Below are 72,089 nucleotides of genomic sequence, written 5' to 3'. Positions count from 1 at the left end.
TAATCAAAGAGCATGTTGGATATACAGGTATCCATGAGCTCTTTTGCTTCATGGTCTCCATAACAGTCCAAAGAAACATCCTCAAACCTTTTGATGAACTGGACAGAATACTTTCCAGGCCTTTGCCTCACCATTTGAAGGCTTTGGAAGGTGACCTTGTCCTCACCTGGGTAATACTTCACACAGAACCTCTCCATCATTTCGTCTCAGGTCTTAATAGACCTAGGCCTCAGTGTGGTGTACTAGGTATATGCTCTATCAACTAGGGACTTAGTAAACTCCCTTAGACACAGCTCTGTCTCCTGTGTAAGGGCCCATAATGTGAATAAACCTACTCACATGTTCCATAGCACTGCCATTCCTTCCATTATAATGATAGAACTTCGGGAGTTCATATCCTTTAGGATATGGCTTGCCAAGGAGTTCGGGTGGGAATGGGGGATCCCAAGAAAATTGCTTGGGAATCCTTGAGAGTTTTTCCCTTTCTTGCTCCAAAAGAGCATTAACATCAGCCAGCGTTATCCCTGCTCCAAAAGAGTTTTTCCCCCTCCTACTGCTGACACTCCCTCTGGTTGGGCTCTGTCTTGGTTGACCACAGGGGGGACATTATCCCTGATTTCCTGTGTCCTGCCCTCTTTGAGGAGGCGAATCTCTTGCTGCAAATCTTTTAGCATTTCTACCATTCAAGCCACGGGTCTGGCTCCTGTCCTGATACGCCTTTGTCCTGTACGCCTTTGTCCTGATGCGGGGTCTGGCTCCAGGCCCAAGTTGAAGCAAGGACCCTAGGCCTTTAAGTTGTTGTTTAAAGGAACTGGGCTTGGTTCACCGCAGCTAAATGGGTTGTTTGCAAAACCAAGTGATGCACAGAGCAAAAATCCTACAATACGTACATACTAGCAAGAATATATATGTATTAGACAACAAGAAACAATAAAGGAACAATGTAATAAAGAGAGAAACAAATATATTGTTAAGGATCCTTAAAACACTATGAAATATTTCATTACTTTCTTTAGTTGTAAATCACAATGTACTCACTAAGATGTGTTACAAGGTTTAAATAAGCTCAAAAATTACAGACTTAGATGGCTATCTAAGCCTCTAAGACTTGCAAATTTTGAATCCCCTTGAATCCAGGTATGTTCTATAGTGGCTGTTTTGGGATTCCAGGCAATATTTCTTTTTCTTTTACTACTTTCTTTGAGTTTTTGACAGAGTTTTCTTAATGATTATGTTCTGATTCACTATTGCTGAATGTCCCTTCAATGTTGGCTGCTTCTCCCTTTTATAGCGTCATTCTAGGGTTCCAGGGTACCACTAATTCTGCGCCTCTACTCCCCTAGGTACTAGAGCCCGCATTGTGCCAGCCATTCTAATGACTAGTCCTTTCCTTGTTTGTCATAGTTTTCTTCTTTTGGTGCTGTTTGCCTAAAAGCTTCTTGCTGACTTTCCATTTTGGGGTGTCCTTAGAGGGCAAACCTTCAATCTCTCTTCCCTTAAGGCTTCTAATCCTTACCTTTTTCAGACTCAGCTTTTTTTGGCTATCCTTCTTTTGTCATTTTTCGTCGGTGAGCCGAATCCATTCCTACCAGGTTGAAGGTTTTCCCGGCTACTTTTCGTTATAGTTCTTCTTTCTGGGTTGCCCGAGGTACCAGCCCCTTGTTCATGAATTGTTATTCTCCAAGCCTTTTGTTTCCTTTATGCATCACTGGGTGACTGAGAAGGATGTATCTGTCCTTCGTTCTTTGTGTTTTTTGGTGCTCTTTTTGAACTGTCTCAATCTCATCCTAGCTGTGTTGCATGTTCCGAGGATCCCAAGCCCTTGGTAGCTTCTAGGTATCCCAGCCCAATTTTTCCCACTGTTATTTCTTTGATTTTCTGATCTTGATGGGCTAGGCTTTTTCCTTTCTTCCCTCTGTTTCATGGGCCCTAAGGCCTGTCCTTTCATGTGTTCTGGGCTTCAAATATTTCTTTTGATGGACTTGGGCCATCCTTTTCTCTTGTGGTGAGCTCAACCCTTTTATATGAGTATGAGATTCACCCACTGTGCTTTTTCTTTTGGGCCTTGGTGTTATAACTTTTTAGACCTCAACAAGCCTGAAGTAGAAGCATCAACTCCTAGAACTCTAGAGCCTTGGCCTTCTCATACTCAACCTCTGTCTCAATCATCTATCCCTCAATTGGATTAGATGATGTCTGTGATGGAAGATCTACATTACTACATCTCTGGAATTGTGTCTATCATGTATTCTCACAACAATCAAGTTCAGCTTCGCTTGACCAGACTTAAGACGCAGTTGGATGAAATTCAGTGCAAGCTTGAAATTGACCTTTAGTTATTTGTCTCAAAAAGGGGGAGAAAGTTTTTGTTGTGAATATATCTAATGAAGCATATAGTAAGGGGGTGAGCATATGGAAAGGGAAAGCGCAATGGGTCTACAAAGGAACACATAACCACACAAGATAGAAGTTCTAATTGTGTCTAACCATGTTTTGTAGTTTTATTAGTTTTATTTACATTACTTTTTATAAGCTTTCAGTACTTATGTACCTTGGTTTTTATAACCTTTATGATGATTTTAGTTATCTATATGCTTGTTGGACATGCAATTAGTTTCTATGTTACACATAAATTGAATGTGTGTCCGAATGTTCATTTACTCGATAAATGTTCATTGTAGTCATTTCTTAATGACTATTTATGTTTAATCAAGGTAAGCTATATGTTTATATTTCAAATGATTTTACTTGATCGTATTTTACTTGTTCTATATACAAGCCTTGATTTCTACTTGTCTCAAGCTTAATGAAGTTATTTGTTATGTGCAAGTGTTTCAGGTTACAAGTATATATATTACAAGTTCTTCACAGGTTTTAGATTTAGGTGTGAGTGAGTCTTGCCTCTATTCCCAAACTCATGTTTTAAGTCTATAGTCTGTTTATAGGTTTTCTCATGGAATAGCCAAAGGGGGAAATTGTAAAGTTGTGATTTACAACTATGTTTATGTTGGCTTTAATTCCATGTCAAATTTGATTATATTTCTATTTAATCATTTCCTTGTATGTTTGTGGGATTTAATGTGAGGGTTGAGTGTGAGATTTTGGTGAAGAATTGTGAAGACAGTGACATTCGCGATTAGCTCGCAAACGGACAACCCGCGAAAGGCCACGTGAGAAGCGCATGCTGGAAGCTAAAAGGATTTATGCCAGGTTAGTTTTTGCAAGTCACTTCGTGACTCGGCCAAGTCACGAGTGACCCGTGAAACTCTCTGCCTAGAACTTCTTAAAGAGTGCTTTTCTCATTTCTTTACCAACAATATATAAGCCCACATTACCCACGAAATTGTAAGGAGACTTTTTGAGAGAAAACCCTAGAAAAACACTTAAGAGTTATAGATTGTAAATCCACAATTATCTACACAAATTCTCTTAGTTTTCCTTTACTCCTACCTCTCCAACTACAAATCCTAAAGAGTTTCTTCGCCCAAATACTTACCTCACCCAATCTGAGTGTTAAGAGATGTTAGGACATATGTGATTTGGAGTTAGGAACATATGTCAATAGTTTATGTAATTGGCTAATCCTTTGACAAAACGCACTTTACTTGTAATTGGGTAGATCTACGATGTATTTAATGCTTCAAGAAATAAGGTTTCAAGTTTAAGTGTTAAAGCCATGAAAGTCTGTCCAAGAATCAAGTGAGAAAGTGTAGGATTTTAAAGCTCGACAGCTAGCATCTATCGAGGTTTAAAAGGTTGTGAAGCCCGAAGCACGACAACTAGCTTGATAGATACCCTATCTGTCGAGGTTTATGAAATTTAGTTTTTCTGAGCTGATTTCACTCCAATCCATAAGTATGTGTTTAGGCTTTCTTTTCTCACAACCCTAAACAAATATAAGGATTGTTTTAAGGGCCATCACAGCTGATGCAACTCAATGCAAAAGTTTTTCACAAGCATATTGTGAACCGAAGACATATGCCCTAATTCATCTTTCTCTTGAAGAAGCTGCTGTGTTTGTGCACCATAGGATTTTGTGACCAAGCAACTTCAAGATCTTCATCATGTGATGAACTGAAGAACTTTACAGCCAACATCTTTCTTAAGTTGGTAATTAAGTTGCGTACTGGGATCCGCACAATTGGTTAGTCATGTACTGGGAGCCATGCATTGAAAGGAGAGATTGTCACTACAGAAAAAGTCCAATTGGGTATTAGGATAAGGGTTCAATTGTAGGTTAGTATAAGGTACTGGGATTTCTTTACTTGTAACCGCTTGTTGTGATAATAGTAAATTCTCAAGAGTGGTAACCTTAAAATCACTTGGTAGGGTTTTTGCCATGTAGGCTTTCCCCATTCGTAAACAAATCACCGTGTCAATTTAATTTCCATTGCATACTTAGTTTAATTGGTGATTTATTTGTGCTGCCATGCATATTGTATGTTAATCTAATTAATTAATCAACTTGGCTAATTAATTGGTTAATCTATCACAAGGGGTCAATACATTCTTGGCCTATCAAGAGAAGTGTTGGTGTGTGTGGGAAGTATTGGAGGAAGCCATTGATTGGTGGATGCAATTTGGAGCTAATTGCGGGATCCGGATAACTAGTGAAGACATAACTCAGAGAAGTTCATTGGTAGCCGGAACTTGGAGGGCTTGATTAATTAGGTAGATTAGGCTTGGAAGGCCTTTACGATATCCTTGTACTCCAACTTTAATCACTAGTGGATTGATTCGGCTTCAAGGGTCGCGGAGAGGGTTTTCATCGAGTACTTCGATTTCCTATTCGATAACATGTCTCGATGTTATCTTGTGTTTGCATCTCTCTTCCCTTACTCTTTAAACTTTACTTTTATTGTTTATAGTATATTCTTATGCCTTAAAAAGTTGTTTTGATTTCATTGTGTTACACTTACTCTTATTCTGCACTTAGTTAAGTAGGGTAAAAGCAATCTAGAAGTAAGTTTTAATTTGGGGGTCTAAACAAGCAATAGTGTTTTCACACTATTTGAGCTTTCAATTTTCAAAACTTTATCAAACATCATATGCATATGAAATCACATACTTTAAATAAGGCTCTAGCTTGGGACTACTGTACAACAAGTACTGAAAGTTCAAATATGTGTATAAACACCCTTGAACGTTTAGACCCCCAAATTACAACTTAACCAATTCAAGCATTATGTCAAACAACTAGTGTGTGGAAAATTAACATAAACTATAATATGGAATTGGAAAAACTATCTAAGCCAAATTAAAATCACAACCCACAGCAGATAAAAAAGGCAAAGATAAAAGGGAAGAAAGATGCAAACACAAAGACAACACGCGATGTGTTATCGAAGAGGAAACCGAAGCCCTCGGCGTAAAACCTCTCTGCCGCCCTCCAAGCAGTAAACAATCCACTAGAAAATATAGTTGGGATACATGGACAGCAATAGACCCTCCAAGCCTAATCTACCCAGTGCACCTAAGCCCTCCAAGCTTCTTACTCCGACGAGGTTGCGCCGAACCTTTTTCTTTTCTAGCTTCCCGGATTCCGCTACTAGACCGTAGCATCAACCAATGTAGATTGGTTCCTTCCTAACTGCTTCCCAGAAATCCAAACAGCCCTCTCACAGTGACGAATATGGTGAGAACAAGGTTTGGTAAAATGCCTCTCAAGGTTTTGACAATGGAGAGGAAGAGAGTTAAGGAATTTGAAGAGACTCTAATGTATAGATTGTGGGTGAATCAATCTTGTTTTTCTTTAGGGTTTCTCTCTTAAAATTCCCTCTAGAAGCTCTCTTTCATTTGTGCGTAAAAGGGGTATTTATACTGGAGTAAGAGAGGAATGTGAAACGTCAGGATTTACAAAACAGGGGTGGCTCGCGACTTGACTGAGTGTCGAGATCCAGTCGCGAGATAACTGTATGGCCAGTTGTCCTGTTTTGTCCTGTAGTGCTCCAGCTAGCATGACTGTTCACCTTCTGGCATGCTTGGCACGTGTGCTGCGTCTGGCGGCTTGAAGCCGCGAGCCACCCGCGAGAACAAGCCGCGAGTCTCTGTTTTCTTGCACATTTTTAAGCAATCAACACTCTATCTCACTCACTACCCTTACAACAAACCCACCTAAATACAGGGTTACTAAAAGCTGAAATACAAGCAAATTTGGCACGGAATAAAGCCAATAAATTGGTTGATTAAATTCAACCTTACAAGTACCAATGAGTAGTATCAAGCAATGCACGAGACAAGTTGCCATCATTCCGCCTACCCCCTATAGGTCAAATTGTCTGTGAAAAAATTGTCAATCATTTGCTAGATTCATCAAAATCTTCATTTCTTTCCCTTTGATTATGAAAGTTTCAATCCCATCAATACACAAAGACCAGTTGTTGATATATTCTTTAAAAATGTAAGCCTTTGCAATCAAACCTTTTGGTCGGGCTCAGTTGGAAACGTATCTTTTCAATTTTCCATAGTACCTACGAGGAAGAAGTATTAGAAGTGTGATCAATTATATATTTTATATTATATGGGAAAGATACAATTGATGGATGCATCAAAGGATCTAATTACCTTTTAATTAGGTACATCCACCAATATTGTAGTGGGCCTCCTAGAATCGCTTCTCGAGGCAAGTGAACAGCAAGATGGAGCATAACATCAAAAAATTCTAGAGAAAAGAACCTTTCGAGCTTGCATAGTATGAGAACTATATGTTCTTCTAGTTTCTTAAATTCACTTCTCTTTAGGGTCCTTAAGCATAAGTCTTGGAAGAAGCTGTCCAACTCAAACAAAGCAATACTAATGTCTTTATTTGCAAATCCTCGTAACCTAATTGGAAGAATTTGTTGTAATAGAACATGACAGTCATGGCTTTTCAAACCAAATAATCTGCCACTTTTCGCATTTACCGACCTTGATATGTTTGCTGCATAGCCATCTGGATACTTGATTGATTTCAAAAAGTCATAAAAACCATCCCTTTCATCGGGTTTTAATGGAAAAAAAAAGCCTGAGGCTTGTCATATGATCCATCAGGACTTTGTATCAAATGCAACGTGCAAGTCTATCCATACCTTGTTTGTGTCCTTGTTTTTCCCCTCAATGCTCAACAAAGTACCATAAGTACTCTCACTAATATTCTTCTCCACATGCATGACATTAATGTTGTGCTTAAGCTTCTTATTTTTTCAGTATGGTAGCTTGTACGAAATACATACCTTTGACCAATTTGGCTCCCCAATGAGTTGTATCTTCTTATTACTTGGATGCTTTCCTAAAATTATATTTGGCATTCTATCTAACTGCTCATGTATCTTTCCCACCAGTAACTCTAAAGATCTCTTCCGTTTCTCTGATAAACCATTATGCAACCGACTATGTTGCCAACAATGGTCCCTAGGTGAATAAGCTCGATGGTTAATAAGTCCAATTTTACTTTCCAAAACTTTTGAATATGGTTCATCATTGCAAGTGTAACAAGAATGATAACCTTTTGTCCTCCACACAGATATGTTACCAAATCCATAACACATCTGGAAATGCTCTTTACTATAGGCATCATAAGTTTCTGCACCTTCTTCCCACAACTCCTTCAACTCGTCAACCAATGGTTTCAGGTAAATATCAATCTCATTTCCCGTTTGATTAGGACCAGGAATAAGTAAGGACAATATAAAATATGGCTCCTTCATGACCAACCAAGGCAGTAGGTTATAGGAGATAAGTATGATAGGCCACATACTGTAGTTGTTGTTCATGTTCCTGAAAGGGTTGTATCCATTTGTAACCAACTCCAACCACACATTGCGAGGTTTGAGGGCAAAATCAGGATGTTGCAAATCAAACTCCTACCATTCCTCACACTATCAACTAAATGCCTTATTATCCCATCGTCCACACGTTTGTCTATATACTATCTCATGTCCTTAGCTCTTTGGACTAACATGTACAATCTCCTTAGTCTCAGTGTCAATGGGAAGTAACGTAATACCTTATGAAAATCTTCTTACCTTGGGCATGTGTATCCTTGTACCTAGGCTCCTCACACACCAAACATTTATCAAGATTTTCATTTTCCTTCCAAAATAGTGCATAATCATTTTTGCATGCATCTATATGCTCGTATGACATGCCCAAGTCACGTAATATCTTTTTTACTTCATAAGTTGACATTGGAACCAAGTTACCCTTTAGTAAAACCTTTATCAACAATTCTAGTATCATATCAAGTCCCTTATTACTCAAGTTGATCATTATACACTTCCGTATCTTGGTTTGCATTTCTTGGTTCCCCTCTAATTCGGTCACCCACCAAGGCATCGATACCATCAATATGATCACCATGTAATATTTCATTATCATGAATGTTCTTTTTCAATACACAAGGTTCTCCATGATTATACCATTTAACGTAAGATTGCATAATCCCACGATGAAGCAAATGGATACACACAATATGAAGAGATTTTAGATAGAAATTCACACAGTGAATACACGGGCACAGAATATTGCCACTCGAGTCCATAGCTGCCCTTGCAAAATTAATAAATGCATCGACCCCAGTAATATATCGACGACGTAATCTGGCATCAGCTGTCTTACACATTATCATCCAAATTTTATCCATATTTGACTACAAATGCAAGGTGAATGTTACTTCAGGAAAATAATGACAACTCATGCATAATGTATTCTAACATCTAAGTCTATAAGATACTTACATAAAGTCCTATCCCATTCATGAATGCACAACTCTATATAGACCTTAATACTTTAACAAATATACATAAAACAATTAAACACTCCCAATATCAATTTATACCACCTTATAATACCATGCAAGTCATCCACTTGCTCCAATTCAACAACCTATCACAATGCCAATCATCAACATCACAATATAAAACACATACAAGTATTGAAAAAACTCGTGAATATAATTAATCAAACAAAAGTAACTCAACAATATCCATCCACAATTCCAAAAAATAAGAAACACTCCCAATATAAATTTAAACCACCTTATAACATCATGTAAGCCACCTGCTTGCTCCAACACAACAACCCACCACAATACCAATCATCAACATCCCAATATCTAATGCTTACAAGTATTGAAAAACATGTTAATATTATCAAACAAAAGTAACTCAACAATATCCATCCATAATTTCAAAAAATAAGAAACACTCCCAATATGAATTTAAACCAACTTATAACACCATGCAAGCTACCCGCTTGCTCCAACATAACAACCCAATACAATACCAATTATCAATATCACAATATATAATATAATGCTTACAAGTATTGAAAACAATTAAAATAAATAAACAAATATAACTCAACAATATCCATCCATAATTCCAAAAAATAATTACAAACACTCCCAATATGAATTTAAACCACCTTATAATACCATGCAAGTCACCCGCTTGCTCTAACTCAACAACCCACCACAAACGAGTTATCAACAATACAATAAAGAATTTTACAAGAATTAAAAAAGAAATTACTTACTATGTTCAAGCCACCACACACCTCTACCAAAGAAATCCAAACTGACCATAAACAAATAATGTTTAACCTGCCAAAAATAGAAAAATAAAAATCTAATTTCTTGTATGTTAATTTATAGATCCATTTCAGGGCATATTTGAATCTGACATTAAGTTCTTATATGTTGGCTGCATCTATAGTCTTTAGTAATTACATTAGTGGAAATGTTTTTGAGGTAATTGTATCAGCTAATTAAACAATACTAATACATAGCTATTATCCTCAAATCAAAGTTTCATGCTATAAAACTCAGTTCTTTCTCTAAGAGATAAACAATTAGAGACAACCACACGTTCTTTGAGAAATCACTAAATTTAAAGTTGAGGTGTTCCATTGACCTTCATCTCAAACCTTACATCAAGAGAATCCTTACAATAACAATTCAATAACCCACCACAATAACAATTCTCAACAATCCAATATAGAATTAAATGCTAATACTTACGAGTATTGAAAAAACATTTAAAATAATTAAATAAATATTACTCAACATGTGCTATATACCTTTCTTGAAATACTACCAAGAAATTTGATTCAAGCTGTGCTAAGATGAGTATTCAAGAACTGCAAAACATAAGTATTCAAGAACTACAAAACATACAAGCCCCAAATCCATAATACAAATCAAATTGGGATCAACATTTGAACCTTAGCACCCATGCATTCGATAGTGATTTGCAAAGGTCTAGTATGAGTGGCTCCTTCGAGAGGAAGTTCCTCATCGGAAAAGGTGAGGAAAGGGTGAGATGAGGCCTCAACTCCCATGAGAGATAGAACCTCTTGAGGTGTAGTCTCTATAGGCACTTTTTTCCCATTCAAAGCATCTAGGAGGGCATTGTGGTGCTTGTAAGAGGCCATTAGCAAACCACAAACGGACACATGAGCTTGGGTTTGGGAGAGTTACATTGTCTATCAAGTCTTTTATCTCATGCTTAAGGCGAAAGCAATTGTCGGACTTGTGGCTAGATTTCTAATGGAAATGACAATATTCTTTGAGGTTCCAAGTAGGAGTGTAGGTGCAAGGGAGTACACCTCGGCCAAGTGGACGGTGGCAGAGAAAAATGAGTCACCACCTAGATTAGGTCTAGGAACCATGTTGGGCCTTTTGGGCCAATCACTTACATGCATGGGTCTCAATACTAGATTGTGGGTCCGGTGTTCGGGTATGGCTTGGAAAGGTGATAAGAACCCAAGACCGCCCGGCTTGTGGGCCGGCCTCCACTATGTGTTGCTAGGCCATATTTAATTAAAGAGTTTATTAAGAGATCCCTAATCCTTAACCTAAACATACATCATGAACTTAAGGAAATAACACACACAACATATTAAAGATTACATCACAACATAAAATGAAACAAATAAAACACAATCAAACATACACTAAAAATAAAAGGATAACAATTAAATCACACACATAAGGAAAGATTATAAAATAGACCAAACGTGGCAAAAAGATTCAAACAAACATGGAAAAATAATTAAACACAATAATTAACCTAAAACATAGTCAAACATAATCAAATTACATGCGAAAAATGATTAAAACAAATAAAAACAATATTTTGCCCTAATTTAGGTTCGGGATGTGTACACATACTCAACTATACGTACACATGGTTAAACCATGTGCACGCTGTTAGGATTAGTGCCCTTAAATCCTATTGTTTGATACTATATGTAATATTATGTATGACATTATATATGACTTAATATTGTAATTAATAAAGCTATTTTATTATTATCTGAAATAATGGTAACATGAATATTCGGACATTATCATATAGTCCATGAGATGCATAGTATGTGATTTATGTGAAAAGTCACAGAAGATATAAATCACAAGTTCTTTGTAAACTCATAATATAGTTCATAGTCGGAGATGAAATTGGGTGTTTCATCCGTGAAGACTATAACATATCAACTAAGATGATTTGTCTTGATCATGGAAGTGATGACTTCTAGTTGATATGTTGATATGTTTTAAGAGTTAAGACATATTGAACTGGACCGCTGTGAAATTTATTATTCTTGTAACGACTATCAATTGAATAATAAATCTCACAACTTATATTAACATGAACTCTTAATCCTAAGAGAATAATGGACCTGATCATGGAATGTAGGTTACTTTGATATATCAAGAGTGAGATCTAAAGTAACGGTCAAAACCTCAGTATGTTGGGCAGTCACATTTAGTGTTGATGGAACATATATTCTCAAGATGGAATTCATAGTCTCTTAACGGAAATATAAAATATTCCCTTGAGATAAGTTTAATGGGTTCAGTTATTCAGAGAGTTAGGCCTAACCACTTTAGTAAGAAATTACTAAAGTATATATTTATGAAATTGGATTTCATAAATATATGGTGAATAACTTAAAAGGATTAAACCGGGTACTCAAGGATTAAGATGTAGTAATCTACAAAGTGGCAATCTACATTTATGACTTTGTATTACTACAAATATTTTATGAAGGGGTTGCATGTACAATAAAGTCCTGGGATATAATTTATAGATTAGGCCTAGAGTGCAACTATATTTATATAGTGGTATTAAATATAGTTAGTGATAACTTTGGACTTGTCAAGAGTTGACAGAAAAGTCCAAGACCCATTGGAGCTAGTGTCTTATTAGTCCCTTTTGGTCCCACTCCAAGCCACATACTAGAGCCCAATTGGAAAGACCCAAAAGGCTAGCCTAATTAGATAATCAGTTATAATAAGAGAAACATACAAAATTTTGTAACTAACAACTTGCATGAAATGGTGTATGTGAGTGTTGGACACTCTCTAATTCTCTCCTGAATAAATTCACATTACAGATTGAGAGACCACACATCTTAGGTGTTAGTGGAATTGGAGTGAAGATTAAAAGTATTCCCAAGTGCTTACAATCTTTTTTTTGAAATTCATCACACCAAGGTACACTTTCTTGTTCTTGTATTCTAAAATTTACATAGTGCATGTTATCAATTATGAATGAAGTAGATCCGTTAATTTTCCGCTGCGTACATGCATATTTCCATCAAATGGTATCAGAGCGGCCTTCAATTTCATATTGTGTAACATGTTTTGTGAGTTTTGGAATTAGAGATTATAGTTTCATGTTGTTATAAGATTATGCATTTAATTTTCTACATGGTTGTTGAAACTATGTTTTGATAAAAAACTAATATTGATGTTATGATGTTGTTTAAATTTGAATTTATGTATGTTAAATTGAACTTTAAGGCTATAGCATCAATGAAATTCAGTTTCAATATCATTCTCTGACTATCATGTTCATATGTTAGTTGTTTGTTCAAGAAAAACCGTAGAAAACTGCCCTAGAAAATTTCTGGAAATTCGAGTTTTGATCGATCGAAAATCACTTTCGATCGATCGAGTGAAACAGTGATCAGACTTTTTAAATAAATTGATTTTCGATTGCTAGTCAATCGATTGAATTTGTTTTTTGATCGATCGAGAGGCAATCGAGTATCGATCGAACAAGTCAGGTGGTCAAGTTTGAATTTATTAATTTTTTCGATCGATCAAAGGGCACATGATTGATCGAAAGAAGGAAAATCAGAATTTTTTCTAAGTGTTTTCAAATGTATAAAAAGCAAGGCGTTGTGTAATTAGATTATGCATGTTTCAAAATGAAAAACCTTTCTTTTAAAAACATCTAGTGGGAGAGAGATACAAGGGTTGGATCTCACGGCCTCCATTGTCGGTTTATTGTAGTGTGATTAAGCACCTTACCTTGGCGTATATGCCTTGCTCCCTTCGGAGGGTGTTTAATTCATGGTACTACAGGTTAAACTTCTTAATGATGGATGATATGTGTTTTTACATTAAGAACGACTACGCTTCCGTGGAGTTACTTAATGACTTACGTAGAATTCAGTCAATGGTGTACACTAGACTAAGTTTAATGTTAACCTCCCTTCAGAGCTATGTCATTATTACTTAGAGGCTGAAAGAAAAGCGGCAAATTATTTTTGTTTGGTAAGAGTTACCATGATAGCATTAATAATGAGAATAATTCTTGCCTGATCATAGTGATTGGTATGACCTCACTTCCGAGGAATATTAATTGCGAGATTGAGTTGTCATTACATATATTATATTATGGTTTTATTAAGGTTCCATACTATATGTTTATATGTTAAATTGATAATGTCCAGTTTACTTACTATATTCATGTTTATTGTTTTCAGATTTGAACATGGCATCATTTAGCCCACTTGTAACTATTCTTAATCAAAACAAACTAACTGGATCCAACTATGTTAACTGGAAAAGAAATTTGGACATTGTTCTTACTGCTGAAGAGCACAAATATGTGCTTACTAAACCATGTCCTAGCTTTCCTTCATTAGATGCTCCTCTTGAATAAAATCAATGATATGATCGTTGGCAGAAATCTAATGAGATGGCCAAGTGCTACATCCTAGCATCTATTTCAAATGTTCTATAGCATCAAATGCAAGATGTAGTGAGAAAGGACATTGGAAGAGGAATTGTCCAATATATAAGGCCGCCAAGAATAAGGGTATGAATAATACATTCCTTCTTGAAATATGTTTGGTACAGAATCCCACGGATTCCTAGTGTGTGGATTCAGGTTGTACTAATCATATTAGCAATTCCTTGCAGGGGTTCCAAGAGACCAGAAAGCTTAAAGAAGGGGAGTTGTTTCTTACTTTGGCTGATGGGAGCAAGATTCCGATTATAGCTGTTGGTGTTTATAATTTATGTTTTGAATCTAGAGTTCTAATATTGGAAGACTATTTGTATGTACCTAATGTTCATAGGAATTTAATTTCTGCTACTTACTTAGGTAAACATGGATATTGTGTTATCCTAAAAGACAATATTGTAATAAAGAAGGATAAAGTGTTTATCTGTTCTGACAATATTGTGGATGGTCTTTATATTTTAACTCCTGATAAGCATGAATTATATAATTCTAAATTAGATAATAACTCTCATGTGAAATCATAAAAGAGAAAGTTTCCTTCTACTAGTGATGCATATCTTTGGCACTTGCTTTTGGGTCATATTAATTCAAATAGGATTCAAAGACTGATCAAAGATGGACTTTTAGAGCCCATGGACTTTGATGAATTTCCAGTTTGTGAATCTTGTTTGGAAGGCAAAATGACCAAACGACCTTTTAATGCAAAAGGTAGAAGAGCCCAAGATTTGCTAGAACTAGTGCATTCTGATGTATGTGGTCCAATGTTAACCCAAGCAAAAGGAGGTTATGAGTACTTCATCACTTTTACCGATGATTACTTAAGATATAGTTATGTGTACCTAATGAGATGGAAGTCCGAAGCCTTTGAAAAGTTCAAAGAGTTTAGGGCTAAAGTTGAGAATCAATTAGGTAAACGCATAAAAGCCATTCGATCTGATCATGGTGGTGAATACCTTCTTAGGGATTTCAAGGATTACTTAACTCAAAATGGGATTGTATCCCAATTAGCTGCACCTGGAACTCCCCAACATAATGGTGTAGCAAAAAGAAGGAATAGGACTCTTTTAGAAATAGTTAAGTCCATGATGAGTTACTCAACTTTACCGATTTCTTTTTGGGGTTATGCCTTAAATACAGCAATACATCTTTTGAATTTAGTTCTATTAAGTTCTAAAGACTTAGGAACTAATGTATTTAGAACTCTAATGTGTATTGTTGGCAAACCATGATCAAAATAAGTTGTTTAGTCTTGTTTAGACTTGCTCAAAGTTGTATCTTTTATGTAAAGTTGGATTCAAGCTGATGCAGAATGAATAGTGCAATTCGGCCTGGTTCGATCTATCGAAGCTTAGGCTCGATCAATGGAAATTTTGGCATAATGCGTTTTTCTGCAGAATTCCAACTCAGTCCTAGTTCATTAAAATGTTTAGGGTTTTATGTTTTTACCCTAGGTATATAAGGCAAACCCTAGCCACGTTTTAAGCATTGCTCATATTGCTGTTTGTGTAAATCTCTTATGAGATCTGTGAGGAGCTTTCCTTTACACAAGCTTAGGATTATCAAGAAGAAGATTCATTCAAGAACTTGATGATCATTCAATTACTGCCGTAGAAGCTTAAAGAAACATAAGCGGGTGTGCTTGTACTTATTGGAGAATCCAAGAAAGAAGGAGTCCGTGGTCTCGAAGCTTGCATGTGGTCATGTCAGTAAGTTTCTACTGGTGGGTAGCAATAGGATGTTAGTAGTCTAAGTCCTATTGTAAAAATTCGATTCTTTCATAGTGGATTCAGGTTTACCTTGAAGATAGCTAGGTTAAATCCTCCTCAGGTTTTTACCGGTTTGGTTTCCTGGGTGATCATATCATTAAGTTATTTATATTTCCGCTACTTTGCATGATATGAGTGTTTGATTGTGATAACCTAGATTTGGAATTTGGACTAAGTAAAAACTTGGCTAATTAACTAGGTTAATCCAATTGTGTTTTTAAGGGGTTTAAAAACTCACAAGTGGTATCAGAGCAAGTAGCTCTCTTGTTGTTAATTTTTTGATCACTAAGCTAATCCTTGACCCCTGTTGTCATGGATTTTTGAAAATCTTTTTACTTATTTATCAACTTGCTTACTTGTTGTCTTTGTCTCTTGTTACTTTTGTTAAATCTTTCCTTGAGTTTCTTGGTCTTATCACATGTGATAATAATTACTTGTGTTATACTACTTTAACTGCCTTAAAGGCACGTGATTCTTGTCTTTGGTATTTGGATAGTGGTTGTTCCAGGCATATGACAAGAAACAAAGGATTATTCAAGACTCTTTTTGAAGGAAAGATTGGGACAGTCACTTTTGGAGATGGAAGCAAATCAGTGATCAGAGGCATTGGAACTGTGGACATTCCAGGGTTGCCAGTCTTTGAAGATGTTTGGTATGTTGATGGATTGAAGGCAAATTTACTCAGCATCAGTCAGATTTGCAACAATGGACTGAATATTCTCTTCATTAAGTATGAATGTGAGATACTCGATGGAGGAGGTGACTATATGTGTGTTGGTGTAAGGATAGCTGACAACTGTTATGGTTTAACACCAAGTATAAGCAACAAGTGCTTTAGTGCAAAGATTTATCAAGTTGATTTGTGGCATCAACGGTTGGAGCATGCAAGTCATAAGCAATTAGAGAAGATTTCCAAATGTGATGCAGTTATTGGCTTACCTAAGTTTGAGAAGATAGATAAGTGCATATGTGGACCATGTCAGATAGGTAAACAGGTGAAATCCAAACATCTGTCTGTAGCTAGTGTTCAAACTTCAAGACCTCTAGAGTTATTGCACATTAATTTTATGGGTCCTGCCAGAGTTCAAAGTTTAGGTGGAAAGAAATATATTCTAGTGGTTGTGGATGGCTTTACTAGATATACTTGTGTTGTGCTTTTGAAAGATAAAGCAGAGGCTCCTGAAAAGATGATACATTTATGCAAGAAATTGCAGGTTGAGAAAGATACTGTGATAGCCAGAATCAGAAGTGACCATGGAAGAGAATTTGAGAATACCAAGCTGGCTACCTTCTACAATGATCAAGGCACACATCAAGAGTTCTCTTCACCCAAGACACCTCAACAGAATGGAATAGTGGAACAGAAGAATAAGGTTGTTCAGGAGATGGCTTGTGTCATGCTACATAATAAAAATTTGCCCAAATCCTTCTGGGGAGAAGCAGTTAACACTGCTTACCATACACTCAACCGAGTGTATTTCTCCTGTTGTTAAGTATTTCAGGATATTTGGTAATGATTGTTACATTCTACGTGATAGAGAGAACCTAGAAAAATTTGATACAAAGAGTGACAAGGGATATTTTCTAGGATACTCCTCCACTAGTAGAGCATATAGAGTGTATAATCTGAGAACCAAAACAGTTATGGAATCTTCAAATGTTGTGATCAATGATGAAGTATGTTTAGAAGCACATTCAGAAAATACTACTCCGGTTCAAGATAAGCCTATGGAGGTTGATGACTCACTTCTTGTTGATTATGTTGGGAAGCATAGTGATGAAGAGTTGATGGTGCTAAATGATGCAGTTTCTGTGCCATTAAGTCCGGAACCATTCACACCAATTCATGAGACTCAACAAGCACAACATGAGTTTAGTCCTTCATCAGAACAAAAAGGTACCTCCACATCTCTAGTCAAAGGTCATTCCTCTAGAGTAAGGCTAAATCATTCTTCCACAAACATATTGGGAAGTTTGAATGATAACATGAGATTAAGATCAAAAGCCTTAAATATAATTACACACTCAAGCTATCTATCCCAATTTGAATCGAAGAAGGTAGATGAAGCACTTCAAGATGCTAATTAGTTAAATTCTATGCATGAAGAATTTCATCAATTTGTTCGGAATGATGTGTGGAAATTAATTCCTAGACCAAAGGGTGTAAATGTGATTGGAACTAAATGGATCTTTAAGAACAAGTCAGATGAACATGGCATTGTTATCAGGAATAAATCAAGACTTGTTGCTCATGGTTACACACAAGTGGAAGGGATTGACTTCGATGAGACCTTTGCACCAATAGCAAGATTGGAATCCATTAGGATACTTTTGGCTATAGCTAGTCATCTGAATTTCAAGTGATATTAAATGGATGTCAAAAGTGCTTTCTTGAATAGAATGTTGCAAGAAGAGGTATATGTTGAACAACCGAAGGGTTTTGTTGATCCTCACAGACCGGATGATGTGTATAAGTTAAAGAGAGCCCTATATGGTTTGAAATAAGTTCCACGGGCTCGGTATGATAGATTGACTACATATCTTACTGAGCATGGATTCAAAAGGAGATCTACAGACACTACTCTCTTTAAAAGAAAGGATAAGAACAGTTTTGTTGTAGTTCAAATTTATGTTGATGATATTGTTTTTGGTGCTACTAATGACTCTCTTACTCATTCTTTTGTAGATGAAATGAAGGCTATGTTTGAAATGAGTATGGTTGGTGAACTAATTTATTTCTTGGGATTGCAGGTGAAGCAAACGGACTCAGGAATCTGCATCAACCAAGCAAAGTACGCAAGAAATCTAGTCAAGAGATTTGGACTGGACAATGTTGCACATGCTAGAACACCAATGGCTGCAAATGCAAAATTAACAAATGATCCATCAGGTGAGTCTGTTGATGTTACATTATACAGAAGTATGATTGGATGTCTTTTGTATTTGACTGCTAATCGGCCTGATATTGCCTTTAGTGTTGGTGTTTGTTCTAGATTTCAATCCAATCTTAAAGTTTCACATTTGAATGCTGTAAAAAGAATCATTAAATATGTTGGTGGAACTTGTGATTATGGATTATTTTATAGTAAAGAGTCTAATCTGCCTCTTGCTGGTTTTTCTGATTCTGATTAGGCTGGTAATGTTGAAGATAGAAAAAACACCACCAGTGGGTGTTTTTATGTAGAAGCCAATCTTGTTGCTTGGATGAGTAAAAAGAAAAATTTTGTGTCTTTGTCTACTGCAGAGGCAGAATATATTGCTGCTAGAAGTTGTTGCTCACAGCTTCTTTGGATGAAAATGGTTTTAACTGATTATGGGATATCCCAAGATACCATGGTTGTTTATTGTGAGAACTCTAGTGCTATTGATATATCTAAGAACCCTGTTCAACATTCTAAGACTAAGCACATAAAGATTAGATATCACTTCATTAGGGATCTTGTTGAAAGAAAGATTGGTGTGTCTTGAGTATATCCCTACTAAACGACAGAATGCTGACATCTTCACCAAACCTCTTGATAGAAGTTTGAGACACTTCGTCAAGTAATTGGTGTGATTCTATGTCCTTGATCTGTCTTGGCTTTCTTGGTCCTTCTACTTCATTGCTATTCTTTGTGACCATTGTTCTTTAGTTCTTTTTTGTTTTCTTTGTTTCTAGGATTTGCATTGCATAACATTCATGCATTTTATTCTAGGTTGTCTTTGTTTTTTTTTTTTTTTTTCAAAATAAAAAGATAAAAAAATAAAAAATAAAAAGGAGAAAAAGGAAGCAAATTGTGTTTTGCACTATTTTCTTGGTTTTGAAACCAAGGTTGGTCAATTTATTTTCACATAACATGTCTTTTGTACCTTGTTTAGCTTTGATGAGCTTACTTATTGCACTTTACTAGTTGAAGCTTTGTAGTGCATGTTGTGTGGGAAAAATGTTTATGGTTTTGATCACTTTGTCTTGATCTTGAAGTCACATGTCTTTAACTGTCAGACTTGAACCTTTAGAGAAAGGCATAAATAACCATCTCACCACTGTTCACTAGCCAATCATGAACACCTTAGTGCATATCGTAAGATTTTGTACTCGAGAAAGTATAGCACATGCACAAAAAGATCATAAGGTGTACCTCGGCTTAAATGCTAAAATTGGTGTGTACATTATCCTGACTATTTTAATAAGTTTCTGAACAATTAAAATTTGTGTGTACAATATGAGGCAAAATCAAGAAACTTACATAATTGCAAGCTTATGATCTAGGAGATGTGGGAGTTATATGATGTAACTCTTTTGGTGATCGTCTCTTTCAAATCCTATGTGATGAATTTTGTAGACTGTGTGTTTAATTGCTATTCATATATCACCTCACATGTATCTCAAGTTTTTGCTAGTTGCACACACTACACAAGTTACTCTTTGCTAAACATTGTACATGTTATTGTGTGTGTCTTTGGTCTGACCAACCAAGTTTGCAAATACTTTGAGTTTTTATGCAAAACAAATTTGATGCTTGAGAATTTATGGAGAACGTTTGATAATATTAATTTTGGGAAAATTGGGTTTAAAACTGTTGTTTTTGAAAAATATTTCATCTCATACTCATGCATTTTGCTCTTCAATTTCAATGCTTTAAGGTGTTTTTAAACTGTGTTTTTTCCTTTTCAAAAAACTGTGTTTTCCAAAAATTTTGTGAGCCACGGTCTGTTTCGATTGATCCAATCTATTTTTCGATCAATCGAAATTGTTTTAAAATTTTTAAGGAAACCTCTATCTGTTTCGATCAATCGAAAGTCATTTTTGATCAATAGAAAATCATGAATCAGGTTTTTTTAAAACTCTGAGTTTGACTTGTTCAAACTTACTTTTCAAAAAGTTTTTCAAACTTTTCTCTCACTCCAAATTGGACAAGGCTCACCATCAAATTTTTTGTCATTTTTCTCCGGTCTTTTTGCAAGGTTTTCCTCTCTATAAGCCGGTATGTCCATTATACCCTTCCTTTTGCATTTTATTTCATATTTTCATGCATTTCATTGGGTTTTTTTGGAACTATTCAAATTGGGATTTTTGATGATTCAAGCCACTTTTTCCAAAATTGATCATTGGGTTTTGTTCCTCCAATGTTATAAACATGATCTATGATGTTTAATTTGATCAATTTGGTGTTTTGTGAGAGATTGAAAATTCTAGGGCTTGTATTTATCCGAATTGGGGATTTTTTTCAATTAGGTCCAAATTGATAAAATTGGCTTGTTGGATTGATGTATTTGATCATTATAATCTGCATTCTATCTTGTGTGATGATCAATTGATCAATTTTTTACAAATTGAACAAGTGGTTTTTTCAAAATTTTGGGGTTTTTGTTAGAAACTCTATGCTTAAGCCAATTTTGTAAATCTGAACTTGTTTTGAACTTAATTTCACTGCATTAGAGCATGCATCATGACATTTAACTGTTCATGCATCATATAGATTTTTGTTCTATATTTGTTTTGTGCTAACTTGCAGTCTGCCCTTGGTTTTTTTTTTTTTTTTGTTCTACTTTGTGTCTTTGTCCTTATCCTAGCACCATGCCTAGGAAGACTAAAGCCCATAGGACACCCTCCACTTCCTCTGAGTCTCCCTCTAGGAGTGAGTTGTTTAGGAATGACAAAAGCAAAGAGGTTTATGAGAAACTGAACTGTAAGAGAAAGATTTGGGCTGAGCATTCTGTTGTGTTAGATGAGGTTGATCCTACCATTAGGGCAAATTTTGAGAGTAAAGGCTGGTTGTCTTTGTTAGAGGTAGATCATCCACCCCCAACCGCCCTGATTAAAGAGTTCTTCTTGAATCTCTCTTGCCATGTCTATGATTCCAACACCCTTGTTAGGAGTTGGATACGAGGTGTTGAGTTCACCATAACCCCTAGGATAGCGGCTGAAGCTCTTGGGGTTCCGGTCGTTATGGAGCTTGTCTATCCTTATGAGGAGTCTCCACCCCTTGATGACATTATGTCATACATCACTGGGTCTTCTATCCAGTGGAGTTCTGATCCCCGAATCACGTCTGCTGAGCTTACTGAGACTACCTATCTTTTCTTTAGGATAGCGTGTCATTCTTTGTGGCCTATTTCTCATCTCCACACCATCCCTCTTGAGCGATGTGTGTTTTTGTACGCCTTTGTTTCTGGTGAGTCTATCAATTTTCCTCATCTATTTCTTCGTTCTTTAAACAAAGTTCATAGGAGTTCTATCATCTTTGTTTCTGGTGAGTCTATCAATTTTCCTCATCTATTTCTTCGTTCTTTAAACAAAGTTCATAGGAGTTCTATCGTAGCTCATGCTCTTATCCATCCTATTTTCATTCATAGGATTTTGTTGTTTCTTGGTTTAGTTGATTTCCCTACTGGTGAGTCCGTTCATGTTATAGCCCCCATAGATGCCACCTTCCTTAGGTAGAGGGCTGCTCACTTGAGAGTTGGCTCTTCACGTCCTAGAGGAGAGTCTTCTGGTGTTGTACCCCCTCCTCCCTCTTCTACAGGTGCTGATATAGCTGAGGCGTTTGGTGCTGCTACTGCTGTTGCTGATGTTCCTCCATCGACTACTTCAGATGATTTAGACATTCGTCGTACGTTAGATCATGTCTTGACCGTTCAGGCTGCTCATGGACAGACTTTGGTGGACGTGCTCGATGAGATCCGTGCCTTGCGAGCAAAGTTGGCACAGCTTCAACGATCCTCACCACCACCTCCTTTTAATGATGGATTTTGATTACCCTTTGGCATTCCGTCACAAAAAAGGGGAGTACATTTAGGGTTTTGAGACACTTGTAGAGGTTTTTTTTTTCAAGGGGAGAGTTTTGTTTGTTGGAGATTAGATTGTATCTAGGTGCTTCACTTTGTATTTACCTTTTTAGCTCTTGTTATATTTTTGTTAGGCTATTCATGATAAGGGGAGATACATTTATTGTTTTATATGTTTTCTTGTTTCACTACTTATTGATTTATATTTATGAGTTATTCATTGTTATATGTCTTTATTTTGTGTTGAGTGAAATCAAGAATTTATTTTGTTTACTTGTATTTTCCACACATGCGGTTATGCGTTTTGTTTAGTGTTTCAGGAAATATACAGGTTGATTCAATTGAGCTACTGTCTACACTTGTAACTGATGGATAGTAGTTAGGATTGTATTTGTTTTTATGAGCATTTCTTTGTAAAGGGCTTTTCTTTGTAAACTTTGAGCTTTTAGTTGTGTTTTGTCACAGATTACCAAAGGGGGAGTTTGTTAGGTTCTAAAGACTTAGGAACTCATGTATTTAGAACTCTAATGTGTATTGTTGGCAAACCATGATCAAAACAAGTTGTTTAGTATTGTTTAGACTTGCTCAAAGTTGTGCCTTTTATGTAAAGTTGGATTCAAGCTGATGCAGAATGAATAGTGCAATTTGGCCTGGTTTGATCAATCGAAACTTAGGCTTGATCAATCAAAATTCGAGCAGAATGCATTTTTCTGCAGAATTCCAACTCAGCCGTAGTTCATTAAAATGTTTAGGGTTTTATGTTTTTGCCCTAGGTATATAAGGCAAACCCTAACCACGTTTTAAGCATTGCTCATATTGCTGTTTGTGTAAATCTCTTATGAGATCTGTGAGGAGCTTTCCTTTACACAAGCTAAGGATTATCAAGAAGAAGATTCGTTCAAGAACTTGATGATCATTCAGTTGCTGCCATAGAAGCTTAAAGAAACATAAGCAGGTGTGCTTGTACTTGCTGGAGAATCCAAGAAAGAAGGAGTCTGTGGTCTCAGAGCTTACACGTGGTCGTGTCAGTAAGTTTCTACTGGTGGGTAGTAATAGGATATTAGTGGTCTAAGTCCTATTGCAAAACTTCAATTCTTTCATAGTGGATTTAGGTTTATCCTGAGGATAGCTAGGTTAAATCCTCCCCAGGTTTTTACCGATTTGGTTTCCTGGGTGATCATATCATTGAGTTATTTATATTTCCGCTGCTTTACATGATATGATTGTTTGATTGTGATAACCTAGATTTGGAATTTGGACTAAGTAATAACTTGGCTAATTAACTAGGTTAATCCAATTGTATTTTTAAGGGGTCTAAAAATTCACAAGTTCCATCAAAATCTATTCCCAAAACACCCATGGAATTGTGGAATGGGCGTAAGCCTAGTATGAAATATCTCCACATTTGGGGTTGTCCTGCACATGTGTTAAAAAGGAAGCCTGATAAATTGGAACCAAAATCAGAAGTGTGTTTGCTTGTAGGTTATCCAAAAGAAACTAGGGGTTATTTATTCTATAGTCGTAAAGATAACAAAGTTTTTGTTAGTACAAATGCTAAATTCTTGGAAAATGACTATATGAATAATTTTACTCCTAGAAGTAAAGTTGTTTTGGCTGAAATGAATGAACCTGTAAGAGAACAATCAATGGATGAAACTAGGAATGATGTGGTTGTATTAGATACACCACAAGATACTACTTATGAGATGTCTAGTACACAAGTGCCTCGTCGTAGTGGGAGAATTGTTCGACCTCCTATAAGATTCATAGGTTTGCGAGAAATTTATGAAGCTATCTCAGAAGAGGCTGAATCGGATCCCTACACTTATGAAGAGGCAATGAATGATATAGATGCACATCATTGGGTCAAAGCTATGAAATCTGAATTAGATTCTATGTATTCCGATCAAGTTTGGGATCTTGTAAAGGCACCTAACGGCATTAAACCTGTTGGTTACAAATGGGTTTACGAGAGGAAGAGAGGGATAGACGAAAAGGTTGAAACCACCTTTAAACCTGTTGTTTACCATTGTGAGGATTTGATTCCCATTGGCTATATAGATTCAGATTTTCAATCATATCTAGATTTCAGAAAATCCACTTCAAGATGTGTTTTCACCTTGGGAGGTGGAGCCATTAGTTGGAGGGGTATTAAGCAATCTTGTATTGCAGACTCCACCATGGAGGCAAAATATGTTGCTGCTTGCGAAGCAGCAAAAGAAGCTGTCTGGCTTAAGAAATTCCTTTCTGAACTTGGTGTAATGAGAATGGAGCAAGTTCCAATCACATTGTTTTGTGACAATAGTGGAGCAGTTGCACAATCTAAAGATCCAAGGAATCACAAGAAAGGAAAGCACATTGAGAGGAAGTACCACATCATTAGAGATATTGTTGCTCGTGGAGATGTGGTGGTAGCAAAGATTGAAAGTGCAAATAATCTAGCAGATCCCTTTACCAAAGTCTTGCCTCAAAGGACCTTTGAGTCACATTTGGAGGGAAAGGGAGTTAGATTAGTGCACAATAGTCTTTAGGGCAAGTGGGAGATTGTTAGGATTAGTGCCCTTAAATCCTATTGTTTGATACTATATGTAATATTATGCATGACATTATGCATGACATGATGTATGACTTAATATTGTAATTAATAAAGTTGTTTTATTATTATCTGAAATAATGGTAACATGAATATTCGGACATTATCATATAGTCCATGAGATGCATAGTATGTGGTTTATGTGTGTTGAGGTCAAAAAGAATCACAGTGAAAGAAGCCCAAAAGAAAATAAGCCAAGTCCAAGGAAGTAGGTGCAAGGGGACCACGAAAGAAAAAAGAAATGGTAGGCCCAGGAGGCTTGAAGCCCAAAAGAAGAAACATCAAGAAAGAAAAGAAACCCACGGCAAGAGATTAAAGAAAATAGCCAAGATCTTCAGCAACCACCAAGAGGCGCGGATCCTTCCAGGTGCACAGCCAAAAGAAGATTAAGACAACTCAAAAGAAAAGGGCAAGAAAAGAAAATAAGAAACAAAGTAGAAGCCACAAACGCCAAAAGACCCAACAAAAAAAGAAGAAATAACCAGTGACCTCTCATGGCACAAGTGGGAAGCATCTCGGGGAACCAGAACGGAGAAATACGAAAAGGGGAATGGCAACAGGCGACTTTCAAGCTGGCAGAATGGGATTCCGCCCAGATGGGAAAAAGGGCAAAAGGGGAACTGCCAAATGGTGAGATCGAGAAGGGCATAACTTAGCACATCCCGAAGTAGGTAACCAGCCATGGACTTTCAAAGGAATCAAAGCTGAAAGAAGGAAAGAATGAGAAAAACAGGAGATAAAACCTGTCGAGTGATGGGGACGGAATAGGCTCTGTTAACCATAAGACGAAACAGGGGAACCAATAGTTCCCCTGGGATGCCAGAATTTCACTATAAAAGGAGGGGTAGGTTACAAAGAAAGGGCAGAGATTTTTGGAGAGAAAAAACTAGCAGTAGAGTTTTGTAAAAGAAGGGAAAACTGAGGGAAAGTTAATAATATTGCTTCCCGGTATCCTGTAAAAAGCCACTATTGCACATACTCAAATTCAAAGAGAATCAAACTTTGTAAGTTTTGAAGGCTGAAATAGCCACTCAAGACTGTAATTTTTGAACTTGATTGAACCTTGTATCACGTCTTAGTGAGCATTCTGTAACCATAACAAAGAACATATTAATGAAATATGTCTCAGTGATTCAAAGATCCTTATAACATTATTTTGTGCTCCTTTGTTGATCCTGTTCTCTGAATTTACCTTGTTGTTTTGATATTTCTTTCAATATGAATATCCTTGCTTGTCATTTTACGTGTTTTGTAGGAAGCATCCCCTGTGCATCACTTGATCCTTAAACAGCCTGTTAGCTGCGGCGTGTCAAGGCCTAGTCTACCAAACCACTTATTAGGCCCGAGATCCTTGGGCCTGAGTGTCACAAAAAAAGGCACTCTCACATTTTGGCGACTCTGCTGGGGACTAGGCAAAGAAGAGGGAAAAAGCAATCCCTTCATAGAGCATGCCTCCAAGACAAAGAAATAGTAAAGGAACTAATATGCCACCTACGGCCTCCGAGCCCGTGGGAGAAAACGAGGTAGCCTCCAGGCAAAGAGGCAAGGCACCCCAGGTAGAACAGGAGGTTGTGTCAGGACAAAGACACACAAGGCAGGAACCAAATCTCATGGCCAGGATGACAGCAATGTTGAAGGACCTGGAGCAAGAAGTTTGTCTTCTCAAAGAAGGCAGGACACAGGAAATCAGGGACAATATTTCCCCTGCTGGTAACCAAGATGGAACGCAGCCAGAAGAAGGGTCAGCAATGGGAGGAAGAGCCAACCCTCAATACTTAACACTGGCAGATGTCAATGCCCTCCTGGAGCAAGAAAGGGAAAAACTCTCGGGGATCCCCAAGCAATTCTCTCGAGATCCCCCGTTCCCTCCAGAACTGCTTGACAAACTATACCCTAAGGGGTACGAACCCCCAAAGTTCCATCCTTTCGATGGAAGAAGTGGAAGTGCTGTGAAACATGTGAGTAGGTTCATTCATACTATGGGCCCCTATGCAGGAGACAGAGAACTATGTCTAAGGGAATTTGCCAAATCCTTAGTGGATAGGGCATACACTTGGTACACCACGCTGAGACCCGGGTCCATCAAAACCTGAGATGAAATGATGGAAAGATTCTGTGCCAAATATTATCATGGTGAAGACAAGATCACTTTCCAGAACCTTCAGATGGTAAGGCAGAGAGCTGGAGAGGATCCCGTCCAATTTATTAAAAGATTTGAAGATGTGTCCCTAGACTGCTATGGGGACCACGAAGAAAAGGAGCTCATGGAAACCTATGTAGGCAACATGCTTTTTTATTACAGGCTCAACCTTGAAAATCTGTGTATCACGTAGTTTGCTGACCTGTTACAGAGAACCAGAAAGACAACGCAAACTATGAGGACAAAAAGGATGCCCGTGTCCCAAGCTATGACAGCATCAGTTGGAGAAAAAAGGAAGAGGCCAGATGGGAAGGTGTTCGAGGAACCACTGGCGATACCATGTACAGCCGAAGAGTTAAGCCATGTCTTAGACAAATGGATCGGAGATGGAGTTGTTAGGCCATTTACTATGTCCAGGTCACCAACTGAAGAAGAAAGGAAGAACCCTTTATTTTGCAGAATACATAATTATGTCAAGCATTCCACCAAGGATTGTTGGACCCTTTGCAGACTCTTCCATAAAAAACTGAGAGAAGGAACCCTGGAACTCACTCAGAATGAGCCAGAAGTACAGAGAAACCCCTTGCCTAATCACAAAGGGAAAGGGGTGGTAGCAGTAGTAATTCATGGGAACCTGGCAGAAGCAGGAGAAGCCGAAAGATCCTTCCACCCAAGCACAGTCAGGACCCTCCAGAAGAATCCCAAGTTCAGGTCACTATTCAACCAACTGGGATTCGGACCAGAAGTAAGAAGGGTGGCTACAGAGTCTCTCATGAGCATAGCAGCGGATTCAAGAATAGAATGCTTTACAACAGAGTCACATGCTAGTCGAGTTTTCCTGGAGACAACCAATGCAATAACCTTCACCGATGAAGACATGGAGATTGAACACCTAGACCACCATAGGCCCCTTTATCTAATGGCCACCATAAACGGTGTCCAAATCAGAAGAGCACTAGTGGACACGGGGGCATCACTCAATCTCATAGCCTTGAGTACCCTAGAAGTTGTGGGCTTAGTTGACAAAAGGATTCTGGGGGCTCCCATGGAAATAACAGGATTTGGAGGGTCGGTGGAATCAACAGAAGGATACATGCAGCTAGCCTTAAGGGTAGGGCTAATAGTAACCCTGACAAGGTTTCATGTGATTAATGCAGAAGTATCTTACCATGTGTTGTTGGGATGCCCGTGGCTTCATAAGTATCGCCTTATTCCATCTACGTTCCATCAATGCATTAAAGGGAGACTGAATGGGAGGCCCGTGAGAATCCCTGCCAACCATAATCCTTTCAATCAGGGAGAAGTAAACTTTGCAGAAACAATGTTCTATGATGAGTTGGAGCCAGATGATGAGAGCCCTGTCCCGAAGACTCCAGGGGCACCCATCTTAGAAGAAGAAGCAAGAGGGAGGGGCACCCGTGACCTGAGAAACGTTCTAGAAAGAAAAAGACAAAAGAAGGAGCCTAGCTCTTCAGGATCCCGAGAATGTGTGGTGGTGCGGGAACCCGAAGGAAGGCTAATCTACCATTTGTGAAGGTACGCGGGACCTAAATGCATTATGCGAAAAGGTCCCGGACCACCAAGCTGCATGATGACCCAAGAAGAAATTCCAGAAGAACCAGTTAAGGAAGCCCAAATTCAGCCTGAGGGAGAATTAAAGGAAATAGATTTGGGAACCAAGCCGGGATCCTGAAAGCCTGTCTTCATTAGCAGTCAACTGGTGGCACAAGAAAGGGAATAATTGGTAACCTTACTTCAAAAATACAGAGATGTGTTCGCATGGATCTATAATGAAATGCCTGGTTTAGAACCAGGATTGGTAGTTCATTCTCTTAATATGGACCCAGAATGAGGCCAGTAGTTCAACCGACTAGGGTCTTCCACACCGAGGTAGAAACTCAAATAGTTCAAGAGGTCAAAAAGTTACTGACAGCTGGTTTTATCAAACCCATCCAACACCCAAAATGGCTTTCCAACATTGTACCTGTGAAGAAGAAAAATGGTCAGATTCGTTGTTGCGTGGACTTTCGCAACTTGAATAAGAAGTGCCCTAAAGATGAATTCCTCTTGCCCAATATCGACCTCCTTGTAGATTCAGCTACAGGAAGCTCAATGTTCTCATTTATGGATGGGTACAGTGGGTACAACCAAATCCGCATGACTGCCAAAGATGCAGAGAAGACAACATTTAGAACTCCAATCGGGAACTTTTACTACACTGTAATGCCCTTTGGCCTCAAAAATGCGGGGGCTACGTATCAGCGAACCATGACAGCCATTTTCCATGACATGATACATGAGGAGATGGAAGATTATGTAGATGACATTGTGGTCAAATCAAAGACCAGGACAGGACATTTCCAAGTACTTGAGCAAGTTTTTGAAAGATGCAGGAAGTACAAACTACGCATGAGCCCCATGAAATGTGCCTTCGGGGCGTCTACTAGAAAGTGTCTTGGGTTTCTGGTACATCACAAAGGCATAAGTGTGGATCCAGCCAAAGCCACAGCCATTGCCAAGATGAGAAAACCGACCACCGTTAGGGAACTCAAAAGCTTCCTGGGAAGGGTCTCCTATATTAGGAGATTTGTGCCTGGTTATGCCTCAACTACGGCAGGTCTATCCAAACTGTTGAAAAAGGGAACTGAGTTTACTTGGGGAATGGAGCAACAAGAGGCTTTCCAAAGAATACAGTGCATCATGAATCATTTGCCCACCTTCTAGGCACCAGTACGTGGGCGACCTCTGCTGTTATACTTAGCATCAAATTCCTAGGCAATAGGAGCTTTGCTAGCACAAGAAGACAACCAGGGGAATGAGCAGCCTGTTTACTATGTAAGCAAAACACTCAAGGATGCTGAGACTAGGTACCCCAAAATAGAGAAAGCCTACCTAGTAATCATCTACGTGTCCCAAAGGCTAAAGAGGTACTTCTCAGCTCACCAAATCCTTTTGGTGACCAAGTCCTACCCCATAAAAGCACTCCTACACCAGCCCCTTCTCACGGGAAGAATAGCACAATGGCTAGTCTTGCTCTCTCAATATGACATAGGCATCAGAACTCCCAAGGTTGTCAAAAGCCAGGCCATAGCAGATCTGCTAGCTCAGTTCCCAGGAAAGGAGGAAGGCCCGCTGAGTGAAGAAATCCCTGGTGAGGTGGCAGTAACAAAGATCCCAGGAAAGAAATGGACCATGAGGTTTGACGGGTCGGCTACGGCAACTTCAAATAGGGTAGGAATTGCACTAAGTTGTGAAAATGGGGACATCATACCCTTGTCTTTCAAGCTTGGCTTCTCGTGCTCTAATAATGCAGCTGAATATGAGGCATACTTAACCGAGCTGACTATAACACTTAGTATAGGAGTAAAGCATATGAGAGTTTGGGAGATTCCAATCTTGTAGTTTCCCAAGTGAAAGGTGACTTCGCGTTATGGGAACAAAGCTTAGCGGCCTACAGAACTTGGGCACAAAGGCTGAAGCTAGAATTTCAGACCTTTAGCATAGAATACACTCAAAGAAGTGAAAACAGGTTTGCTGATGCGCTCGCCACTCTAGGATCCCAAATATCATTCAATGGGAGAGACACGCTGATAAAAAAAGGAAGACAGGAACATTCTATTGTAAGGATCCTCCAAGGGATGTACCCCGGAAAGTCCAAACAGTGGGATTGGATGAGCGAAGTCAAAGAAAAGATAAAAAAGGCAGGACCCGGAGGGAACATCAAAGAACTAATGGATTACACTCAGATAGAAGGGGAATTGTATAGAAGGCTGCCGGGTGGAATTTTGTCCAGATGTATCACCAAAAAGGAAGGGAAGCTGAAACTAGAAGAATTACATACCCAAGTTTGTGGAGTTGCAGAAAAGGTCAGCCTATATAGAAGGATGCAATGCATGAGGTATTACTGGCCAGATATGAACAAGGAGGCAGCAATTATACAGAAGAAATGTCAAGAGTGTCGTTTGGCAATAGATAAGGAAGAAAGCTATGCTGTGTTTGTTGCAGAAGATTGGCGAGTTCCTTTCATAGAATACCTGGCTCAGGGAATCCTGCCAACTGACAGGACACTAGCCCACAAGCTCAAGAAATTGGCAGACAGGTATTTCCTGCAGAACGGTATCTTATTCAAAAAGGGATACAGTGGGGATCCCCTAAGGTGCCTGGGGCCAAAAGAAGCTAGAGAAGTAGTCAGGGAAGTTCATTCCGGTGATTGTGGGAGTCACCCAGGGAAAAGAAGGCTGTACAAGCAATTATTGTCGTTAGGGTATTACTGGCCAACAATGAAAAGGGACTCTGAGGAGCTAGTCAAAACATGCCATGCCTGCCAAGTCCTAGGAGATGCAATTCACACTCACCTAAATGTTCTACAGGATATGACGACACCATGGCCTTTTCACATTTGGGGGCTTGATCTCATAAGACCTATAAACCCTCCATCCAACGGTTACATATGGATCTTGGCAGCCACCGAGTACTTTACAAAATGGGTAGAGGCCATCCTTTTGAAAAAAGCCACTGGAGCAGCCGTAGCAAATTTTATTCGAAACCACATCATTACAAGGTTTGGGATCCCCAGAAGATTGATCAGTGACAATGGGACCCCATTCATAAACAAAGACATGAAAGGGTTAACTGAAGCATATCACATCAAACATGGGAGGTCTACCCCATACTACCAACAAGGAAACGGCCAAGCTGAAGCTACCAATAGGATAATGTTGAAGATCCTTAAGAAGATGAAGCATGAGTATGGAGGGAAATGGAGTGATCATCTGGCAGATGTACTCTGGGCATGTAGGAGCTCTGTAAAGACAGCCACAGGATTCTCGCCATTCTCCCTAGTCTATGGAACAGAAGCTATCAGCCCCGTGGAATTAGTCATTCCTACACCAAGGGTAGTTCTTCAAGAAAGCCAAGAAGAAAGTGAGAACACAAACAATGAAAGGAGATTGGTAGATCTGGAAGGGGTAAAAGAAGAAAGAAAGCTAGCCAAGAAAAGAAGTCAGAGGTACTAGCAAAGAATGACTAGAGCATATGCACAAGCAGTACGCCCAAGGATGTTCACTAAAGGGCAATTGGTACTAAGGATGGCGGAGCACGTAAGGAGGAACCTACCAGGACCTTCCAAGTTCACCCCAAAGTGAGAAGGACCCTACATCATCAATGCAGCCCATGAAAGTGGGTATTATTACCTTACCAAGGAAGATGGGATAGTCCTGACAGAACCCATAAACGAGAAATGGCTAAAACAATACTATGCATAAGGACGAAGGGATCTTAACACGTCAGGATCCTTTTGCCAGCTTCACAACCCGCTAAGTGTTTTTGTTTTTCTCTTTTTATTTCTTTCAGCTTTTGTCATGAATTCTAGTCTAAATGATTTTGTTCAGGAACCTATGATAAATTGACACTCTGTGGTCAGTACTATACTAAATGATTTTCTCTTTGTTCCTTAAAAGATGACCATATTTTAATGAAGTTCCTTTTTCTTCAATATTTGAGTTTTTTTTTTTTTTACACTGCAAAGTCCAAGTTTGGACAGATTTAAGGAAGGATACCTGAGTCAAAAAAGGTATGTAATACCCTTTTACACATGGCCCAAGATTCACCTCGTAGATGATTTCAAATGCCCCACAGACAGTTCCAAGTGCATAGGTCTAGGATCACAGGCAAAAGTTAAATGCCCAAGATACCTAGCCTAGTACTTGGCAAAAAGGGGAACCTATCAAAGTTCATGAACTGGGACCGTATCTCAAAAATATATATATACATAAAAAAAAAAAAAAAAAAAAAAAAAAAAAAAAAAACAGAAACTTATACAACCCCAAATTGTTTATATGAATCTAAAGAAAGCTAAGGAATGAGGCCAGCTAACAAGGAGCCATCCGAAGGAATGACAGGCACAGTTGAAGAAGAAAGAATTCTCTACCGTTTAACCTTCAAATCTTGCAAAACCTTGTGAGCACGAGCCAAAGTTTCCTCAGCAGCAACTATCTCAACATCTATGCTCTTAGAGGTTTGCCTCTGAAACAACATGCGAGCCAACAAGCGCAAGTGATCCAACAAAAAAGACAGATTGAATTTGGCCTCTAGAAGATCTTGGACCACCCCTCTCCATTCCAAAAGCCTTTCTTTAGATAAAGAGTCCACAGAAGAATCCCTCAACGAAACTAGCACAGCGCATAGCAACTCCATCAAAATATTACCCAGAAAAACACCTCCCCTAAAACCACTGGTGAAATCCCCGTGACTCTTGAGTAAACTCTCTAACAGCAGCAAGCCTTCAACAGGCACAAAGAAACGCAGTAAGCTGCCATAAGAAGACCCAAAATAATAGAAGTGGCTGGCAGGAAGACTGTTAAACTCCATGAGGTCAAAACGAGCTAGGAAGGAGGAAAGCCTTGAATCAAGATTTGGGGCAACCACTCCCGAAGCGTCCCCCATCGCTGTGTCACCGCCAACAGAGACTGGAAAACTTACAGCCTTTTGCTTTGACTGAAGATCAGCAATTTGAACGGATCTCACAATTCCTTCAGGAATAACAGGCTCAAAATCTCTAAAGCCTGTATCAATATTCGTAAAAGAAAAGAAAAAGGAAGAACAGATTTAGTCTTAAAAAAAAATAAAAAATAAAAAATAAATAAAAAAATAAAAAATAAATAAATAAATAAATAAAAGAAGAAGAAGGAGAGGAGTGACAAAAAAAAAAAAACGAACTAATACCAGCTCCTTGAAGCAGAGTCTCTTCCTCCTGATCCCTTGATTTCCTCGAAGATTCTGGGAAATGACATAAAGCAAGTTGAAGAAAGGGTGAAGAACCGGTGGCAAAATGGCTAAAGGAAGGAAGAGATACAGGAGGCTTCACCATGGAAGAAGGAAAAGAAAAGAGGGTAGGGAAAGAAAAAAAGAAAAAGGAAACACAGTGGAAACAGTTCGCACTCACCTTCTGAGTTTTCTGATTCCAAGGAGGAGGCAACACTGGGAGCAAACCTCACACTGGCTTGACCTAAAAGGAGAAAGGAAAGAAGAAACTCAAAAAAAAAAAAAAATGGGGAAAAGAAAAATAGAGATGAAACGCTATTTTAAAGGGAAATATGGCTCACCTGTTTGTTTGGATAAAGGTGTGTCTCCCAAAGTCTCTTTAACTGACAATGTTTGAGGAAACACGGTTCTGATGGGACTAGGAGTACGCTCAAGCTGAGGACCTTGAGATGCAGGGATCTTAGAAGTTTCGGGATCCTGAGAACCCTGGGCACCCTGCGTTGGTTGCCCGGTCTCCTTAGCCAGACCACCACTAGGGGGCTTCTCCCCCATAATACGAAATGCAACAGAAAGGGCTGTAATAGCTTCTTCTTCCAAAACTTTGCCGGTCATAGGAAGAGACTCCTCCACCCAAAAAAAAAGGGAAAGGAGAAGTAGTACTAAGTGAAGACAACGGGGTGATGCAAACAACACAGTACCAGAACAAACGGGGAAACATGAACAAGGAAAATACATACCATGTCATCACCAGAAGATTGGCTTTTGCCCTTCTTGAAATTAGACTTGCGTTTGGACTGCAAAGGAAACAATCACTCGTCAGCAAAGAGGAAGTAACTACAACAATATGAACAAGTGAAAAAGAGAGAAGAAGGAAAGAGGTCTTACCCTTCTCTCTCTCTCTCTACAGATTCTCTAGAGGTCTTTTGCTTACTACGAGTACGCCCAGAGGGTCCTAAGGGGGGCTGGGATACAAAATCAGAAGATCCTAAAGAACCATGGACTGAAGCAGTCACAGGAACCTGGGAAAAAGAAGACTCTACCTTGGTCTTCTTCCGAGTCCTTAAAGCCAAAGGTTGCCCGACCTCCTTGCCTTCCTAGGATTCCAAGTGTGTTTGAGACTTCCCAGTTTTTCTTCTTTTCGTCTTAGGACCAATCTTCACGCCCTCTGTACTTTCCTTAACATCAACTGTTTTCGTTTTTTCCGGCCTAACATCCTTGCCTTTACTCGAAGCGGTAGCAGCACCTATTGTCTCCACTGCACCTTTCTTAATAGGTACTATAGAGGAAGTGCCAATAATGAGACTGCAACCCAACCAAGTCCCAAGAAAATCTTGTGCATAAGTCACCCAACCTCCCCTGGAGGCATGCCATTCTGCGAACCCAGTCTTGCTGCTTATGGCAGCAAAAACAATCCCAGCAGTAGGAAGGGATAAACGCCTATTGGATGTCGGAGCAGAGGCAATTCCAAGACTTGAGGTTTCCCGAACTAGACCAGAACCAACATAGTCAACGAAAGACTTCTGTATTCTTCTCCAATAACCAGCATAGCCGCTAGAAGCAAAAACTCCTCTCTGGGAGTTAGGTACGGCAAATTGGGGGCTCCTCCGTGACCAATAAGAAAAGGCCTGCAGCCTCAAGAAAGGATCCAAAGAAGGAAGGGACGGCACTATGTCCTTAAAAACTAGAGGAATGTCTTGGTCAAAATCAAACTGCCGAAGCACCCGGTGTGCTGAATAATGGGTATATCTTGGGCCACTCAAAGAGGGCACAGGAAGCCAAGAGGGGCTAATGCAAGCAAGATAAGCCAGACTGCCCTCATCACCACGACGCAAGTCAAAAGTATTACCTGTAGAAGATAAAAAGGAAGACAACACAGAATCACACGCAAAGCCAGGGCCAAACTCACAAGGAGATCTCCAATGTAAGTTCCTTGCTTGATCAAATAACTCAACAAGATTGAGGCCACCACCTTTCAAGCTAATCCAACCAAAAATAATGGGAAAAGCATCACTCAAATTGCCACAAAGACCCTTCACTATGTCAAGAGGTCTTTGGAATTTATTCTTCACAAACTTCAAGTTCCTGCACTTGGCCAAAGTAGCTGCAGAACGATCCCACATAAAAATCTGAAGGATAGCACAGTGAAGAGACGAGGTAATCACATAACAAGAATCACTCTCGGCCTTATCTCCATGAAGCTGGTCTAATTGAGAATAAATATGACCCAAAAACAAAGGGGCTAAAGGATATTGGGTACCTCGAGCCAACTTGATCGCTAACAGAAAAAAGGAAGACTTAACCCCGTACCCAAGGAACTCGCTGAACAAGAACTTGCTAAGCCAAAATGCCAGAAAACCAGCCCACCTCACTTCCTTATTCTTCTCACGAGAAAAGGTCATCACCCATCTCCCCATTCTAGCCGGCTTACCACCAGGAGAGGCAGCACAACCGCCAAAATGGCCAAACAGTTTATCTTCCACCACAAGATCCTCTTCAGAAAGGTTGATATCAAAGGGACTCTCTTCACCGAACACTGATAGAAGGAAGTTATTAACCACATCCTCCAGGGTAATCGTCAATTCACCAACAGAAAAGAAAAAAGTATAAAGGGAAGGGCACCAACGGCGTACCAGATGCCTGAGCTCCTTGGTGTCTCTGAAACCCTCAAGATTTTTGGAAATAGCCACTGCCTTTAGGATACCAGCGTGCTCCAGGCGACCCACAAACTCCACATCAGACAGCTCCTTGTCTACCCAGATGGGCTAGCCTTGGATTTTTCCTGGGACAAAATCAAAAAAGATAGGCACCGCCTCTCGAATTCTTTGTCTAATCTGAAGGTCAAAAATCTCTCTAGGGTCTAGAACCTGGGTGGAACCAGCAAAAGCCGCTTGGCCAGAAAACATCCAGGCATAAGGAGACGGAGGAGCCTCGCCATGAGATACCTGAGGAAAAAACGAACTGGGAGAGTACCAGGGGTCCCGTAAAGGGAAGGCCGGATGTTCAGTAACTTCGTGAGAATCACTCGGAGCGGAACCAGAAGAACCTTCGCCCTCAGAAGGACTTGGGGTGCGCTCTCTCCTTTTTCGGAAAGAAGAAGAAGCCATTGGAGCAATGCGAATAATGAGAAGAAAAAATTGAAAGAACGAAAAATGGGAAGACGAGAATAACAGAGAAGAAAAAAAAAAAGAGACCCAAGAATGAAAGACTCAGAGAAGCAAAGTGATAATGTGAAACGGCCACAATAAAGGCGCAAAGAGCAGTTGGAGAAGATAGTGTATGGAAAGACGCGCTAGTTGCCAAAAAATTTAATTTTGAAGAAGAGATTAATTAGCGGTTATTAATGAAAGTTATGGGAAACGAGAAAAGTGGGTAAAGGAATTTTACCCCAAATACTCAACTACCACGTCCCGTGCAAAGAGGAAACTGTAAAATGAGAGAACACGACACACAGTAAAGGACTAGGGTGACCAAAAGGCAGCAGGAAAGGCCGGGATCCTGAGTAAGAAAGAAGGGAACCCAGGGGAAATATATATTAAAAAAAAAGGGGGGGGGGATCCTACAAAAATCGTAAAAAACCTGAATTACTCACGCGTGGGCTTCAGGCAACCCACGAGCTCAGGGGGCTAAATGTTGAGGTCAAAAAGAATCACAATGAAAGAAGCCCAAAAAAATGAGCCAAGCCCAAAAGAAAATAAGCCAAGTCCAAGGAAGCAGGTGCAAGGGAACCACGAAAGAAAAAAGAAATGGCAGGCCTAGGAGGCTTGAAGCCCAAAAGAAGAAGCATCAAGAAGGAAAAGAAACCCACGACAAGAGATTAAAGAAAATAGCCAGGATCCTCAGCAACCACCAAGAGGCGCGGATCCTTCTAGGCGCATAGTCAAAAGAAGATTAAGACAGCTCTAAAGAAAAGGACAAGAAAAGAAAATAAGAAACAGAGTAGAAGCCACAAGCGCCAAAAGACCCAGCAAAAAAAAGAAGAAATAACCAGCGACCTCTCATGGCACAAGTTGGAAGCGTCTTGAGGAACCAGAACAGAGAAATACGAAAAGGGGAATGGCAACAGGCGACTTTCAAGTTGGTAAAATGGGATTCCGCCCAGATGGGAAAAAGGGCAAAAGGGGAATTGCCAAATGGTGAGATCAAGAAGGGCATACCTCAGCACATCCCGAAGTAAGTAACCAACCACAGACTTTCAAAGGAATCAAAGCTGAAAGAAGGAAAGAATGAGAAAAACAGGAAATAGAACCTGCCGATTGATGGGCACGGAACAGGCTCTGTAAACCATAAGACGAAACAGGGGAACCAATGGTTCCCCTGGGATGCCAGAATTTCACTATAAAAGGAGGGGTAGGTTACGAAGAAAGGGCAGAGATTTTTGGAGAGAAAAAACTATCAATAGAGTTTTGTAAAAGAAGGGGAAACTAAGGGAAAGTTAATAATATTGCTTCTCGATATCCTGTAAAAAGCCACTATTACACATACTCGGATTCAAAGAGAATCAAACTTTGCAAGTTTTGAAGGCTGAAATAGCCACTCAAGACTGTAATTTTTGAGCTTGATTGAACCTTGTATCACGTCTTAGTGAGCATTCTGTAACCATAACAAAGAACATATTAATGAAATATGTCTCAGTGATTCAAAGATCCTTATAACATTATTTTGTGCTCCTTTGTTGATCCTGTTCTCTGAATTTACCTTGTTGTTTTGATATGTCTTTCAATACGAATATCCTTACTTGTCATTTTACGTGTATTGTAGGAAGCATCCCCTGTGGATCACTTGATTCTTAAATAGCCTGTTAGCTGCGGTGAGTCAAGGCCCGGTCCACCAAACCACTTATTAGGCCCGGGATCCTTGGGCCTGAGTGTCACAAAAAAAGGCACTCTCACAATGTGAAAAGTCACAGAAGATATAAATCACAAGTTCTTTGTAAATTTAGAATATAGTTCGTAGTCGGTAATGAAATTGGGCGTTTCATCTGCGAAAACTATAACATATCAACTAAGATGATTTGTCTTGATCGTGGAAGTGGTGACTTCTAGTTGATATGTTGATATGTTTTAAGAGTTAAGACATATTGAACTGAACCGCTGTGAGATTTATTATTCACATAATGACTAACAATTGAATAATAAATCTCACAACTTATATTAACATGAACTCTTAATCCTGAGAGAATAATGGACCTGATCATGGAATGTAGGTTGCTTTAATATATCAGGAGTGAGATCTAAAGTAACAGTCAAAACCTCAGTATGTTGGGCAGTCACATTTAGTGTTGATGGAACATATATTCTCAAGATGGAATTCATAGTCTCTTAACGGAAATATAAAATATTCTCTTAAGATAAGTTTAATGGGTTCAGTTATTCAAAGAGTTAGGCGTAACCACTTTAGTAAGGAATTACTAAAGTATATATTTATGAAATTGGATTTCATAAATATATGGTGAATAACTTAAAAGGATTAAACCAGGTACTCAAGGATTAAGATGTAGTAATCTACAAAGTGACAGTCTACATTTATGACTTTGTATTACTACAAATATTTTATGAAGGGGTTGCATGTACAATAAAGTCTTGAGATATAATTTATAGATAAGGCCTAGAGTGCAACTATATTTATATAGTGGTATTAAATATAGTTCATGGTAGCTTTGGACTTGTCAAGAGTTGACAAAAAAGTCCAAGGCCCATTGGAGCTAGTGTCTTATTGGTCTCTTTTGGTCCCACTCCAAGCCACATACTAGAGCCCAATTGGAAAGGCCCAAAATGCTAGCCCAATTAGATAATCAGTTATAAGGAGAGAGACATACAAAATTTTGTAACTAACAACTTGCATGAAATGGTGTATGTGAGTGTTGGACACTCTAATTCTCTCTTGAACAAATTCACATTACTGATTGAGAGACCACACATCTTGGGCGTTAGTGGAATTGGAGTGAAGATTAAAAATATTCCCAAGTGCTTACAATCTTTGTTTTAAAATTCATCACACCAAGGTACACTCTCTTGTTCTTGTATTCTGAAATTTACATAGTGCATATTATCAATTGCGAATGAAGTAGACTCGTTAATTTTCCACTGTGTACATGCATATTTCCATCGCACGCATACTCAAAAGATGCGTATGCATCCTTTAGCACAGATTCGAAAAATTACATTTTTACTGATTTAATTATTCAAAGATATAAACATACAATCAAATAAGCACGTTAGAACCCTAAACACTAAACTAACATAAAGGAAACAAAACAAAGCATCAACATAAATAAATAACCAATAGCAAACCAAATAAACATCCTAAACATAAAATAAGTAAGAATGTTAAACTTTATATAGAACTAATATAATATAACATGATGAGTAAAAAACGTTCTAAGGTGCTGCCCTAGGGTTTTGAAACGAGAAAAAAGGCTTTTAGAGAATACATAGGCCAAAAAGTCATTCTCTCTAGCTAGGGTTTTGATTGGAGACATAAGATGAGTATTTATAAGTTGAAATTAGGGTTTTTTGGGTCTTTTTAATGATCTTTGGACGTTCTCATGGGTCTACGGGCCGACCCACATCAAAGTATGATGTTTTGGGCCCTTAAAAATGAAGTTTTGGAATCCAGAAAATCGACCTACATACGGAAGTCCCAACCACGCGTACGCATGCTCCCTAGAAACCTTAATCTAACAGCTCTAATAGCCTAACTTCAAACGGCCATAACTTGCTCAATATACATCCAATTAGGCAAAATTTATGTTTAAACTAAAGCCAAGGATGTCTACTTTCTAATGAAAGATCAAAAGTTATGATCAAAACAGTGAGAAAAGGTAATTTTTTATAATCGTTTTCAACGCAATTTGAGCACTTTGAGTTGTGATTACTTCCAAACTATTGTGAACTCTTTAAATATCCTTGGTTGACATATTTAAAGCTCATATTGGGGCTAGGGACTAAAATTTATTAACAGGTACAAAATGAGGTGTCGACAAGGAGGAACAATATTAGGCATTGGTGTGGGATCCAAAGGCTTGAGGAATCCTTTGGAAGTTAGGTTCTCATATGCTTGGGCAAGGTTCATTCCTAAGTCAGAAAAATCTTTGCAGGATTTCTTTATGAAGCTTTGATAGGCTAGAGGTTGTTGGGGTATGACGGCACTCACATTCACAGGGTTAGGTGCTTTAGAAATGGGTGCTCCTCCCCTATATAGTAGTATTAAATATAGTTAATGGTAACTTGGACTTGTCAAAAGTTGATAGAAAAACCCAAGGCCCATTAAAGCTAGAGTCTTATTTGTTCCCTTTGGTCCCATCTCAAGCCACAAACTAAGCCCAATTGCGTAGGCTCAAAAGGCTAACCCAATTAGATAATCAATTTTTATTTAATAAAAGCTATTAAATAAAGTAACTACTAAGGTAGTTAGTATGTACGTATGATAAGAAGAAAAGAAAACAGTTTTTCTCTACAAAGAGAAGAAGAAGAACTTTCTTCGAGATTCAACGTACATAAAGACTGATTGAGAGACCACACTTCTTGGGCATCATGTGGAATTGAGATGAAAATTAAAGGTATTCTCAAGTCCTTGTTTTGAATTTCACAGGATCAAGGTACACTTTCTATTCTTTGTTCTAGAATTCAAGGTTACATGTTATCTCTTATGAATGAAGTAGATCTGTGATTGTTGCTTCCGCTGTGTGTTTTGTATGAGATGCAAAACCAGATTTTCCAACACTCTAGTCCCATCAAACTTTTTCCACATCAGAAATTTTGAACTTGGAAGGTAATGCAATAGAATCCTTGGAGTTTAGACCAACCATGTTGTAGAGACAATCATCCATCCCTTAAGCCTTGCAAAAGGCTAGTTGCATCTTCTCCATCTTTTCCTTCATAGCCACGGTATCCTTGGCGAGCTTCTTAAATTTTTTGTTCCTTTCATAATCAGCCTTATCCTTCTCGTCCCATTCTTCCTTTTCTTCTTCCTTGTTTATCTCCACATGTATGGGATTCTTAATCTTGCTCTCATCTAGCTTGGAGAGACGACTTCCCATCTTTTTGAGAGCCTCACCTTGATATTCCAAGGCTTTGTGTATCTTTTGTGCAAGTGTGTCATCAATTGGAACAGCTATTTCTTGAGGTATCTCTTCTTGAGATATCTTTTCTTGGAGTATTTCTTCTTAAGGTGTGATATCAACCTTGACCAAGTGTCTTTTGTTGCTCTCTCAAACCCAAGTTGAGGTAGGGACATGCTTACTTGATTTTGATGGTGCAATCGATGCCTAAAAAGAAGTCCCACTTTTATTAAGCCCATGTCCCAATTAAAAGCTTCTTTTATTTAGATGTTCTTAGAAATTATTTAAGTCCATCTTAATGAAAGTCCAATTACAAAGTCACTCTCTTTCCTCTCATGAGTGTTGCCCCTTGTTTCAATAGGGCTTAATCCATTTACAATAAAGTTCTCATCTTACACTTACGGGCTTTTATTAGGATGTGCTTAGAGATTTTCAACCTTTTGTCTCAAATACGGGCCATAATGTATTCATCACTTTTGGACTCTTCTTTTCTTATATTCATTATCACTTTTTTTGAAGTAGCCTTCTAGCTAGAATATATTGTGGCCTTCTTGTCAAGGCCCATGAATCTCTCATCATTTTAGGCCTTTACATGCAATAAGGAGGCCTAAGATTAGGGAAATTCATATTGACTTTGTAGGATTGTGGATTCTAGGACCATAGCATATTTGTTACTTAAGGCCCAAGACTTTCTTTTTAAAGAAGCCTTTTGATTTTGAACTTACGGTAGCAACTAGACTATGATCTCATGAACTTTTCAAGTCAAGATATACCTTTGGATTTTGGTATAAGCCTCTTATATGTGAGAACTTCTTTTCTTTTCATCCCAATGTCTTAGGGTATGCCATAAATTTTGGGTCATCCTTTCCAGTTTTAGATCTTTTATTTGTCCTTTAGAATTAGGTGAACACAAGATATATGGTTGAACAAACAAGAGATATAAAGGGTACCCTCTTTTGATACGATCTAAGATCTCTCTATGTGTGGGTGAGCTCCTTAAAGCAAAAGGGATAGATCAATAGGTCACTCGCAACTAGGTGGGCCATGATTCCAACCTTAGGCCTAATGAATCGTAATGGATTGGTGGCAAACCATTAATGTACTCAAAGCCCATCATAGGCAATGGCATAGATTGTGAGTTGGTGGGATGAACTCCACTTTCCTACTCATCACCAACCATGGCAAAGGGACAAAAGGACCAAGTGAAAGTGTATGCAAACAATATTAAACAAGTCTTTATCAAGATTAAGAAATGGAACACATTGAAATCAAACTCTCTATCCCCAACAGAGTCGCCAGTGTAGGTGCAAGCACCTGCGACTGATCATCCTCTTCGTGAAATATGCCTTGGCCTAGGGTAGACCATGGCAGAAGCTGTAAATGGAGTCGCCACCAAGTTTAGGTCACAGAACTATAAATATAGCACCCTTCGTGGAAGGATTAATCTTTACCAGAGCACGTGTTCGAAGTTTAGGTATGGGGATGGGAAGGTGTTAAGCACCCAATCCCGCCCAACCCATGGGTTGGCTTCCACTCATTGTGTTCCAAGTCTTAATCTCATTAAAGGCAAAGTTAACATGTATCCTGACTCACACACACACACTAGCATGTATCTAAAACATAAAAAAATAGCATAATCATCCCAAAACCTAACATTCATCTATCATGGCATTTAAACATACATTAACAAGGGCGGAGAGATCACCAAACAAAGCTGGATAAATGCATGTAAACATCTAAGCCAACAAACTCATGATATTCAACCAAGCACATTATGTTCATCAATCACATCATACTCACCATTTAAAAACCAATGCATGTTCATGTGATTATGCATGACTTACCTCACTACATGACAGCACCTATGCATCAATACATGTTCATATTGATATGCATGTTCATAGTATTTAAACAATCTAAAACCCTAACAAGCATCAAAGAGATAATAAACAAAAAAAAACAAAAAAACAAAAGTAGAGAAATAGAGGCTTATAGGTATACAAAATAGGATAAACAAAGACTAAAACCATGAAGAAAACAAAGGAAAAACAAGCATGAGAGGATTTAGGGTTTCTAGGCAGGGATATGCGTGTGCATACATAAGGCATACGTGCACGGCCCAATTGTATAGGTACGCACATCACGAGTATATGTACACATGCATTCAGCATGCACACGCATACATACCTAGAAAACAAAAACCCAAAAATACAAAACAGAAAACCAGAAAACACAAAATGTAGCAACCTAGCATGCTTGTAACACGAACACAAAGTAAACCTAGACTACACAAGCATGTTATAAACACACACACACACACACACACACACATACAAAGAAAAACAAAGAAAAAGCGAAGAGCCAAAGTTAGAAACTTTACCTCAACACTAAAACTCTTTCTAGCTTGATTTTGATCATTCCCCTTAGTCAATTCACAACCAATTCAAAATGAGTTAGTAAATTTTAGAATTTGTAGATCAAAACCAGAAAAAGTTCCAATTAAATAAAAATTGACTTAAGGATGTTTTGTGAAAAATTCCCTCTTCGATTTACTATTTTCTAGCGGATCTTTTGTGTTTTTACCACCGTTTTTTGCCCTCCCTGAAAAAGTGTCATTTATGGCATTATATAATCAAAAAATAGAGGTTTAGGGTGGCTCCCGAATGATGTGGAATTCATTCCAAATCAGATTTATTGCAAAAAATCTTTCCTTACATAATTTCTAGAATCCTAGCTATGTACGCATGCGTGCGCATGCAATAAGGTGATTTATCTGCCCCCTCTCCTTCCTGTTCCTCTTCTTCTTCTTCCTCTTCCTCTTCCTCTTCTTCTTCTATTTCTTCTTCTTCTTCTTCTCTTCATTCTCCTTTTTCTCCTCCCTTTTCCTCTTCTTGTTCTTCCTCCCCTTTGGAACCAGTCATGGGAACTCGCCACGAAATACCATCTTGGTTGAACTGTCAGAAAAGGGTTATGAGAAGTACTTCTTCTTCTTCTTGGCCCCTTCTGCCAATCTTTATTTTCTGCTTGCTTCAGTAAAAACCACAGTAACCGAACGTTGATATATATTAGCAAGGGGTTCTTTAGCTCAGAGCTAGTCCCCTAGATCCTGGAAGTCGGAGTTCAAGGGAGAATAACCTAGAACCAGGTGGGCAATGTGGAGTTATTCGTCAGAATGAATGAAAACCTCCAACCTAAGAATTCGACTCAAATCAGCAACTTCCACAAAGCTGATGTTCGATTTTGTATACCGAAAAACAGAAATGCCCAACAAAAAAAAGGGGAGTTAGTGAAAAATACTGGGAAGTATAAAAATGGAATCAATAAACAATGGTAATGGAATAAAAAAGGGAAGGGAGAGATTCCTCATAAAATTACCAACTTGCCTTCTTTGGAGAGGTCGGACAGTTGAGTTCATTGCCGAGCCAATTCCTACCCACTTTTATGAATTCCCCTTGGGAATTCTTGTTGGAATCGAGGAGACATGAAATTAGCTTTACTCAGCTATTCCTAACTTTGAAGTAATGGCCTTTGCCAAGGCTACCACAACAGCTGTAGGTCGAACAATCTATTTAGCCTACTAACGCAGCTGACAACTAGGTAAAAAATTGGGTGACACTGGTTGGGGCTAGATCATAAAACCTAAGAGTGCTAAGTAGAAAAGGATCTAAAGGGAACCAAACCCCCCTTCTAACAAAGCCATTAGGGGAATAAATGTCACCCTAGGCTCTCTTTTAGATTTTGTCTCCCTGAGGATAGTACTTGATTAGTACATCCTTAGGGATATGGAACCTAGCCTTAAAAGCCTCTACGGCGGCCTGAGAACTAAGTAACCCGGCAAACCCCATTGCTAAGAAATGAAAAGATGGAAAGAAACAGCCTAAAGAGATAAGGATAGGATACTTACTAGGAAGATGAGCATTCTCAAGAAAAGGAAAGTCTGATAAATAGGCTTGGGAAAGGAGAGCTCTAAGACTAGAAGTTGAGAAATTGAAGAAATTCAGTTTAAGTGAGAAAGCAAATATTTATAGAGGAGGGGAATTAGATGCATTGGGTGGGGAAAATCATAACCCATGTCACCCTCGATCTTCGCATGCCTCGGGAGACCAATGGTCAAGCAATCGTAGCCATTGGATATTGACAGCTAGCCAAGTGCATGCCAAAGAAAGGAGTTGTCACATCTGGCGCATCTATAGCCTGACCTTTAACATTCTCGAGACACGATGGTAACTTAAGCACGTACTCCCACATGCCGAGGATATAGACTAACATGACCACATCCCACCTTCAAGACATGAAGATGAAATCATGGGGGGCTATTGTGGTTTACCAAGAACTGTGGGCCACTCCCTAAAGTAATTGGGCCCTATTCATTATGATTTCTGATAAACCAAGAATGTATTAACCCCTTATGATGAATTAATTGATTAATTAGCCAAGTTTATTAACTAATTAAATTAACATGCAAAATGCGTGGTAGCACAAACAAATCACCAATTAACTAAAGTGCAGCAGAAATTAAATTGACACCATGATTTGTTTACGAATGAGGAAAACCTACATGACAAAAACCCCACTAGGTGATTTTAAGGTCACCACTCCTAAGAATCCACTATTATGAAAACAAGCAGTTACAAGTAAAGGAATCCAATATGTTATACCAACCTACAGTTGAACCCTTACCCCAATACCTAATTGGACTTGTTCTGTAGTGACAATCTCTCATTTTCAATGCACGGTTCCTAGTATGTGACTAACCAATAGATGCGCAGATCCCAGTACGCGACTTGATCACCAACTTGAGAAAGATGTTAACTGCAAAGTTCTTCAGTTCATCACACGATGAAGATCACGAAGCTCCTTGGTCATAAAACCCTAAGGTGTACAAACACAACAGCTTCTTCAATAGAAAGATGAACTAAGACAAATTCTGTCTCCGGTCATAATTTGCATGAACAAAACTTTGCTTCACACTCGTGCAACTGTGCAACCTTTGATGGCCCTTAAAATAATCTTTATATATGTTTAGGGTTATGAGAAAAGAAGGCCTAAACACATACTCACAGATTGGAGTGAAATCAGCTCTGAAAAACTGAATTTCATAAACCTCGATAGATAGCCATCTATCGAGCTAGTTGTCGAGTCACAGGTTGAAACAGCTTTTAAATCTCGATAGATGCTAGCTGTTGAGTTTTAAAATCCAACACTTTCTCACTTGTTTCTTGGATAGACTTACATGGCTTTAACACTTGAACTTGAAACCTTGTTCCTTGAAGTATTAAACACATCCTAGATCTACCCAATTACAAGTAAAATGCATTTTGTCAAAAGATTAGCCAATTACATAAAATATTAACATATACTCCTAACATTAAATCACATATGTCCTAACAATCTCCCCATTTGGCAATCCATGACAAAACCACAACAAACAAATGAACATATGAGAGAAGTCATAAATCACTCAACTCATATTTACTTATTGAATACAATAAAATCTATCCTAACACAAACTCCTGAAAAACTTCGCAAGAAAAGAGTTTATGGCAAGTAGACTTTGACAACCTATATTTCTGAAACACTTTAAACAAAACTCATCAAGGCATCTTAGTGTGAAACAGAAATATAAGATTGTATACATCATATAAGAAACATGTGTGTAAAGAAAGAAAAGAAACAACACATGGAAAGAAAAGTGAATAACATACATCAATATATATATATATATATAAACCAAATATAAGTACAATATATGTCAAGTGGTCGCAAGACCAATATACAAAGAAATAATGTATTTAAAATAGAAAGAAAATAAAAGATACAAGAATCCTCACTACATCCCTCATATACACACTCCCTATCACAAAATCTCCTATACTAACCTTCCCGCTATGAGTATGACTACTCTCATCTCAAAACTATTCCCCTTTTTTGTCACGAGTGACAAAGGGCAAGTACATCAAGTAAACATCTCATTATCACTAGGTGAGCTAGCACCATCATCCTCATCAGCATCCTCATTGCTGGAGCCATCGTTACTCTCATCCTCGGACACCAGTGGAGATGGAGAAGAAGCGACAGTGAAACCACCCATGATAGCCTGTCGTCATGCGATACGACCAACACGGGTGTTCACCTAACACAACTCATCACTGAAAGTGTCAAGGTGAGCACCCATGTGCACAAGCTATGCCATGATGGCCTCAAGTGTCACTCCACCTGCAGAATATGAAGGAGCGGTAGAAGCTAGAGGAGCAGCTGTCTCTGTCTGTGGCCTCCTCGGTCGAAGCTAATCCTTACTCTGTCTGACGGTAGCCCTATCTATGGCACCCATGACCGAGAAATAAGGGGACACAAGAAAAGAGACAAAAAATTGGAGAAGGATCCTTGTGATAGCCGAAGGAAAAGAAGAAGAAGATGCCTTGGAACAAAAAGGGTTCCGAAACGGAGTGGATTTGCATTTAGGTGCCATAGAGCAAACAAACGCAAGAAAGAGAGAGAAGGAAGAGAGAGAGAGAGAGAGAATTAGAAAAATATCAATAAGACAATATATCAAAATATAAAGAATTAAAGGTACATATGCATGAAAATGCATGAACATGTGACATGCAAACTTAATTACATCATAGGCTCAGCCCAATCCAATCCTAACAGCACATAAATAGTTCAACATATAGCACACATCTAAAATGCATGAAAATATAGTTATAATGCAAGTGTGATGTAATGCATGAAGTTTTAAACTCATTGAAGCAACACCCATCCCAAAATTTTCACAAAAACTTCATCGATTTTGAAAAACCTCAAAAATTTCCAAAAACTCCAAAAGTTTGGTCAGAAATGCATGAAATGTATGATAAGATGATGAAAAGAGGATCATACCTGTGAAAAATGCAAGATCAAAACCAAAGGAGTGGGGAAAAAATTTGGAGTGATTTAGAGGTGATTTGGGAGGTGAAGAGGCTGAATGGATCGAGGGAAATTGAGAAAAGTGAGTGAGAAATCGCGAGGATCACTTATATAAAAACTTCATAAACCTCAATGGATCAAGAGCTATCGAGGTTTCAAACTCGCCTTTTAGCTATCGAGCTAGCTATCGAGGAGCTATCTAGAGGTTTCCTCAGCAATGAAGCTCGATAGATCGAGGAAGCAGTTGAGCAGCTATCGAGAGATCAGAAAGTTTCTCGATGGATCAAAGTAGCTATCGAGAATGTGATAAAAAGAAGTTGAAGGGTCTCAATAGATAGCCTAGTTGTCAAGAGGTATTGAGAAGCTATCGAGATTGCTTAAAAAAATTTCTTCAAAGAAGAGAAAAACACAAATATGAATGCAATCAAGCATGCTACTCAACCAAAGATCCAAACAACATTTTAAGCTCTCAAAATCATCTCTCAATCAAGAAAAATGCTAAGCACATAGATCCAAAACACACACACACTAAAAAATTCTAACCAATTTTATATTTCAAAAACAAGTCAAGATAGTTTAGTGAGCATACATTGACACATGTATTTCTTGTAATGGCCAAATCTCATTATACCTACACATGTATCAAAAGTAGCAAAGAATTTTACATGTTGTGTGTGAAAAACATCGTAAGATTGCATAAGTGTCTATATGCTATGACAATTTGAGATATGAGAAAATTACTTTAACTCACACACAATCATAACTATTTGATGGGGACTATCACCTTTGAGGTACATCATATAACTCCCACATCTCCTAAAAGACGTGCTTGCAATTATATATAAAGCATTTTGATCTTTTTGCTTTTATTTTTCTTTGCATATTTTTCTTTTAATAAGCATATCATGCATGGGCATATAGGAGAGAGAAAATAAATACCCAATGATGTTAAGCATTTGACATTCCACTTTTGTCATGCCGAAGCATACAAATGTCATTTCATGATTAGTGGGTAACAGTGGTGAGATAGTTATTTATGCCTTTCTCTTAGGATTTTCTAGTCCTTCCCGTCAAAAAAAGTGATACGAATGTTAAGTACAAGAGATTACTTAATCTTACTCATCACAAACATGAGCCACAAAGCTCACTTGCTTAGTTGTGCATAGAAATGCTCATCTAAGGTACAAAAGATACAACGTTTAGAAAAATTTGTTTCAATGGCCATCCAAGGTACACAAGTACCAGTGTACACATATACACACTATTTTTTGTGTTTTTTTTTTTTCGTTTTTTTTTTTTTTATGAAAACAAAATAAAGCAAAACTGAAAAAAAAAACAAAAACATGTTAAACAAAAAAAAATGCATAAAACTAAACTGACTCAAAACACGAAAGCAAAACACAGAAGAAATGCAAAAACAAAAAAAAACAAAAAAGGGAGAGAGAGAGAGAGAGAGAAAAAGTGACAGAATCACCTGGATTCTTTTTCCTTCCACACCTTGGAAGAACCTTTCCGTTTAGCAAACCCTTGATTCGACGGTGAGGGGGAAGAATGGAAACCATTCAAGTTTGAAAGGAACATGAGGGCTTTGAGAAGATCTCCAAGAGGAGCAAAAGAGGATGGAAGCTGATTCTAGTTTCTAACGAGATCATGTTGTTGCTTTATTGAGTGGCTAACCACTTATAGCAATTAGGTCAAGTATGTCTAGCTGCTCTATAGTGATGACAGAAATGCTACCTTTTCTGTCTGGGCTTTTAAGTATTTCCTTTCTTAGTCCTAGGGTTTTTAATCTCTTTTTTATCAAACTTAGGGGGTGCTCCTAAGATAGATTTGCCCTTGTCTATATTCTCACTAGCTAATTTATTTTTAACATCATTGTTCTCAGTTTCAATATTATTAGCAGGAGGAACAAAAACAGTAGTACTAGCAGAAGCAATACTAGGAGAAAAGAAATCATACCAATCGGAAGCAGATTTCTAAAGACTGAGCATCTCATTGAGCTTTGCAATTGAAGTCCTTTCCAACTGGGCTCTAACATGGAACAATTCCACCTCAAGCTTCTTGGTCTTCTCACCCAAGAAATTATTCTCAAATCTCAGTGCTCCAATGGTTTGATTTGCTTCATCAAACTTTGTGGAGATTTCTTCTCGTTCAAGCTCCACTTCACTAAGCTTCTTGGTGGCCAACCTATACAACTTCTCATGCTTTTCTAAGATCTTGTATAACATTGCATAGGCTGTGTGGATGTCATCTTGCTCATCCATCTTTTCAAATTTAGACTCCACCAATTCCTCTTTTTCATCAACATCTTCAACAATCCCTTCAGTAGGATTTACAGTAACAGTGAAGGCATTTAGGATTCCATCATCCTCATTATCAGAATCATCCTCAGGCTTAGTGTCATTCAACGTAGCAACAAGTGCCTTGCTCTTCCCAATAGTCTTGAGATACGTAGGACACTCTTGTTCCATGTGACCGAAACCCTGACACCCAAAGCATTTTGGTCTTGTGGGAACAGTGTTCTGACCGCCATCCCTAGCATCCTTCTTCCCTTTGTCTTGACTCTTGAATTGTGAGGAACTGGATTACCTATGGTCCTTGTCGAAGCCTTTCCCATTGGCATTCTTAATGAACTTCTTGAATTGCCTTGTAATGTAGGACTTCATTTTAGAATCTTCATCGTCTGAAGACTCATCAGTATCATTGCTCTTGCCCTTCAATGCCATGCTCTTGCTCTTGCTTGATTTTCCAATCCTTGTCAAACCTAACTCATAGGTCTGCAAATTGCCAACCAACTCTATCAAAGGAATTTTGTCAATATCCTTTGATTCCTCAATCGCGGTGATCTTGGCATGAAATCTCTCAAGTAGAAATCTAAGCACCTTTCTAACAATCTTGGGCTCAGGAATGGTTTCCCCAAGATTAAAGGCTGGGTTTACTATGTCCTTTAGCTTGGCATAGAACTCATCGAATGACTAATCCTCCTCCATCTTAATCTCTTCAAAGCTCGTGGTAAGCCTTTGAAGCTTTGAATCCTTGACAACCTTGGTTCCTTCATAAGTTGTCTGGAGAATGGTCCATGCTTCCTTAGTAGTTTCAGTAGAGGATATCTTTTTGAATTTCTCATTAATGACTGCACTGAATAAAGCATTCAATACCCTGCTGTTCAAGTTTATCGCCTTGATTTTAGTATCATCTCAGTCGGCCGGCGCTTCCGTAAGCTTGGTCCAACCTATCTCCACAACTTGCCACACCTTTTCATCTAATTACTGCAAGAAAACTCTTATGCGTACTCTATTCATGAAAAATAGGTGTCAATGGTTCACACAGTAAAGATTAACTCTAATCAGAGTGTGCCTACTCTGATACCATTTGATAGGCCAAAAACGAATTGACCCATTGTGATTAATTAACCAATTAATTTAGCCAAGTGAATTAATTAAGTTAATTAACATGCAAACACGTGGTAGCACAAACAAATCACCAATTGACCTAAGTATGCAGCGAAAATAAATTTGACACGGTGATTTGTTTACGAATGGGAAAAACCAACACAGCAAAAACCCCACCGGGTGATTTTAAGGTCACCACTCCCGAAATTCCACGATTATCACAACAAGCGGTTACAAGTAAAAGAATCCTAGTACCTTATACCAACCTATAGTTGAACCCTTACCCCAATACCCAATTGGACTTATTCTATAGTGACAATCTCTCATTTTCAATGCATGGCTCCCAGTAAGTGACTAACCAATAGATGCATGGATCCCAGTACACGACTTGATCACCAACTTGAGAAAGATGTTGGCTGCAAAGTTTTTCAGTTCATCACACGATGAAGATCATGAAGCTCCTTGGTCACAAAACCCTAAGGTGTACAAACACAACAACTTCTTTAATAGAAAGATGAATTAGGGCAAATTCTGTCTCCGGTCACAATTTGCATGAACAAAACTTTGCTTCACACTCATGTAACTATGCAACATTTTATGGCTCTTAAAATAATCCTTATATATGTTTAGAGTTGTGAGAAAAGAAGGCCTAAACACATACTCACGGATTGGAGTGAAATCAACTTTGAAAAATTGAATTTCATAAACCTCAATAGATAGCCATCTATCGAGCTAGCTGTCGAGTCACGGGCTGAAACAACTTTTAAACCTCAATAGATGCTAGCTGTCAAGCTTTAAAATCCAACACTTTTTCACTTGTTTCTTAGATAGACTTGCATGGCTTTAACACTTGAACTTGAAACCTTGTTCCTTGAAGTATTAAACACATCCTAGATCTACCCAATTACAAGTAAAGTACGTTTTGTCAAAAGATTAGCCAATTACATAAAATATTGACATATGTTCGTAACATTGAATCAAATATGTCCTAACAATTTCGACCCTGTCATGGCCTACACAGCCAAAATACGTATTAGGAGGGAGCCTAGGATAAGGACTTATCAACTTACGCCTCTACAAATCCCTATAACTGAGGACCTTGGATAGTGCTTTAAGGAATTGCACTCACTGAGCATGAACCCGGTGTTCGGCACAAGTTACTAGGAAGTCACCTCCACCTCAGAAAATGGGTCATTTCACTAACACAGGATTTGACCCCGGGCAACAGTGACCCTCACTGAAGAAGCCACTCATACCAACTAAACGGTGGGGATCACTAGCTCAAAATATTTGCTCATTATGGTGCCCCCACTCAAAGAAGGGTATAATTAAAGGGAAGGTAAGGGAAATAAGAGGTTGGAACAAAATTAGGGAGAGAGACACGAGAGAAGTAGGAATGGCAACGAGTTGGGTTCGGGGCGAGTTTCTTTATGCCTGAACCCGCCTTGTGAGCCCACCCCTGTTACTTGAACCCACCCCTTTAATAAACAGTTTTTTTTTAGGCCCCCAAACCCGCCCCGTCGGGATCCTGTGGGCCCCGTCCCATCATGCTCGACCCAAAATCACAACACACAAACATAAACACAAAAATCAAAAACACAAATTTTAGATTTATGATTATGATTTTCCCTTTCAAAATCACAAACACAAACACAAATCCTAACACAGAAATCACAAAAACAAAAATTTCAAATTTAAGATTTTCCTTTTCAAAATCACAAACACAAACACAGAAATTCTGACACAAACACAAACATAAAAATCACACCAAAAAAAAAGAGAGAGAGAGAGAAGAACATATCATTGAGAAACAAGAATGGCAACAAACCTAAAAAAACTGGTGGAGAACAAATCCAAATCATTGAGAGTGAGTTACGGTGAGTTGATGAGTCAATGATAAAGGGGGAGTCGGCGTCGACGGCGAGGTGAAAGTGAAAGAAGGAGGGAGAGTGGGAGCGATTAAGGGGGGCGGTGGTAAGGCCGTGAGTATGGCTGTATGGGTCGGTAAGAGTAACGACTTGAGGAGTTGAGGGAGGTGGTAGTGAGGCTGTGACCGTGTGGCTGTGTGGCTATGTAGGTGAAAGTGACTGGAGATTGAGAGAGGGTGGGTGGCAGCTCAGATAAGATTGAGAGAATGAGATAAGATTAGGGTTTTCTGAATAAGTTTATATATATATATATATATATATATATATATATATATATATATATATAGGTTTTTTGGTAATTTTAGTTTAACGGGTCAAGTCTGGGTCTGAGTTCGGGGCAGGTATCACTAAAACCAGAACCCAACCTGAACTCGCTTTGGGTTTTATTTAAAAAACTCATACTTGACCCTACTGTTTCGCGGGTCGGGTAGCAATTGCCATGCTTAGAGATAAGTGAGGAAAACACATTCTAGGGAGAAGGATGTCCTATTCGGATTTAAGGGAGGGAGCTCAGCTGCTCAGTAGCCTTCACAGCCGAGCTAAAACCAAGGTCATTTAGCACTAAGGAAAAACCATAATACCATCAATGACACCACCAATCACTTTTTTGGACCTTCCATTGTAGGATAACCCCATTCCAAAGTATAAATAAATTGGAGTTCTACGCCCAACAACCCAAAGTTATTGGGAACGAATCACCACACACACACACACATATACATATGCTCACTTCTTCTCCGAGAGAGAGAGAGAGAGAGAGAGAGAGAGAGAGAGAGAGAGAGAGAGAGAGAGAGAGAGAGAGAGAGAGAGAGAGATTTGTGCCCACATTATAACTTTCTATACTTCGTTTTTTTTTTTTTTTTTTTTTTAGAGTTCTATACTTCGTTGATAAAAACAATTGTACAATTTCTAAATATTTTCTTAACCGAATTTGCAATTAATTATAATGGTACAAAATTAGCTATTGCAATATTTTGAAGGCCATGTAAGCTAGAATTTCGTTCTTTTAAAGATTCGAAGAAGAAAGAAATGAGGTAATTTGTTCTTTTAGAGATTCGAAGAAGGAAGAAAGGAGGTATTTAATTCTCAGTAAATCATAAGTTAACTATCTTACTACACATCTCTGCCGTTTATCCTCAAAAACTATCTTACTACTCTACACATCAGCTTGCTTGCATCTTTAAACAGTTTATTTTATTTTATTTTATTTTTTTGTTCTTTTTTCCACCTAATGGTTTAGTTCTATACATACTTTCTCATAATTTGTTTTTTTTATACAACATTATCTTTACGGTATCTAATGATGTATTATTATCTCATGGGATGGTTTCATAATAATTTTATGGTCTTTGATCGAGTATAAAACCCTGATGACTGCACTTTTTTTTTTTTTTTGGTAATTCAATAGTTGGGAGAGTGGAATTTGAACACTTGACATCATTATTAGAAACACTAGGAGGTTTTTGTTAAGCTACAATATTCTACACGATGTCTACACACATCATAGTGTAACTCCACATTGTCCGGGGACCTCACTAGTTAAATTAAATTTGTTTCTCACACCCAAAAAAAAATAAAAAAATAAAAAATAAAATAAATATAAAACTAAGTAACGTAATTTTAATTTTGCGTTGATTATGTTGGGCACTTCAAGGTCCATATTTTTTGCTGCCGAGTTACTTTTTTTTTTCTTACTGAAATGCCTTACACATCTGATGCATGAGATCTGATATGTGCTGAGCAGACATGCCATTTTAAATTTCATCAGCTCAAGTAATTTCTAGTGTGGTGCCTTCTGTAAACTGTTTGTTACAAATGCAGAGAAGTCTGGTCTTAATTACCATAGATACAGCAAAGTAGAAGATTCATGAAACTGATTCCAATAGTTGAGTTTATAGGAAATTTTCTGTTAAACATTATCATCAGCACAAAGTTGTAACTTGTAACTTGAGATAACTAGAAATAGTTATGGTTTAAAATGGAAGTAAAAAATGTTAAAAGCTGGACCAAATTATGTCTCCAAGCATTTGCTACATTCAATGTTCTAACATAAAAGTGAAGACTTTTTAACTTCTTTTATTCTATGCAATAGTACTGTGTCTCTTGTCTACCTTTTATGAGTTCCAGTTGTCCGATTGGCAACATAGGTCCTCAATGAAGGAGATTGGGTGAGACCGTCCGGAGCAACTGTGGTATTTTGATTGCCATTCTTCTGTTGCATCCTTCTCCTAGCTATGTAACCTCTGAGCCAGGGGGTGACATCCTCATTAATTTTGATCATGATGAAAAAGATGATGCGGTAGATGATTATCATGCTGAAGATGACACTGAGATCCACCCATTTTGATCGGTGCACATTAATCTGGAATACATTCTCCAAGATGTACTCTCCAGGTATCTTGGGAAGTTCCGGTGATTGGTTGTCAAACAACAAGCCCTCGAGATCATTCTGGTATTGTCCCTGAAAAGTTTTCATTGTTTGTCATTGAACCATCTTGGCAGCAAATCATCAACCAGTAAATTGTAGTAGCATTTTACCTGCAGAGCCCAGAAATGAAAGCTGATGTATGACATGGGATAGCGCCACACAGGCTTTGGTATGTCATTTGGGAGCCTAAAGTACCCAGAGACTAGCATGAATATGCCCTGACATGTGAGGAATACAACAAATAACTCATCATTTATAACTAAAAAGTTGAAACAAACATTTATAATGAACACTTGAAACTCTCACAAGAGATCTTGTTGGAATAGCATGAATATGAACTTAGACACCAAGTAATATACAAAAGGGTGGATTATGTTTCAACATTTTTAAGTAGTTCACATTTTTGCATTTCCCATAATGCAGATTTACTATGTATGCAATCTATCAATGTAGCAGGAATAGACAAACCTGAATTCCTGCCCCTATGATGATGCCCATAAGGAAGTTAGGGACAATACTGGCTATGGCCATCATCAAGCTTTCAACTACAGTGACACTTGCATAAAGGCATAGTACAAAGAACACATAATGTTCAAATCCTGGGTGGAGTTGGACCATGAAGTAACAAACAGTTCCAGCGAGAAAGGTGATCAATATCAGGAATGGCATTGCAGAGAGTGTGTTGCTGACAACAAATGCAGTTACACCATAGTGGCCATTCAGCCTCTCTCTTTGGAGAACCTATGAATATCAGCAGAGAAATCAGAACATTACCATCTTCATCTAAGTGAATGGATTATGTGAATAGGTCCACAAGATTATGAAACTAACCTTCATATCTTCTACAAATGAAGGAAAGCCCCCAATCGACATGAATGTTACAAAACCAAACACAAAAGATGCACATGAACCCCTTGCCTGCACCATATCAAGTAAAAAAAGAAAGAAATCTTAGTAAAGGATTGAATTTGAGCTTCCTCATGCTTATGATTATTTATTAGTTGGTTTCAACACATCATTTCATGGACTTCTTGTCAAATAGAAGTGGCATGTGAGAGGGATTATCGCCCTCAAATTTTCTATAAAAAGCTCAAGCTTTTTCTTCATGTATCCTTGTCTCAACTTCTCCATTCACTGCTTTTAGATACAAGGAATTGCAGCTGTCACTCAGATTAAATAGTGAAAGGGAAAGAAAAGAACAAACAAAAGTACCAGAATTGAAGTGTAGCTTGTCCCAACATTCAAATAGATGGTCCCAATGCAGATAGTGACTACAATGTAAATTGCAAGCCTAAGCCAGTAATATCCAAAGTCCCTTGACATGTTGACGAATGAACGCTTGGTTAAGGTAAAGGCTTGCATCAAGAAACTTGCCTGACTACCTCCTGAATCCAGAACAGTTCCTCTCTGTATCATGTGCAAAAAATTGCAGCTCTCAATATAGCATTCCAATATCATTACAATGTTTACCACAAATGCCCATAAAAAATCATGTTGCCAATGATCAACTTACAACTTTGGATATCTCCTGAACTTTTTCTCTCACTGCATAGTAGTACTGAGAGGTATGGTAATATTCAATAAGTGTTCGGATAGCTTCAGCTGTGGTAATCTTCTCTAGAGGATCATCAGTTGCCTCAAACTGAGCAGAAACCAAATTTAAAGCCACAGTTAGTAAAGGAACAAAAGTAGAAAGCAAAGTGCAGCCTTACCAACCCCCTCCCCCTTACCAAGAGGGGGGGGCTCAGATATTATGATGCATTTCCAATTCTCACCATAACCACTGATGACAACCAACCTATGCCCATCTCCACACTATACTAAACTCTACCACCCAGCCCCCTTAATGCCCAATTCCACACCGGCAACCATCACCAGTACCACCTAATCATTTTTCCTCCATGATTATACTGTTTGCTGTCACTATCTTTACTCTTTTACACTACCACCACCAGTATTGCATGGTTGAACACATTAACGCATTGTGTGCACTGCAAGCTAAGAGTAGTAATAACTTCTAATGACTGAATTACAATAACATTTATAGCTACTAATATGTATATAATTCAAAGCAAAAGAAGAAAAATGTCATACCCGCAGTTTCATGGATCCTTTTAGAGTGGCCTTAACTTTATCAAAGTCAGAATTGATGCATCTAAGGAAGTGATCAGATGGGTTCCTCAAAGTGGGGCAGGGGAACCCAGCTTGTGCAAAGAACTGCAAACACCTGCCTATATAAGAGCTCCATTCCTACAAAAAATCAAATGTGTGTAATGCAAAGGGAGAGAGTTCCCACCTCGTATGCTTCTGAAGCCTGGCCAAAATAAACAGTTTTGCCCCCAGAAAGCAAGTACAATTGATCAAATAGTTCAAAGACTTCACTGCTTGGCTGGTGAATTGAGGCTATGACGGTTCTCCCATCTCTTGACAGACTACGTAATGTTTGTGTAACAAAGAAAGCTGAAGCACTGCGGTAAAACCAAAGTAATTTAGAAACATACAGCAAGAGTTTTGTAGACAATGGTAATAAATTCTTAAAAAGAAAAAGAAAATTGACAGGACAGATAGTATATAAGATATTATAATATTTTCTATAAAAATGAAGTCAAACTACATACATTAATATAATTTTAGACCATCATATGTAAAGAACATAAAAAAGATACCAGCCAACGGCCAAGAAGATGACAATATTGACTGTCATGGATATCTATCAAGGTTCATTTTACTACTAGCACTACAATAATTGTACTGTAAGCCTAATTTGTACTACTATAATATAGGTTTAGTCTACTGTTAGTTTTGAAATAGCTGAAGATTTCATATGATGTTGTTGTGAGTGTAGCCAATAATAGTAGATTTATGCAAATAAAAGAAAAAAGAAAAATATAAGAAACGATCACATTAGGAACACAAAGATCTACATGGTTCGGCCTTAGGCCACGACATTGAGGAGAAAGTTTCACTATGAAAATAGATTGATTACAAAAATGTCACAAAGGCTCTCATACCACCCATACACCAAATGCACCCAAGGAGCTCTTTCTCATCACAAGAATTTCTAATTCTCTAAATCTGGTATGCAAAAGACCAAAGTTGTCTGTGTTTCGTAAAACTAAGTATGGCCTAATATATATATATATATATATATATAGTACTTTGATCGATTTTGGAAAGCTTGTCTTACACCAAAAAGTAATAAAGAATACAATTTGAAATCCAAAGCTTAGCCATATAAGGAAAGGCTATAACCCCAAGTGACGCGCTCACGTGCATTTATTCAAGCCACCAATCAACAGTTAGCCTAGGGTTAATCTTTCTATATAGACCCCCAGTGAGCATGTTATAATAGAGCAATTCAACATAGTAAAGATTTAGCCACTTAATGCTTTCTATTGCGGACGTAGGTCATCAAATCTAACCATGTCAATTCTAGTTTCACTCTCTATCCCACAAAATAAATTCTAACATGATAACTGAGCTCAACCCCTTTTTAGTTCCCCAATGGCTGCCAACATGCTCACTCACCACATCACAAATCTGTCCTTGGCCTATTTTATTTTAACACCCACGAAACTATCCTCAAATGATGTCTTTCCGGAAAATGGCGTCACTCTCCTTTGATTGTCAGATTCTGAATCCTCCAACAACCATTTGTCACTAACCACCACTACACCTAGTATTTGTCTCGTGTTTGCCATCCTTAAGCCATTGTCACTCAAGTCAAGCCAAGTAATTCTTCTCCAACCATAGTAGCCATCCATAGGTCACTAGTGCAACCATCCCATCCTAGCTCTAGCCAATAGTAGTCATCTTCTAGCTTCCATCTATTGTAACCGTCGATGTTCACTGCTATTAATAGCTATCCCATGCATTCCACCTCACATCATTCTTAATCCATTCTACATTTGATCTGATTCTGCATGATCACACTCTTCTACACGATCACACTTTCTTTCCAAACTCATGGTATCCTTTGAGGAGGATTTTACAGATATTTAGCTAGGTAGTATTACTAGTGCAACAATACTTGTATTGGAAGCCTAACTTTTACTACATCCTAAGGTTAGTCTATCGTTAGCCTAGGTTTATTTTCTCCATATATACTCTCAATGGGCTCATTATAACAGAACAAGTAAACATAGTTTAGTTGTAACCATTTATGATCTTCTGCTGCAGACCGAACTACTCTAATTTTGCTTCCACTCTATTTTTCTCTCTTTTCCCTCTCATTGTCAATCCCAACATAAAATCTAACACTAGCTATATATAAAAAATTTATGGGTGAACAATACTTTTGGTCCCTTAAATTTGTGATTAGTTCAATTTTTGGTCTTTCAAATTTACAAAGTTAAGATTTGGTCCCTAGAATTAAAAAATAATAAAAGAACAACTCATCCCACTGTCTATGGGTTTGGTTAGATTTTATCCTTTAAATATGAGCTTTGGTTTAAATTTGGTCTCTCAAAATTGGGATGTCTCAATATCTGTTTGTCACACAAGCAGAAAATAGATGGAGGGATAAAATCTGAACTTCTTAAATTTCAGGGACTAAACTCAAACCTATGCCAAATTTCAAGGGACAAAAAGTGTAATATTAACAAAGAATTAATTTGGGAAAATACCAAACACATGGGTTCTATCTACTTCTAAAAGGTAGAAGGTAAAACAATTGATAAAACAGAATTGTAATTCTACAATGTGGTATTTGCAATAGTAATGAATTCGTAGTACACATGAATTAAAAATATATAAATATATAAGAGAAGCAGAAGACGACAAGACAACACTGACATTGTCTAATTCTCTTCTAAAAATATATAAATATATAAAACTAAAAACAGAGGCACTCTGCATTTCCCAAAAAAAAATTGGCAATAACATGGAGAGTAAAGTTTTTAGAGTTTAACCTATCAAGTCCACTAGTTGGCTCGTCCAGGAAGAGCAATCTGGGTCTCATCAGGATCTCAAGAGCAATACTGACTCTTCGTTTCTCTCCTCCACTGATTCCACGCAAATGCCAGTTTCCTACAACTGTGTCAGCACAATCTTGGAGACCCATCTCTATGATGGTACTCTCAACCAGTGCACGCTTCTCTGACCAAGGCATCTTATCAGGGAGACGCAGACGAGCTGAATATGAAATCGTCTCCCGTACTGTTAGAGTGCCAATCAAGTTGTCATCTTGAGTCACATAGGCCTGAGTTTACATCACATAATAACATCACCATTAATAGCCTGCTTGGTAGGCGTTAGATTAAATTCGCCCTTCTCTAATGGCTTAATCTTTTAGAACAATCAATAATGTATAACTTTAAACTTTTGGAACAATCAATCCACAATTTATCAATAACCATAACAAGCATGATATACCAAAACATAGATAAACACACACACACACCCACACAAAGCAGCCAAACCAAGACAAATCTATAGGTTTTATGTTTTAACCACAATAAGGTAACAATGAAAACACACTTTTTCCTCTTGGAAACTAAAGGAAAACTCACTGCAGTCCCGAAAGAGAGCTTTGTTTTGCGACCATTGAGGAGTATGGTACCAGAAAGGAAGGCGTTGGCAGCAAGACGACTAGAAAGAGCATCAAGCAACGTAGATTTGCCAGAACCAGAAGGACCCATGAGGGCAGTGAGGGTTCCAGGTTCAGCATAACCAGTGAGTCCTTCCAAAACCTTTTGAGTGTCTCCATTACTGAGACTGACCATCACAGTCAGATCCTTCCAAGTGAGCCTCGCTGACACGTCTCCTACAAACTCTGTGTTAGCTTTGTCCCTCCAAAGAGTCTCACTCAGAGGGCTTAACCCTGCTACCATCCCATTATTCACTGATGGTTTGTTTGCCTCTATCTCCCTCATCTCATAATTTGCTCCATAGTTGCTCATCTTCTCTCTATATCACTCGATCAGTTGTGTATATATATATCTCTTCAAAACCAAAAGTTGCCCGCCAGAAAGGTTTTTACAACACAATATAGAAAGCTCTAAATGGATGTCAAGTATTTATGGCAAAGCACAGCTGGTTATCTATAAAGAAAGACTATATAAGAAAGAAAGAAATATGGAGAGAGAAGTGCTATTGAGCAAAAAGTTGTGAAGTTGTAAAGGAGGAAGAAATGGGAATTGAATGAGGGAGGGTTGTAATTTGTGAATTTGACTGAAGGAAGAAAAAAAAACCAATCAGGAAGAGACAAGAGAGGTAACCCATGCAAAAACGGCCATAAGAAAAGCTTGCTTTTTTGTGTGACAAACTGACGAGAGGAAGCTCTAGCTAATATTTTCTTTTTTTTCCTCAGAATGAGTAGAAAATTATAAATTTATAATCCCCATTCCTCATTGCCTTAGCCCTTTAGATCCTCAAAGCAGTGACAGAAGCAAATTAATTTGAAAGAAAGGAAGATAGAGATAGATTTAGTTGGAAGATGAATATTTTTTTTTTTTTTTTTTTGATGGAATAGTGGGAAAATGATTTGTCATATTTTTATTGTCACAATTAATGAACATTGGTGGACGTTGGTAGAGGCATTTAATACCAGAACCGACCCGTATTAAGTATTAACATTCGCCAATTTGGTTCCCTCCCTTACGTTGGCATTGATTTGACATACTTTTATATAATAATAATAATAATAATATAAAAAGCAAATCAGACATCTTTCTTTTTTTCATTTTTTAAAATTACCGTTTCATTATCAATGATATACACCACTTCATACCATTCAATATTCATAACTTTTAAATTGAGGGCTCTACATTTTTCAAAAATATTGACACTTTACGTATGATATAAAATAGTGTGAGATTGTTAGAGAAATAACATTTTAAAAAGAACAATAATAATGCATTAAAAAATTTAGAACTATAAATTATTTCATAGCTTTTTATTATAATTGTTCAAGAATTGTGATGTAACAAAATATAAATAATTGAGAAAAAAATAGTTAATACATATATAAATGATAGACTCTGTTATATCAAATTGTGAAAAATAATTTGTAAAATAGTTTGAGATGGTAATACCAATTAACTAAAAATAGAGTCGTTTGGTTTTTTTGTATATTGCACAGAGCATATCGCCACATCTACATGGAAAAGATAAAATGGAACAGAATGTAGGAACTACCTTTTATGAAGAGAGAGAGAGAGAGAGAGAGAGAGATAAAACTAGCGTGTCCTAGATAGAGTCCAACTGTAAGCTATCTGCTCAATCAATACAAGTAGTTAATAGTTAGTAGATGAATAAAATGGACGGGTCATGGACGGAGGTATTATTGGACTTTGGAGGGCAATGTCCCCTTATTTTTTTAATAAAAAATATTAGTATATATATAGATACTAATTTAACCTCTCAAAAAAAAATATACATACTAATTTTAGTAATTTTGTTCAATAAAATTATATTTTGCCCTCTTAAAAATATCATTGATTCTTTTAAGAGTAATGCTACATTGACAAACTTTTTTACAACAGTTTTACAAACTATTGAGTTAGTAAATTCTTACTGGTTTGCATCTAAGCCTATCAGTTACATCAATTTTTTTTACTTACCAATAACTACTCATTACATTAGTAATTTATAAAACAAACAACCCAACAAAAATTACAAGTAGCAAATTTAAAAAACATTAAACCCAATCAACCAATTTTACATAAAACAAACAACCTGACCCTTTATAAAATTTTAAACAAAATAATTTTGTCCTTACTCTAAATGTATTAAAGACACCAAAAATTATTATTAAAAAAAAAAACAAAAAACAAAAAACTTCAATGACTAAGCAATCGCAGAGCCAAAGGCCGAAGCCGCCATGGTTAGAAGCAAAGCCGCCGCCCCCCTTAACTCTAAATCCTGGCTCCGTCCCTGGACGAGGTGGCCACGCCATGCCAATCACACAGCTACTCGCTAGACCTTTGGATCATATCAGACGAGTATAGTCTACAGATGAAATAGGATTAGATCAAATTAATCATACTTGAAAACCATGATTTTTTTTTTTTTTTATCTACAAGATATAGCCTTTTCTTTTCTTTTCTTTTTTCTTTTTAATATTTAAGCAGCAACATCAATTATTCTAAAATAAAAAAAATATTAAAAAAAAAACTTATTTTAATACAATGAAAAAATTATTTTATCTATTTTAACATAATATATTCTACATCATATATTTTATTTTTCATGTAACATATTAAAATAATTTAACTACAATATCAAATAAAAAAAATACAGAACTCACAATACCACCCACCACCACCACCACCACCCATCCCACCACCACCCAAAATCAACCAACCAACCACCACCGACTATCGTATCCAAAACCCAAAATCAACCCACCTACCACTAGTAGCCATAATCATATCCACCAAAATTAGCCCACAATTCTGCAACCCACCACAGCTCATTAAATTCAACCCACAACCACCAAAAAAAAAAAAACAAAAACAAAAACAAAAAACAAAAACAAAAAACAAAACAAAACAACTCACATCAATAATCCAAAAAAAAAAAAAACCCACCACCACAACTATTGTAATAACCATTGTTGCTTAGAACTAACCCAAACCACCACATTCACATCGAAACCCACCAATTCACACACTACCCCCACAACCCACCACATTCATAACTCTCAAAACCCATCCCAAAATCAAACAAGCTTAGAAACCCATATACACCCACAACTGCCTGATTGAGAGAGAGATCTAAAGGTCTAAATTATAGAGATCTGGATTACGTAGGAGGTCAACAGTATGGCATGGTAGACGACACGACAAGGTTGGCAACATGGCTCAGAGAGAGAGAGAGAGAGAGAGAGAGAGATGTATTAGAGGAGAGTAAAAAGTAAAATAAAATAAGAGGAAATATTTTTAGCATTTATACCATACCTTTCCTAAGAGCATTGGCATCAGCCATCAAGTGTGCCAAATGCTAAATTTTTAGCATTTGGCACACCAAACACCAAAATCCTTGCTTTATGAGATGTGCCAAATGCCAAAAGAAATGGCATGGAGCTACAGTGATATTTTATAAATGGCATGGTTTGGTCAAAATGCTATAAATTTTTTAATGGTTTTTTCTCTCTCTTTGTGTCACATCTCCTTTATGAGACATCTTTCTTCTCTTCCTCACGCCACTATTCTCTTTCAAAAAAAGCTTATTTGTACTTTTTTTCGTATTTATTTAGAGGAGTGTTTTTAAGATGATTTTAATGTGTTTAAAATTTTAAAATAGAATATGTGATGTAAAACGTATTGTATGGCAAAATAAATAAATAAAAAAAAGTAGGTTTTAGCATGTCAAAATAGCATTTAGTATAGCACAGCTAATGCTAGTGCTCTTAGTGGAATGGTACTATAGATCCATGCTAAATTTTTTGACATTTGGCAAATCTAATGTAGAAGGATTTTTTTTTTTTTTTTTTTTTTGGTGTACTAAATGCTAAAAATTTAGCATTTAGTACATATGATGCTAATGCTCTTAAAAAAACAAACTCACACAAAAGAGTGAGAATGAGGTTCTAACATAAAGTTATACCACAAATTCTACTAAGAAGTCATCGTAACTTTTAAGGAAGGGACTTGACCCATGTTTTTGTCATATATAAAAAAATTAATAAAAAAAAAAAAAACTAGAACATTAACTCTTTGTCCTTTCAAAATAGAATAACGTCAGGGATACAATAATATGTCACAATAATTTCATAACATTTCTAAATTAGCATGCCAACTCATCCATTAGTCTATTACAATCTCCATTTTAAATTTTTTGGTATGCTAATTTGAAAATATTATGAATTTTTGCCGCGTTCATACTTCATAGCATTACTCTTCAAAATAATAGAACAAACAAATAAAAATACTCAAAAATAAAATAAAATAATGTATAAATTCTTGAATTTTACAATCAATTTTTCGCTAGTCTAATTCTTTGATCAAAGAATAAAAGACAAACTGATTGTTGTGAGATATATATTAACCTTCTTCTTTTCTTTTCTTTTTTTTTAGTAAACAGTAATACTTATTAGAACACACACGAAAATAGTAATATTAATGTTTTAAACCAAATTTATAATACATTACATAATCAGAGTACAACTACAAAGGGCCTAACCTTTGTAGTCATAAACTGGAGTTATAAACAGCAGACACTAAACACACATAATCAATGTGGGATAAACATCTTTATTTTATTTTTTTTTTATATTAACCTTGTGTGCACATATTGTAGTATATAAAATGTGAAATAATATAAACATAACGATAACCAAATTTATAAAATTTTATCTAGAAAGACGAAATATTAGTAGGATTATGCATGGACTGCCTAAGACATTGTTTGTTTAACCCGAGTAATTTAAAAATATTTTTTATTTAAAAAAAAACACACAATAATATCTTATAACTATAAATATATATATATTTTTTAAATGTTACTAAAAAAATTGGTATAAAAAACTTTAAAAAAAATGAATAATTAAAGCTCAGAGAAATTTTTAATCAAATTTCAATTTATATATATATATATATATATATATATATATTAATAGCAAAAGCTCAGAGAAATTTTAATTAGATTTTAATCAGATTCTCAACTTTGCGTCATGTGTCTCATTTAATTTTTAATTTTTAATTTTAAGCCAAGTGAATTATTGAGTGTAAAAATCAAAGAGTCCTAATCCAATTAGATTCTGAAAGTTCACTTGGTGTATAAAACACTAGTGAATGTTTAGACCTCAAATTTCAAAATAACCAACACAAGCTTATATTCAAACAATATATGTGCGGAATGATAAGTACAAGCAATACCCAAATAAACAAACTACTCTAAACCATAATTAATCACAACACAGCAGCAATTAAAGGTAAAAAGTAAGGGTTAGAGAGATGTAAACACAAAGATAACAACAGCACGTGTTATCGAAGAGGAAACCAAAGAACTTGGTGAAAAACCTCTTCGCCGCTCTCCAAGCAGTAAAATGATCTACTAAAGAATAAAGTTGGAATACATGAATAGCAATAAACCCTCCAAGCCTAATCTACCCAATGTACCTAATCCCTCCAAGTTTTTTACTCCAACAAGGTTAAGCCTAACCCTGTCTTCTTTAGCTTTCCAGATCTCGCAATAAGCTCATTACATCAACCAAATGAATTGGTCATCTCTAAACTGCTTCCCAAGCACTAAATAACCTCTCAAGGATATGGGTATGGTAAGATAAGGATTTGGCTAATGAACCTCTCAAGGATATGTCAATAAAAAGGGTAAGAGTAGAGGAATTTGAGAATCAAAAAGATATAAGATTGTGGATGAGTCAATCTTGTTGTTCTCTAAGGTTTCTCTCTCAAAATTCTCTCTGGAAAACCTCTACATTTCGTGGGTATAAGGGTATTTATAGTAGGGTACGTGAAGAATGTGAAAAGACATTTTTTTGCAAAACAGGGTGTTCTGGCAACTCACTCGCGACTGGGATAAGTCGCGAGTTTGGGTCGCGAAATAACTGATTGGCCAGACTGGCCTTTTTGTCCTGTAGTGTTTCAGCTGTCGTGACCCTTAAGTTTCCTACATGCTTCACACGTGTGGCATTTTGGTGAGTCAACAGTCGTGAGTCACTCGCGAGATCCAGTCGCGAGAATCCTCTGAAATGCACACACACTTGAATTCTTTACACTCTCTCACACACAATCCTTACTTGATTCCCACCTAAATACAGGGTATCTAATTGCTGAAATACAAGCAAATATGGCTTGGAATAAAGCCAACACAAGGTTGAATAAATTCAACCTTACAATTTCCCCCTTTGGCTATTCCGTGACAAAATCCTAAAACAAACTCTAGACTTAAAATGTGAGTTGGGAACAGTTACCAAAACTCACTCACACCTAACTCTAGATTCTGTGAAGCTCTTGAACCATACGAACAAGTTTTCCTAAAAACAATAACACAAGAAGTTCATTGTAAGTAGAAATCTTGAAATGCATATGGAGCAAGCACAATGAGATCAAGTAATAATGATTATAACAATAAAGCATGGCTTGACCAAACAAGAACAATCACTATAAATAGTGACCATAATGATCATTCACACAATGAATGAACATCCGAACATGCAAGCTAATAAGATTAATGCAAAGTATCATTTGCATGTCCAACACTCAACTAATGCAAGAACACTAAAGTTATTGCATCAAGGATACAAGATCCAACAAGGGCATAAGAGTACTAAAGATAATGCAAACATAATCTAAAAGTACTAAAAAGCAACAAAGCAAAGGTACATAAGGAATAGTTTAAATAGCTAAAACATCCAAGCATCCATAACACATAATATCCAAGTATTTAAAAACGAAAGTATAAAAGTCATAGAGTACTTAAAAACCAAAGTACTAAAATAAGTGCTATGAAAACTCATAAAAGCTATAAAGAAACACTATAAGATGGCTATAAAAACTTTAAACTTTAAACTGTTCTCCCCCTCAGGATAGGGTCCCCTCAAGAGTTACTCCATACTACTCCCCCTTTTTTACTGCAATGGCCAAAAGGCTAATGCTGGTTCGTGAAGCCATCAAACTTAGCTGTGAGCAAGTTGATTTGGTCCTAAATGGTTGTAAGTCTGTTGGAGTGCTCAGTTTGGACATCCCTTAAGCCATCAATCCTCTCAAGAATGATTTGAAAAGCATCTGGAGGTACTGATGAAAACGATGAAGCTTCGCTCCTTCCATGACCACCACCTCTTCTTGAAGAAGGTGGTTGTCCTTCCGCTTCAGTCTCGATGTCCGCAGGATGTTCCTGCTCAGGATCATCCACTTCCTCATCACCTGGAAGACGATCTTTACTCCTTATGATTGTTTGAGAGTTGATGGTAGAAGGTACATTCATGAGGCTTATGTCCTGTGGAGTCTTCACACCTTTTTCATGGAGGATCCTCATGATTAGACTAGGGAGAACAAGCTTTGGCCTTAAGGTTGTCCTTGTTTCTTCAGCAATGATGGAGAATACATGAGCACTGATGTCAATGTAGGTTTTCTCTCGAAGCTCCATGAGGAAGATGGCTCTAGCATTGTTGATGGTGGTCATCTTCCTTACCGGATAGAGGTTGAACAACATGATGTATGTAAGGCATCTCAAATCTGGAGTGAAAGTGGTTGTGTTAAGGCGTTTCCCTTCCCTAGCACCACCAATACGGGATTGAACCGTCTCTATAGAGAGCATCTAGTCCTTAAAGGGAGTGAAGTCTTCATGATCTAAATCTCCATGTCCAAGAACACTATCAATGTCCCCCCCACTTCAAGAGTGAATTCATTGCCTCTAACCCAACAATCGATGTAATCGTTTCTGAGTATGGCATTGGCATAGAATTTCCTAATCAGTGGTTCACAAACCCCGAGGAGATCACCAAGAAGCTTTTCCCAACCTCTTTCTTCAAAACAGCTTGGGATGAAGTAGTCCTTGAGTTCGACAAGATCCACAAATCGCTCCTGAATAATTGGAGCCTTCTCAAAGTGCTGGTTGTATCGCTCAAAGTGTTGGGTGGAGCAAAACCGAGTCTCATCCACGTGTTTCCTCTTGTCACCATGTTAAGCAGTGGTTTTTCCTCTGGCCATCTACAAAACAGAGTAGCAAATACCACAAAACAGAGCACAAAATCAGGTAATAAACTTGATTAGTAACAAGTTAGTACCCAAAACATAAACTTTGAATTAAAACCCTAAAAACTGGAATTTAAAGAGTAATTCAAAAAGAAATGACATGTGAAGATATAAATCATCAAAACATGATAAAATCATGGCATTATTCACTCAACATGTCAAAGAATGTATGTGTGTGCATCATATGCAAAAGTGTTCAAACTAGGGCAAAGTGTAAAAAAAAAAAAAAAAAAAACATAATCATTTGATGTATCAAAATCAAGGAAACATGATTATCCCTACAATCTTTGTACTCAATGGAATCCAAAAAGACACACAAAAACATCTAAGAGACATTTTATCATGAATATGGTATGCACACACAACACAAAGCATAGAACAATGCATAAGAATGAAGAAATACATGTTAAACATGTAGAATAAGCATTATACCAACAAAACCAACTAAACCCATATATCATACTCATCAAAACATCAACAAAACCATATTTCCATATCTCAACATATACACAAAATCCAAGAAAATTAGGGCTAGAAACTTGAAATACATTGAAAATAAGAGAAAATCCATACCTTTTCTTGAAGATTGATGAAAGATTGATGAAGAAAATGGAGTTTTTTTGAGTGACAATGGAGGTTTTGGGAGAGGGAGAGGCGAACAAGACAAGGTGTGTGCACGTGATGCGAGGGAAAACTAAAAAGTATTTAAAAACTATATGAGATTTAACCCTATTTGTGCAAAACACGTGATTTTTGTGACTTAACTGACACGTGAGCAAGTCGCCAAAATCTCGTGAACAAATTTTTCAAAATTTTGTCTAAGTCTTTTTCACGACTGGTAGATCCACTTGCGAGAGAGTCGCGAAACCTTCTGTGTAAGCTCGCGACTGAAGCTTCCACCTGTGACCAAGTTGTGAAAATGACCACTTGTGACCAAGTGTTTTTCGCGATTGGGGGACTCACTCGCTAGGGAGTCACGAGAGCTTTTGAGTAAGCTCGCGACTGGCATGACCCGCGACTGAGTTGCCAAAAACAAAGTTGTAAAAATTTTGGATTTTTTGGAACTTTTCAAAATAAAACACTTTCCAAAAACAACTAAAAATACTCAAAAATCTTTTTGTGTTTGATCAACATATGATTATGTACAACACATTTAATCAAGTACAATCACACAAATGAATAAGGCATTCATTGAATATAGACATGTGTGGGTACCAAATGAGAGATAATCCTTAGTCTAATGTGAAGCTTCAATGATCAATTCAACCATGACATACACAATTAGTACTAAGTAGAGTGACCAATCTCAATTATAGAAATATGCATATATATGACCTCCCACAAAACTTGATTACATAACATTGAAGCATTTCTTTTGGCTTCTTACATAACATTGGATATTTAAGAACAAAAAATCTCATTTTGAGATCAATGCCTGAATTTTTGATATTTCAATTCTGAGAGTAAGCCTTTGGCTTTTTGGGAACCATGCATTTTCATTACAAATCGCTTTCCCTTTTTCCTAGACAAATACTAGTATGTGCGGCAATTTTTGCAGCTCATCTCTTTTTGAGATTTGACATTTGTTGAGCTATAAGCAAAAACATAAAGGAGTGGAAAGATATATAGGCACAAGTCTATGCATGTCTCAAGATCAACAAAACTATTAGC

The 72,089-nt window shown here is 37.6% G+C and overlaps 1 protein-coding gene across 1 annotated transcript; it reads right to left on the bottom strand.

Annotated features, from left to right (window-relative positions):
• Window positions 1-56,179: 56,179 nt before the first annotated feature.
• LOC115963695 (ABC transporter G family member 11) lies at window positions 56,180-63,188 on the bottom strand. Its single transcript, XM_031082813.1, has 10 exons — window positions 62,271-63,188; window positions 61,671-61,960; window positions 59,057-59,228; window positions 58,855-58,977; window positions 58,274-58,402; window positions 57,973-58,167; window positions 57,592-57,678; window positions 57,229-57,501; window positions 56,871-56,978; window positions 56,180-56,793 (listed from the first exon to the last, which is right to left on the bottom strand). The coding sequence occupies exons 1-10, from the start codon at window positions 62,658-62,660 to the stop codon at window positions 56,440-56,442; spliced, it is 2,121 nt and encodes a 706-aa protein (XP_030938673.1). The 5' UTR covers window positions 62,661-63,188; the 3' UTR covers window positions 56,180-56,439.
• Window positions 63,189-72,089: the final 8,901 nt, after the last annotated feature.

This window comes from Quercus lobata, chromosome 10 (assembly GCF_001633185.2).
Source record: "Quercus lobata isolate SW786 chromosome 10, ValleyOak3.0 Primary Assembly, whole genome shotgun sequence".
NCBI classification, from domain to species: domain Eukaryota; kingdom Viridiplantae; phylum Streptophyta; class Magnoliopsida; order Fagales; family Fagaceae; genus Quercus; species Quercus lobata.
The sequence above is the reverse complement of the archived record's forward strand: the minus strand, read 5'-3'. Positions and strand labels throughout refer to the sequence as shown.

Bases quoted from the DNA above. Each gene is read 5' to 3' on its own strand.
- LOC115963695 (XM_031082813.1), bottom strand. From the start codon at position 62,660: ATGAGCAACTATGGAGCAAATTATGAGATGAGGGAGATAGAGGCAAAC. The intron at 58,168-58,273 runs GTAAGTTGATCA...CACATGATACAG, and splicing joins TTCAGGAGATATCCAAAGTT to AGAGGAACTGTTCTGGATTC. The intron at 57,502-57,591 runs GTTAGTTTCATA...TGATATTCATAG, and splicing joins CATTTGTAGAAGATATGAAG to GTTCTCCAAAGAGAGAGGCT.